This window comes from Lactuca virosa, chromosome 9, assembly GCF_052849685.1.
Source record: "Lactuca virosa cultivar CGN04683 chromosome 9, Lactuca_virosa_CGN04683_v6, whole genome shotgun sequence".
NCBI lineage: Eukaryota > Viridiplantae > Streptophyta > Magnoliopsida > Asterales > Asteraceae > Lactuca > Lactuca virosa.
This window is the reverse complement of record NC_136434.1, coordinates 57,949,121-58,021,209: the sequence shown is the minus strand read 5'-3', so window position 1 is coordinate 58,021,209 and position 72,089 is coordinate 57,949,121. Positions and strand designations below refer to the sequence as shown.

At 38.6% G+C, this 72,089-nt stretch overlaps 1 pseudogene; it reads left to right on the top strand.

The window, feature by feature from the left end:
* The first annotated feature begins 37,109 nt into the window (after positions 1–37,109).
* Positions 37,110–65,514, top strand: LOC145139262 (putative ubiquitin-conjugating enzyme E2 38; annotated as a pseudogene).
* The last annotated feature ends 6,575 nt before the right edge of the window (positions 65,515–72,089 follow it).

The window sequence follows — 72,089 nt, the reverse complement described above, 5'->3', positions numbered from 1 at the left end:
TGTTTGAGCAACAATTTTGTAAAAATTGTTAAAAATCGAAATCGTAATCTTTTGTAGTGAGACCACTTGGGTTGGAAAGCTAACTCATATCATTATAATTCAGAAATAGAATCACGATTGTTGGTTAAGAAATGAGTGAGATATGGCAGTTCAAAATCAGGTGAAGTAATCTGGCAGATTGCATGTATGATGATTGGTTAAAAAAGTGAGTTGTCATCATTACTTTGAGTAAATCCTTTGAAATATTTTAAAGATATCCTGATAAAATCATATTCTAGTCATGTTTCCATAGATCAAAAGATTAAAACTTATCAAAATGCATACATGCATTTATGAACAAAATTTTGTTTCTCAAAAACTCTTAACTTGAGTTTGATGTTTTAATCCTTAAAATCGATTTTTGCACTAAGATCATGAATATGCAACCTTGTTTATCATACATGCATGGAGCTAAAACACATTCATGATATTCTAAAAACTATTTTAACCAAAAGAAAACAAATTTGAAGAAGATGAAGAAGTAGAAGTTGGTTTTTGAAGTAATATGCACATAAAATCATAAGAAAATAGTAGAAACTTGTATGCATGATTTAGTTAGGTGTTTTTACCTTGATGAGTCCTTATGGATGATGGATATTTTTATGCAAAATGGGGGTTTTTGTTGGAAATTTTCGTGGGTGAAAGGAAGAGAAGGAATGGAGGTTTTAGAGAGAAGAAAAGAGAGAAAAGAGGGATTCTAGCTCTCTGGATAGCTCATCTCTCTCGTCATCTCTTTAGGCTTATACTCCACCAAAATCGTCTACCAAATTACTGAGATGCTTATGAACTCATGAAGAATTGACTGTGAAAATCTCTCCCACAGATTCTGTATCTAACTTCGTATTTTATAGAGAGAAGGAGGAGAGAAGTTTTCTAGAGAGAGAAAGAAGAGATGTGTGTGTGTGTGTGTTGGAGAATGAGAGTGTGAGAGGGACATGGGGAGCGAGAGATCCGAATTTTTTGAGGTATAACACCCTCTCTTAATCTTTTGTTGTTATACTATTAAGATATATTCTAAAAAATATCAAAGTTTTATAAAATATATAACTTAACCTAGCTTTTATCCATAAAACCTTGATTTTTGGCTTATAAATTAAGGGTAAATGTTAATGACTTAATTTTTATTTTCCTTGATGATATTTTCCTGAATTTAATTATTTTAAAGTGATATTATAAGGTTCATAACAAATTTTATGGAGTTTTAGATGTGAAAGTTTATAAATTTGAGTTTAGGGCTTTTAGGGTTTTTCAAAATAAATTGAATCTTTGAGACTTCAAATTAGTTTTGTGTTTCCTAACTCTTATTCAAGTTAGAAATAATGTTTGTAATTTATTTTTATCGGTTTATTGGCATTCTATGTAGTGATTCCGAGATTCAAACGAAATTGAGGAATCAAGTATACTAGTCCTAGTTTTCAACTTTGACTTAAGATACTATGAGACTCTGACCTAATTTCTACTTCTAGGTCAAGTGCATTATGTGTGTATATGAAAATGTGTTCAAGTCAAGGAATGAATCAAATTTGAATAGGTGTTACAGTTAAAGTAACTATAGAAGTCACGTATCAATGTGAAGTCTAAGTACACTATCTATCGTTTCTAATTGTTTCCAAGTTTCTAGTAGGTTATAACAAAGCTCCTAGTTACAAAGTCTAGTATGTGTTGTGCCTATATGTGCAACTAAGTTTATTCAAATCTAGAACTGTCTCAAATTTTGACGGTTGTCACAGTCTCCCCCGGTTGAACGAATTTCGTCCCGAAATTCAATTCATGACGTATTCTATTAGAAATCAGCCGAATACAATTGTATAGTTGGAGAGGTGGTTACTTGAAGTGCTCTTTGATTATTTTGGGTTAATTTCCTCAAAGGAAGAGCCCAATTCTTTAGCTATAATCAAATTAGTGTTTCCTTAATTCGAGTTCTGTCGTCTAGATTGTGGAAAATTTGGTTCATGGAATCATGATCCAACTATGGTGACCTAGACGAAAAGATTATCTAATTAGATATTATCTGAATTAAGAGAGCGCTATAAGTTTTGTTGAAGCACCAACTACATTGAGCGTTAAATCCGCATTGATCCTTAAGTCGCATTCTAAATCAGCACTAAGTGTAAATTTTCCGCCTAATAAAGAAGATATTAGGAACAATTTCTTCACTTCCGGGTTGGCTACTAAATCTGGAAAATATATATTCTGAAATAAGAAAGGGTATCACAAATGAAAGAGAAGCGATCGTGGGTAAGTTCCTAAGGACACGTACTAAAGATAGGCAACGAAGTTTTTTGTACATCTCTGTTGGAACCTGAAAGTGAACCTCTAGTAATCTAACCTTTTAGGAGTTCCAAAGTCAGTCTTAGTTCCTAAATAGAAGTTGTTGCGGAATCAGTTTTGTGTCCGGACTTACAGCATGCTCCGGATGAGAAGATCGGTTGAAGGCATTCTGGAATGAATGTTGTGTCCGGAATGTTAGCTTGTCCGAATCAGTATTTTGTCCAGTTGTATTAATTGTATTTGTCACTTAGCTTGATTTAACTTGTCATAGGATTTAGTCTCTTTTGTCAAACACGGATAATCAGAGTATCAGAAGTAACTCTATTATCCAGTCCTATGTATGTAATCAGTTAGTACGATGTATCATGTTCTCCTATATATAGGTGTTTCCAATGTTGAATCAAGTGACGGATTATTCAAGCTTAATAGTATCACTTCAGTTTTCTTCATCTTTTATTCTCTTTAAATCATTTTCACAAATATTCTATTTGTTCTTCATTTATTATCTTTACATTGACTATATTTCTCACTCTTCATTTATGTCTTGAATACTTTGTTGAATGCATTAACTCAGACTTGACCGGTCTTGCCAAACTTGATTGGAAAATTACTTAGTAAGCAAACATTGATCTTAAGCATTAATTCAAGGTTTGAGTTTTCAAACCTTGTCCCTGCACATCAGATCGTTTTTTCTCACAATTGGTATCAGAGCTTGAGTGGTTGTTCTTTGATTCCATAATATTAGAATATAGTATGTTTGAAATTACCTTGGTATTTCAACCATTTCTATGTTCAGGATAAAAGTTCTTCTATTTACCACTTTTTCTTGAAGATATCTTAACTTCAATGGCTGCTTCTAATCCTCAACAAATGTATTCAATGCAAATAGCAAATAGCGTGGGTTGCCCTACACATGCCCCGCTTCTAGTTGTTGAAGAATATGATCATTGGAAAGTTAGAATGGAAAGGTTTTTACTAGCGAAAGAGAAAGGTGAAGCTATATGGAGATCCGTCAAAGAAGGTTCTCATGTCCCTGTTAGAACAACAGTCATAGATGATGTTGCGTAGCTCATGGGTCAAGATGAAAATCGCCCAACACCTCTCTTTGCACATGATATTGAGAAATTGCATATTGATCAAGTTCCCTTTTCCGAAATGGTATTTTGTGTTCCACCATCTCTCTTTAAACACATTAAGTTGTGCAAATCTGCCAAAGAGATTTGGGATACTCTTGAAGATCTGATCGAAGGTTCGGAAAATATGAAAGATAAGCGTCTAACCTCTGTTGTCAATGAATTTGACACTTTCACAACAACTTCTGGTGAATCAGTTGCCTCAGCCTCCAACTGATACCGAATTGTAGCCAAAAACATTACTGCTCATGGGATTGTCTGAAATCCTTTAGTGTACAATCTTAAGTTTATAAATAGACTTGGTAAAGGATGGGGAAATCTGAAATCTTGTCTTCAAAGCAATGGATCTCTGAAGAAGCTGAAGCTTTACCAACTATTTGATGAACTTCAAGGTCATGAATTAAACGTGCTCAGACCTTAAGGGAACTCTTCGGAGGTCCTCTTGCTCTCGTCAGTTCCTTTGAACCTTATGTTCCCAACCCATCCATTTCGGACCCTCTTTCTACGGTTGTTCCATATATCCCTCATGTTCAACCTTCACATCCAACCATGCCTATTTCAACAACCAATCACTATCAAACCCAAAATAACCCCCGAAGCCATGGATTCAGAACTCTGCTTCCAACAAGAATTTGCTCTACTTTCCATGAAGTACAAACGTCCTTTTAATCCATCCTACAAACCATATCAGAACCATTTTCATGCTCCTCACCAAAACAATCCTCAACCATACTCTGCTCCGGAACCTCAATCCACTCTGGAAAATCCACCAGCCTACAAACCAAACATCACTATCTCGGAACCTCAACAGGCTCCGAAATCTGACAAACCAAAGATTGTGTGTCATAAGTGTGGTCATGCAAACCATTTTTCAAAAGATTGTTTGGCTGATGTTCCACAAAAACCGAAGATCAAGGATTCTGCTTACTATGCCCGAAGAGCACAAGAAATGGCTGAAAGTGAAAAGGCATTTGTTACAACCGTGTCTAGAGATGTGGAAGGATATTGGTCGTCAGGAGATGATGATGAGGTGATTACTGGAAGAAGCATGTGTCTGATGGCAAGACAAACAATTGAATGTGATGAAGGTTATTGGTCATCCAGGTCAAAAGATGAATATGATATTAGTGAACCAAACTACTGCTACATGGCCACCAACGATCCACCTGGTCGAAGCATCGTTCAACAGGTAAAATATATGATTATTAATAACAATTTTGATATGTCTCTCTGTGAATCTTATCTGAACCAGATCCAAACAGATATGAACACCATCTATAGAGCCTATGAGTCTGCCATAGAAGCCAGAGAGAAGAAGGACAATGAATTAATCGTCTTAGGTTACGTTTCGAGGATAAGAAATTAAAGATAGAGTCTTTAGAGTGAGAACTTGTAATGTCACAAGATAAATGTATCATTCTTAAAGACAAATGTGAAATCACTTATTCTTAAAGAAATGTTTTGATTTCTGATAATAAACGTCTCAATGCCAAAATTGATGCTTTGCATAATTCCATTGACTTGCTTGAGGCAAATCAAAAGATGACACAAATATTTCATCATCCTTGGTCAAAAGCTCCTGGTCTTGGAAGCGAGTTTCCGAAACCAAAAGCTAGTCCCTTGAAGGAATTACAGAACCTGACTTTTATGGGAGATGTTCCGAACCATCAACATTCGGATACTCCTCTTTCTCCCTTAATCACCCCTCCAGGAGACAACTGACAGTTTCACATCATTGATTCTGGAATTTAAATCAATTGTTGTCAAGTGTCCTGATTCCACACCGCTTCCGCCTCTGACAAACCTTGACCTAAATCAGACCACGGAATTCCACCACAGTGTTTCAAATTGCATAGATCATGTTCCGAAACACAATCCTCCTAACAACTGTGTTATTGAGGAAATCATTCTTGTGACAACTGAAAATGTTACTTCTGAGTTTGCATGGGCATCTTTGGATGATAACATTGAAACATCAAGCAATGTCTCGTCTGATTCTTGTGAATCAAATTCCTTAGTCACTTCGAAAACAACCTTAGTACCCATCAAACCCATTTTTGAAAATCCTTCAAATGGTCAATCTTCTAAGTCAACACCTGACCAAAGGAAGAAACCCTCTTTGAACATAAATGATGTCACTAGTCCGAAGAATGAGGCCAAAAATGCACATAAGAAGGAAGTTAGGTCTAGACAAAACTCTAGATTCCTTGAAAATTCCAAAAGGAATGTGTCTAAGAATCATACCAAATCTTCTTCTGAAAATCACAACACATTTGCTCCTGTCAAGATTCTCAAAAGACAACCAAATCCTCTCAACCAGTCAGAACTTAAGAAAGTTGTCAAACACACTCCTTATTTGCCTGTACCTGGAACTCATTCTGTCCGAAATGATTCTTCTCGGACCATTTCATCCGTTTTTATAGCCAAAGCTGATGGTACAATTTTCAAACCTCAATCCTTTTCAAAATCAATTGTACCATCAAACAAAGGAAATTTCTCAAAGAAATCAAATTCTCAAAAGTCTTCAAAACAAAAACTTGTTTGGAAAGTAAAAAATCCCTTGAATCTGGACTCTCCCACTGTTCGGGAGGTCACATGTCCGAAGAAAGTCATTCCGAATCACCACGTTTTTAGTATGATTATTGGATAAATGAGAAAACCATGACCTGCTGCTTATTTCCGAAAAATTCACGCAACGATTATAAGAAACACATTATTGTCCACAAGTCACAACCCAAGCCCAAAGCACCTTGTCCTGTCCCAATTCCTAACTCGGAGCCTAAAAACTCTGTCACTCACTAATTTTGCAGGCACTCTGTGCTTCAGAGCAAGATACAATATGGTATATTGATAGTGCTTGCTCCATGCACATGACGGGGCAGAAGAACTTTCTGTGAGATCTCAAACTTTCTCCAAATGTTGGTTACGTGACATATGGAAACAAATCCAACTCTCAGATTCGTGGTTATGGCATCCTCACAAATGGGGATTTCTCTATTTTGAATGTGGCTTACGTAGCTTATCTAAAGCACAACTTGATAAGTGTAGCTCAGCTCACTGACTCAAATCGTCTGGTCGAATTTTGCAAGAAACATAGCTACGTGATGACCAAAGACATAAAAGAATGTTTGATCAAGTCAAATCGCAACAAGAACATGTACCACTTAACATCAACTTGATCATTGGCAAACCTCAACTTTGTCTTCTCTCCAAAGATATTCCTGACGTCAGTTGGTTATGGCACCGAAGGCTTGCTCATCTGAACTTTCGCTACATGAATGATCTTGTGTCTAGTGAAATGGTAAGAGGACTACCGCTCCTCAAGTTCGAAAATGATCACTTGTGTGCTGCATGTGAGTGTGGAAAGCAATCGAAGAAGGGTCATCCTATCATCCTCGAAAAGTCCATCTCGGATCCATTGAAACTTCTACACATTGATCTCTGTGGACCATCCACTGTAGAGAGTCTTCATCATAAGAAATATATTCTTGTGATTGTTGATGACTTTACAAGGTTCACTTGGGTCTTCTTCCTTAGGCTAAAGTCTGATATAGCCTCTGAACTCATCAATTTCATCAAAGGAATACAAGTTAGCATCAAGCTTCCTGTAAGACGAATCAGAAGTGATAATGGCTCGGAATACACCAATGGAACCATTGAAAAATTCCTCACCGAGAAATGAATTGATCACAACTTCTCAGCTCCTTACACTCCGCAACAGAACGGTGTTGTCGAAAGACGCAACAGAACGCTTGTTGAAACTGCTTGTTCTATGCTAAACTTTTCAAATCTTCCACTCTACCTCTGGGCCGAGGCCGTATCAACTGCTTGCTTCACTCAGAACCATAGCATTATCAATCGACACCTCAAGATGACACCATATGAAGCCATGAATGGTCGAAAGCCAAGCATCTCTTTTCTTCACGTTTTTAGATGTCGTTGCTTTATCGAAAACAATCGTGATCAGCTTACAAAGTTCCAACCCAAAGCTGATGAAGCAATTTTTCTTGGTTACTCTGAAAAATCAAAGGCGTATCGAGTACTTAATCGTCGTACTCGCGTTATAGAAGAAAGCTTTGATGTTGCCTTTGATGACAATTTTGTTCGGAATTCTGGTCCAACTCATGTCACCACTCACATTATGGAGTCTGATGCTCCTCCTTCTGAATCTCCGAACATTTAAGTTATTCGTGAAGTTGACTTTGAAACTCTCTTTGGACCCTCTAAAACAGCCTTTGATTCAGAATCTCGAACAAGGCAAATCTCAACTCCTGAAGTCCCTGTTTCTCAAAATGTCTCCAGTCCTACACCCACTTTTCCTCCATTTGATTATGAACCATTTCAAGCTTCTCAGGTTGAGGGGGAGAATGGTCAACCCTCTCTAGAATCAGATGTGGATGGATTCATTGATGCAGCTGCTGAATTTGATCCTATTAACAATGATGATGACGTCAATTTCTTTGAATTTACACCTAATGATGATGTCAACCTCTCCGGTTCAGAAGTTCAGGGGGAGCATCATCCACAAGTTCAAACTATTCAGAGGGAGCAACACAACCCCATTGTCGATATAGGATCTTCTGTTGTAGAAGAGCTACCAAGACTTCATATCTGGACTCGATATCATCCTCCAAACCAAGTAATTGGTAATCCAAATGCTGGCGTTCAAACTCGTTCGGCCACAAGTGTTCAAAATGAATGTCATTTTTCGGCAATTATTTCTATGGTTGAACCCAAATCCATTAAAGAAGCATTAGAACATGCTGATTGGATCACAACCATGCAAGATAGAAACGAAGTGTGGACTCTCGTCCCTCCTCCTCCGGATCACCCAATTGTCAGTACGAGATGGGTATTCTGAAACAAGCTAGACGACGCTGGAGTTATTATTCGGAATAAGGCAATACTGGTTGCTAAAGGATTCACATAGATCAAAGGACTTGATTATGACGAGACCTTTGCTCCTGTTGCTCGTTTTGAAGCAATTAGAATCTTTCTTTCTTATGTTGCTCACAAAGGCATTAAGGTTTACCAAATGGATGCTAAGAGTGCTTTTCTTAATGGTGAACTGGATACCAAAGTATATCTTCAAAAGCCTCCTAGTTTTGTCAATCTCTCATTTCTGAACTATTGCTACAAACTCCGAAAAGCCATATACGGTCTCAAGCAAGCTCCTCGCGCCTGGTATGAAACGCTCACTGACTTTCTCAAACGCTCCGGCTTCCAAAGAGGAATTCTCGATCCAACCCTGTTTCGAAGATCAAATGGAAAACCCCTCATGCTTGTCCAAATTTATGTTGATGACATCATTTTTGGATCCATCGATTCATCAATGGTTGCTGACTTTGCTAAATTAATGGTAAGTTGATTTCAAATGAGTATGAATCGTGAATTGAGTTTCTTTCTTGGCCTCCAAGTTAAACAGACCAATCGAGGAATCTTTATTCATCAAGAGAAATACATTTCTGAACTCCTCAAAAAGTACTCAATGGACACCTATGCCTCAACAAAGGTACCTATGGGCTTCGGTCACAAAATCTTGTCAAACCCATCAGGTGTAGCAGTTGATGAAAAGAAGTAAAGAGGAATGATTGGATCCTTACTCTATCTTACAGCAAGTCGTCCGGACATCATGTTTACTACTTGTCTTTGTGCCAGATTTCAAGTCATTCCGAAAATGTCACATCTTTTGGTTGTAAAGCAAATATTCCGATATCTCAAAGGAACAAAGAGTCTCAGAATCCGGTACCCAACAAATGAGAGTTTTCTTCTTCAAGCTTACTCAGATTCAAACTATGGCGGTCTTTAATTGGATAGGAAGAGCACTTCGGGTGGCTGTCAATTTTTGGGAGGTCGATTGGTTAGTTGGTCATCCAAGAAACAGAACTATATTGCTCTATCAACAGCTGAAGGAGAATACATTGCTGCTGCTAGTTGTATTTCACAAGTTCTATGGATGAAATCTCAACTTTTGGATTATGGTTACCGCTTTCAACGTATTCCAATATATCGTGATTCTCAAAGTGCAATTGCAATTTCACACAATCCAATTCAACACTCCATGATGAAGCACATTGGTATACGGTACCAATTCATAAAAGATCATGTTTTAAATGGCAATATTGAACTCATTTTTGTTCCATCTGACAATGAAATTGTTGATTTCTTTACTAAGGCATTAGACGAAACCAAGTTCAATAGTTTTCTGAACAAAATGGGTATGATGATGCCTGATCCTCAATTCTTTCAGGAAGTATGTACTCTCTGATGGCAACATCAGAAAGTATAGTTGGTTCCGAAGCAAATTTTTTATTTCGGAACTATTACCTCTCGGAAAAATCAGGATCATATTAAGTGTCTTTTTATATAACTTTCTATCTCAGTGTAAGTTGTACCACTCCTAAGTCTTGCAGTCCAAAGACCAATATAGTCACATTGGTCACAATCTTGTCTCGGAACCCACTTCATCAAATCATCCCAGAATTCAAATCCGGAATGGTAGTAAATTCTTTCTATCCTTTGCTCCGGAACACTCTAAACGTTGCTTTAGAAATTCTTTTAAAATTTTTCATTCCGGAATGCTATCTCAAATTTGCTCCGAAATTTTAAAGATCTTACTCTGGAACGTTAACTTTTTTTTTCTTAAAGAATTTGGCTCCGGAAGAATTTCAAATCTGACTAAAATTTCAAAATGCACTCCGGACACTTTTCAAAATTTCACTCCAGATTTTTTTTATAAGATATTATGGATCTTCTTTTAAAGATCACCTTGTTCCGGAATAGACTTCATAATCATCCGGAAGTCCAAAGGTTTTTAAGGTGAAACATTTTCAAACGGTTACTTTTTCAAAGATCCTTATCTTGTCACCCTCAAAATCCGCACCATGTTTGCACGCTCATAAAAGCAAACATCCCATCGCCGTTTGACAGTTTCTATTCCTTGCTTCATTCCATAGAAATCTTTTGTCAGCATTGGTCAACTCATTCCAAAAATGGAAAAACATTAAATGCGACCCATTTCCAAATTTGGAACCTCATCATTACCCCTTCCGACCCGATTCATTTCCATCACCTATATAAACCTCTCAAAACCCTCATTTACCCTTTAGGCACTCAAACTCTCAAAAACCCCAAATTTATTATGTGTTCTTCAAGGTATCATTCTTTTGCAACAATGGCGTCTCAATCATCCTCTAAAAAAATTGCTCAAACTGCCCAAACGGCTTCTACACCCAAGAAATCTCTTGCCAAGAAGAAATTTTCTAAAGAATCATCATCCTCACACTCATCTGAACCATTCCTCAGAGACACAACTATGCTTTTCTCGATAAATCCCATGGATTTTGATGAACCCATTAGAGTGATGATCGAGTTCATTGCTCATCATTCCATCTCCATTCCACTCACTAAAATACCAGAACCTCCTCTACCACTCAATCTTCTGCACATAGCTTTTATAAGAATCAAGATTCACAATGGGATTCTCGAAATTAAAATCACAGGTGATAGAATTGTGCCTATCACAAATCCATGTTTCTCAGGGCTATCGGCATCAAAGAAAACCCCAAAGGATTTAAGCTTCAGGAACCAACCAACGAAGAATTCCAACAATTTCTGAATCACATTGGGTACAATCAAGACTACAAATCCAAGGAATTCATGAAGTCGGTGGTTTCCGGTCTTTGGACCATGCTAATGCACTTCATCATCAAAGGGTTGTCCGGAAAGCATGGTGGTACAGACACCTTCAGCAAGGATTGGCTGCACGTGGTGTACAACATCTATTCAGGACGCAACAACGTAGTCAATCTTCCGGAAGTGTTGTGGCAGGATTTCCGAAAGTTCGCCATCAAACGTAAGAGCAATGAAATTTCAAGCCCTAGGTTTTGGGCCCTGATGATTCAAGAACTCTACAAAGAGAGGTCCGAACCACTTCCAGTCTCCACAATTCTGAAAGAAGTATATATATCTCTTTCAAAACTGTAAAAATTATCGCATTCCGGACCAATCTTCTTTTGGACCCGTAAGACGCCTACCGGAACACATGTTGGCCATGTTGCCTTCCGGGTCCATTCATTTGAAACACCACCTGGAGACTTCGATTGTGTTTGACCCAACACAACCTGCCCCAGTCTCCATTGAGCCTATTCCGGAAAAGGACACTCCTACTGTATCCGGAGGAAAGGTTAAAAAAGCCTGCCAAAAGGAAGACTTCTCCTTCTAAGACAAAGCCTAAAAAGAGAACCAAAGTCAGCTCTTCCTCTCAAAAGGAAGGAGCTCATGACATTCAGGCTGACTCTGGCCACTAGATCACCCCTCCTGCCCACTCATCTGAGGCACCCCACGATGTTTCAAAATCACTCGCACACACTCACGGGGAGTCTGTTAATAAACCACTCACACCTTCCCAACAAGGCGATGTTGGTTTTGAACAAAGTTCCTTGAACCCCCCTGGAACGCACCCACGTGTCAGATTTGATCTCTCAAATTGTTTCACACAAGCACGGTCCGAAACTCATGTTCCGGGCCCCAAGCATTCTGAGGCCGGAGTAGTCCCTCTAACCTCAGATGCCAGAACTGGTCTGATACCCGGTAAGGGTACAGGACGACCAGGTGCTAACGAACCTTTATGGGAAGATAATGTTGACAGGGCTCATTCTCGCCATCCGGAGCTCACTAGATCGCAAGTGGAGTCCACCTTGATTGCAATGAAGAAGAGAGCTATTCAGAGTAATCAACCGTATATTGCTCCTACGGACGATAAAACTAATCAGGAGTTTTCTTTCGGAGAATCTCTAGCAACTCCTCACAATAATTTTATTCAGACAGATCCGGACGAAGAGCTTTCCGAGGAAGTAATGTTTAATGAAGACGGTACAACTGTTGTTGAAACTCATATTCTACCCATTGTTCGATTTCAATCCAATCCATCCTCATCAAAATCAGCTTTCGATTTCAGATCATCCTCATCTACTCCTGATGATGAATCAGACTCCACTCAAAAACTTCATGATGATGCTGCTACCAACAAGCCTGGTCCTTCAGTCAACCCGAAACCTCACAAAAACAAGCCTCAGCATTCCAACTCAGACACCAGATCTTCCGCATGAGACTACATTGATCCATTTGCTCTTCTTGACATCCAAACCAATGTATCAGATACCATGAAGAAGGTTAATACCCTTGAAGCTACCGTAGCAGGGCTTAACTCCAAGATTGATGAGAAAGTCTCCGAACTGGATTGAAAGCTAGATTCCATCCTTCAATCTCTATCTGAAGCCAACAAGTCCGGACCATCTACTGAAGTATGAAAATCTCAATTGGATCAACTCATTTCCTTATGGCTCAAACACACCATTGAGGAAGTTGAGAAAAAAATATGATGAAAGTGTTGATCACTACCTTGACACCATCACCAAGATGTTAAACTTTCATGACGACCTGGTTGCTGCTACCAATGAGCTTATCAAGCGGACTCATGTCCGTCATGAGAAACAAATTCAGAGGCTGGAGAAGGAGATCTAGAAGAAAGATGAGCTGACCTTAATCATGCAGCAAGTCCTCCTCAAGCTGCTCAGGGCATGTTGGAACATTGTTGATGTTCCGAATCACAAATTCAATGAGATGCTTTCCGTTCTTGGAGGATTATTCGATCATCTCAAATCCCAAGCTCCCACTGCTGAAGCATATGACACGATTACCCTTCAACTCAACACCGGTTTTCAAAAGGAGTTTGAGAAATTTTTTGATATGAAGGAGTCACTTTTGCTTGCACCGGTTCCGAGGGCTACCGATGCAAGAGGGGGAGAAGGCCCAAGCAGAATCTGGAAATCTGCCTTGGAGTTTACACTCCGAGATGAAAATAAAAGTTCTGATGATTTGCAGGCTCTTTCCGGTTCTTCCATGAGGAATGTTGATGATAACGATGAAGTGGAGTTTGTCACCAAGGATGTAATGGGACTTGAAGCTCCAAGGAAGCTCCTTACAAAGGTGATGACTGAAGAAGAACAGAGGATTTGGTCCACACTTTCTTGGCCATCCACACTGCCTGACGTTCTTCAAAGAAGTATTCAAATGGCCAAGGCAAAAACTAAACTGATGATTGATTCCTTCCGGGCCACTTCATCCATGTTGTCTGCGATTTCGGCCCCAAAAATTGCTTCAATCAATGAAGGCTCTCCACTCTGGAAGCCATATGACATTCCGAAAGAGCCTCTGCCTTCCTCTCCTCCCAAGTTCACAATCGATGAAAACATGCAACATATCATCTCGCAACTCAATAAAGATAAGGGTAAGAAGCCCATCACTGAAATCCATCAAGCTCACTACTCCAAACCTCCACCAAAGCAAAAATTTCGATGGTCTCAGGAGGAAATCAACAAAGCCCTAGAGGATAGCATCCGGATCCAGGTGCTTAAAGATAATCCCGATCTGATGCGCGATATCTCTCTTCTCTGCCGAGAAGGTATTCTTTATGATGTTGACATAGTACCTTTCTTGTACTATGACATTACAACAAATGATTCGGAATAGCTCGATCTTCCTCTCTCTCCATACAAAAAATTCTACATCAAGTTTGCTCCTCTCCACCCCAATGACAATCCGGAGCTGATCATCTGGATAGAGCATGAAAGATTAAAAACATTCTACTCCAAGAATGCACTGCCTCAAAAGGAAGTGTGGACAGGGAAGAGGATAACAAAGATCTCAGGGTTTCGAAGGAAGATCCTTACAAAATCTGAACTCAACTGTTTACTATTCTGGTATCACATCTTAAGAAATAAACCAACTTATCGCACCATTACTGATGCCGATTTCCCTGCAAGCAATCCGAACGATATTCTGACCATTGTTGCGCACTTTCAGAGTCTTCAAAATGATGATATCAGTATGGGTGCTTATCATGCTGCCTTAAGCTTTCTCAAGGACTACGTTGCAGAATTTTGTCGATGCGACTATGAGTTAGCACACTTTTTCGGAACCGAAAACTTCTTGCCAAAATCGAATATGTTCTACCAGAAGCTGAACTGCTAGCTGAAGGGCCTATTGATGAACCGGTTCTATGGTTTATTTACAAAACAAAGAAGACAAACAAGAAGGACTTCTTATGAGTCCTTGACAAACACCTAGTTCCTACAAGAGCCCTCAAGAAGTTCATTCGTCGTGCATCCAGGCCCGAGGCTCCTGAACATGTCAAGGCGAAGTTTGTGAGTCATTTGCAGTGGTATATCGATGTCCGGGATTGGTTGTTTAGAGCTTACACGTTCATCAAGGAAGAAGCGATCTGAGCTGATTTGATTGCTAAGTTCACTTAGGGGGAGACTGTTTGAACCTGAAAGTGAACCTCTAGCAATCTAACCTTTTTGGAGTACTGAAATCAGTCTTAGTTCCGAAATAGAAGTTGTTGCAGAATCAATTTTGTGTCCGGACTTACAGCATGCCCTGGATGAGAAGATCAATTGAAGACATTCCGGAATGAATGTTGTGTCCGGAATGTTAGCTTGTCCGACTCAGTATTTTGTCCAGTTGTATTAATTGTATTTGTCACTTAGCTTGATTTAACTTGTCATAGGACTTAGTCTCTTTTTTCAAACACGGATAATCAGAGTGTCAGAAGTAACTCTATTATCCAGTCCTATGTATGTAATCAGTTAGTACGATGTATCATGTTCTCCTATTTATAGGAGCTTTCAATGTTGAATCAAGTGACAGATTATTCAAGCTTAATAGTATTACTTCAGCTTTCTTCATCTTTTATTCTCTTTAAATCATTTTCACAAACATTCTCTTTGTTCTTCATATATTATCTTTACAATGATTATATTTCTCACTCTTCATTTATGTCTTGAATACTTTATTGAATGCATTAACTCAGACTTGACTGGTCTTGCCAGACTTGACTGGAAAATTAGTTAGTAAGCAGACATTGATCTTAAGCATTAATTCAAGGTTTGAGTTTTCAAACCTTGTCCCTGCACATCATATCGTTTGTTCTCAAAATCTCAAGTGTAAAGATTATTTAAGTGTCGTCTACAAAATAAATTACGAAATGATTGAGGATCTTCGAGGCTATAATTACTACTACGGTTCATCTTACAATAATAGAATCATAATTAAAGAATATAGTTAGAGGGTCGTTGTTTCTAATAAAGGCGGTGAAAGTTTATGATATTTTAAATAACATTGTGTAGATAGCATTTTGAGTGTTTAGATATGATTATTAATCTCACTATTATCAAAATGTGTAATAGTTTCAAGAGAACAAAGATACATGACTGACGATCAACGAAGTAGTAAAATAATATAAAAATTAATTAAGGTTAAAGGTTTAAGTCGTCGATGAGGGAATTTATATAGAAATATTCATATTACAATTTTTGAAGAATTTTCAAATTGTTTAAGTCAGGACAAATTCAAGTTTACTAGGAGTCAGAATATTTATGAAAACAAGTTTGAGAGTTTAGGAACTCACTGAAAATTGCAAAGTAGAATGATATTTTAAGAAATGTGTAAAAATATCGATCGTTGAAAATAGTGCATTCTCAATTTAGTGATTCTACAAAAACAATCATTTGAAGGATAAATAATCGTAACATTTAAAACTTTTTATGTTTTTAAAGAAAAGATGAAACATATGAAATGTATTCTTCATTGTTGAGTATTAGATGTTGCGTTATTGGGCCTTTTTGTTTAGTTTGTTTTGTATTAACGAGTTGGGCCTGTCCACTCGTATTTATTTCTAGGGTTAGAGTATTTAAGGTACATGCATGCATCATATTTTTGTTAACTCTGCTATTTGTTCTTGTAACCCTAATCACGCCTCTACAATAGCAATTCTACATCGAGTTCTTCTGAGGCATGACGTTTAATCATTCAACATCAGTTTGATTATCATTGTGTTCACATTCTACCTGTTTGAATCTAATCGATCAACAAGGATTATCATCCTAACAATTGGTATCAGAGTAGGAGACTGTGTAATCCATACGCATCCCTTCTGTTTACAGAGTTTTAGGGTTTCTGTTAATATAGGATCTAACTCAGTCGTCTTCATTGTCATATTGACGGCTCAAAGTGATGTTGATATTACCCTATAAACAATCTCAGTTTACACGTCTGATTCTTTACATGTATCAAAAAGTATTTCACTATGCAGCACGACGATTCTAGCATCAATTCCTTGAATATCTCAAGCAGTATAGGATCAACATCTAGGATCCCAATTCTCTTCCCTCATGAATATGAAGTTTGGACGCTTCATTTTGAAGATTATGTTCTCGGTTCAGAAGATATTGGTTATTTGATATGGGAAGCAATCACTCTAGGTCCATTTGTTCACACAGCGACAAAAAGAACCATCAAAACTCAGAAAGAATACAACCAACTGCTTCTTGACCTGAAGGATGTGCCTCAGGATGAGAAAGAGAAACTTATGAGCAATGTTAAAGCAATGAGGATCATCAGATTCGCTTTGCAAGCAAATACTTTTTGTCTAGTCAGTTCATGTGATATAGCGAAGGCAATATGGGATAGGATAAAGGAAATCTACTCCACAGATGCAGATCTAGAGCACTCCACTCAAACGCTTTTGCTAACAGAGTTTGGTGAATTTGTACAGAAGCCAGAAGAAAATCTCAGTTCCACTTTTAATCGTTACAATCATCTTCTGAGTAAGATGATGAAGCATGGAATAGGAAGAGAACTGATTGAAAAAAAATTCACGTTCATGAACGGACTTCGATCGGAGTGGAAAGCGGTGGTCTCCACTGTTAAAGCGCATGAGCAGTTCAAAAGCTACACTCTTACGAAACTGGTAGGTATCCTTAAGGAACATGAAAGTGAGGTGTCAAAGGAAGAAAAAGTGGTGTCTGGAATGGGATCTTTGGCTCTTGTTGCAAAGGGAAAGACAACTGTTGATGATGGGTCTGAGTCTGATCATTCTGAGTACGAGCTCACGAATGAAGAATTCGCTTTGATGGTGTCAAATCCCAAGTGGTTCGCAAAGAAAAAGTTTCCCTCTAATAAGAATAGAAACTGACAGGGAAGCTATAGCTCAGAAAAGGTGAAAAAGGAGAACAAAGGAAGTTCTTAGAAAGAAGAAGAGAAGAAGGAGAAAAAGCTGGCAGGCGACTCTGGCTATGACTGTAATTATTGTCATGGCAAAAACCATCTAGCCAAGGAATGCATGCTTAGAAGATTGAACGAGAAAAAGGAAGCAGAGGACGACAAGGCCTATTACCTGCGAAAGCTAGAGGAAATCAAGAAGAAGAAGAGTAATGATAACTCTAGGCCTGCTTTGATTGTGCAGGAAAATATGGCTGAAAGTAAATTTGGTGATGTTGAAGTCCGGTCGACGAACTCTGAGGACGAGGAGGTTCACAAGCCCACACATGGAAGGGCATTCGTTGCGAAAGAGGAAAGTTCACAGTTTTCGGGTAGATGCTTGATGGTGACTAATACCGGAGCTAAAGGGAGTTGAAGAAGAGATGATAGCTATTTCGCAGCACGACCAATACCGGAGCAGATAAATGAGTGTGAACAGCTGATTAACAAGGTAAACTCCATTCTTGAATCTCTCAATGTACCTGTGTCTAGATACGAAACTGAACTAAATGACTTAAAATTCACCTTTTCTAGCATTAGTGATAGTTTGAAACGAACCCGGTTGTCAAACTCTAACCTAACCGATCAGTTTAGCAGGGTATCGTCGAAAAGTGATGAGAGGCGCATGTGTCTAAGTCTAGGGATGAATCTATTTATTAGCAACGAGACAATCTTATGCTTTTAAAACAACGTAACATTTATTGTTTAATTGCGAAAAGGCTTTATTTTAACATTAATCAGTTGCACCTTGATTGTGAGATTGGTAAGAAAATCCACAAGATGATTTTGCCTTTTCTTGAATTAAAGGAAGATGAATTAGACGTTGATTGCTACAAATGCAAATCCATCATTTCATCTAAAGAAACCTCTGATGCTTACAAATATGAACTGGAAAGAATTGAAACATACATTAAGTCCAAGGACCATAAAAACATGTTGAAATAGATTTTAGATGAGAATGATAAAAGACGGATCAAATCTGATACTATGTAGAAATTTGACTCATTGAGTGCCAAATTAAGTTCAGAAAACAAAATAAATGTTGAAAGCACATCTGAATTCGATGAGGACAGTGATATGAGTGAAATATCTGTAGAGGATGAGGTAGATTGCTTAGAGTTTGTGAAAAATGAATCTCAGCCTGCAAAAGCTCTAAATCTGAAAATTCTGTTGAGTTTGCAAGAATTTCTCAAAACAAACCTGAACTTTTGAAAGAAAAAGCAACTGTTTTTCCTAAGGTCCAAACTGTGCCCAATCAAGTTTTTAAAACTGATGGAGTAGATGAAACTCAAACTGTCAAACTAATGTCAATCGTCGACAATGACAACAAGGATGGTTGCGATGAGTTTTTCTTGTCAGCCCCAATAGATAATGCACACGAAACCATCGGCTTATCTAAAAAGACTTCATGGAAAGTAAAGGGTGTTGGATTAATGTCTAAGTCCATAACTATAATTGGTAAGACTTGACCCGACCCGGCATGGTCCATTTGGGTTGCATGGCATCATGCATTTGGATAGACTATAATGAGAGAAATAACACTTAAGGTTGGTTAATATATTATAAGTTCAAATATATTAATAAGGTTATTTAATTAGTATTGATCAAGAATTAATTTGGAATTAATTAAGTGATCAAACGGAGACTAATTAAATATATGGGTTGATTGTGTAAATCATTCATTCTTATATATGTGGGCTTGTGATCCAAGATTCCTTATGTTGGACTAAGTCCATGGGGTGACCCATGGATACTCCATGGAGGTTAAAATCCATGGAGCATAAGGAATGGGTAAAGTTATGAGTTACATGGTGTAACCCTAATAGCCACCATATAAAAGAACCCCATGGCTCAAGAAATCGTGCACTAATGTGTGAGTGTGAGGGCTAGACGATTTCAAGGAGTGTTCAAGTTTCTCTCAAGTTATTCCAAGTGTATTTGGTGTTGTGTGAACCATTTGAGGTGTCACACTTGGGGCACTAGGCACTCAAGCTTCATGAAGACATTCTACATCAAAGAGGTATGTATTCTATCTTGTTATATTTATTATTTTGTATGCTAGATTAGGATAATACCTTGGATGTTCATAATTGTATGTATAATAGAGAAAACATAGATCCAAGGTATTTAGGGTTGCATGTACACTTAGGAGTGTTAGAATGCTCATAACCCAACAGTTGTATCAGAGCCTAGGCTTGTTTTCTTGTTATACTTGCAAAAGTAGCTGAAAAATCGAGTTGGATGCATATATTCGATTATTTTGGCTGGAATTGGACTAGGAACATTACCCTAAGATGTTTTTGGACTTATAAACTTGTTTTTGATGTGGTAATGTTCATGCTAATCCAATTTCTAAGATAATTGTCATAATTTCAAGATTTGTATTAGTTTGTATGTTCATGCTAATTTCTTGAAGATTGATGATTTGAATTATCTTGTTCTTATGAGGTTCTTAGATTAATAGAAAAGTTGTGTGAAATAGTTGTTTTCAATCCATTTTAATCTAAGAGTTGATTCCAAAGTGTGTTTTTGTAACTTGTCCTCAAGTTATATGAAAAGTCACATTTAAGAATCATAAAACTCATAAAAGTTGGCAAAGGTTACAAAATGAAGAGTCTAGTTCTAATTAAATGGTTTTATGACTCCATAACTTGTCCTCAAGTTATGGAGGTTCAAGAGTCTCTTCATTAAATTAAAAAAAAAAGTGTAACCTTAATTAGTTCCATAAGTTACAATAAAAAAAGTTATTTTTTTATTAATTAGTTTAAAGTCTTCCATAACTTGTCCTCAAGTTATGGAACTTGAAGAATTTTTTTTTTTTTTTTTTTTTTTTTTTTAATTAAAACTACTTTAAACTCATAAGTTATGGAAGTAATTAGTTTTGAATAGTTTCAAAACTTGCCCTCAAGTTCTGGAATTTGAAAAGTTTTTACTTATGAATACTTTAATTCCAAGTTAGCCCTTAGAATTTTAAAAGTTAAAATTCAACCCTTATACTTTATAATATTATAAGTTAATAATATTTATATATATGTATAAGAGTAAAGTCAGTCTTACCGTTAGTAGGCTCATTCACGAAGCCGGTCTATAAGGGGGGTATAAGGTTACTGCCTATAAAATGGCAGTTTAATGGGTGTCCACTCTCACCCACCGCTTCCTTGACTAGTGGAGGGTCGTTAGCCGAACGGGTAGGACAAGGACTATAATTCTCCTTTCATTAAAAGTATTAATGATAAATACTAAGTAACTAAACTCTTATTAATACCCAATCTTAGTTACTTAGGAAAATGTGAATTTGGTGCTAACCCATGAAATTACACTTTGCACTTTGCTTAAGTCGTTAGTGGAGCGTGTGTGGTTAACCGGCACACTAACCTAGACTTAACAAGGTAGGCAAAGGGTAACTTAATATTTATCATAGTATCGGTGGAGCGTGTGTGGTTAACCGGCACACTGATTAAGGGGTAAATATTAAGGGTACCAAGTATATTTGCATGGTTATTCACACCTTGTTTTGTGATCCTCGGCATCCCAGTCACAAAACCTGAAGGGCACACTCGAGATTGAAACATGCCTTTGAACAGTTCAATGAATCTCAAAGATCTAGGACTTTCAAATCCAATTAAAACCTAATAAATTATTTCGTTTTTCATGGTGGAAATTGGTGAATCGTCATTCACCTACCTTCAAATATTTTATAGCTTGGATTACGGCATCCCTCTTCTAAGTTATAAAATATTTTTTGGGTCCTAGCCTTAATATTTCATATTGGGTGTCATATTAAGGACTTTAAATCAACTATCTTGAATATCTCCCCAAAAGATGTCTGGTCTAGACATTTATGATCTTCCCAAATCTCTTGAAACAAGCTTTCCTAAATGAAGATGATGTCCCATGGATATCATACTTCTTTCACCTCCTTCAATTATTCTCCCTAACCCACAAGTTCCTAAAAAGTTTAAGGTCACTCAAGCCCTATTGGCAAGGCAAGGTCTAGGTGTGATCACATCTTGGAGATGTAGTCACATATTGACAAGCCGGGAGAGTTGGGTGTCAAAGTCTTGAAAAAGTTGGTGGCTCAACTACTTTCTAAGTCACATAGTGAGTTCTTTTGGGAATCCTATGAAACAGACTAAGACAAGACCCTTAAATGATCTTATCTATTCGCTAAGATCAACTTCCTAAAACGCTATGGACATTGACACTGATGACATTGGATATCCAGTAAAGCTCTCTCTTCCCAATGGAAAGGGATCGGCCATAGTCAACTCGGTTGACCCAATGGTAAAGAGAGAGGCGAAGTCTGAGATAGTCCCATTATCAAGGGTCCATAGGTAACTATTGCCAAAGGAAGGGGCATTGGTTACGAAGCTGCCAAATTTACCTAAGGATGTTAAAGTCAATAAGTTTGGCTCTACTTCAGGTAAAGTCCATTGTCTAACTCTATTAAGTATATGCTGATTCTGATCGCGAAGATGGATTTCAATCGCATGGTTCGGTGATCAGAATTTTGGGCTATTACTTAAGAGTTATGATATTTATATTGCTTAGGAATAGATAACAACAAGGTTTTCATATGGATTGTAAGGATAAGTTTTTCAGCAAAGTTTTAAAATAAAAGAAAAAGGTTTTGATTTTATTTATTTTAAGTATCCTTACAATGACATTTGTGAAAAGTTGTTGCTTATAAGATTCCATTGATAGCAATATTGGAAAAATGGATTTGATTCTTTCGGTTCTGGTAGTGTCTAATATTACCAAATAAGGAAATATTCTCATCACCCAAGGTTCAATTGGACCGAAACTTGGAATCATGCAAGTTGTATAGTATGATGAATGAGAACTTTCAGCTTGGAAAATTAAGACTAATTCCTTATGTGAATAAGGAAAGGACTAAGGGATCGAGTACACATTCTTGTGCACTGGTCAAGTCCACCACAAAAGATCAAGAAGACTATTCGTCATGATTTACTTAAGTTCAGTAAATATGGTTATACTTATAAGTTTAAGTATAAGTCTGTAGCATTGGAGAAGTTTCAATGTGAGACAGAACGAATAAGAAGAATCAAAGTATGGCAGAAAGATAAAAGTTTCTCAAATCTGAAAAGATAGGAGAGTACTTTAGTATCATGTTTATGATCATCTTAATGATTAAGATACCATATCACAATTGGTCCTCCATCTTAAAGAGGGTTTGTTAACACTAGTCAAATGTAAGAGTAAAAGGTTATCTACTCTTGTACATTTGAAATTGGTAAGTTGTGATGTTTTGGATAAAACAGAGACCAACTTAGGCCAATTGTGTAAAGTGTTAGTCTTGATAAAGAATCCGCACTATCTCTTGAATATTTGACAAGGGAGTCTTATATGTCAAGAGGACAGTAGGAGTCTTAAAGCCCTTGAAAGTTTCAAGACTTAATCAAGAATAAAACCTAAAGTCCTTCACTAGCACACGACTTGAGGTTTATAACCTATCGTGTTGAAATTTTTGTGCCTATTCAAGTTGGCTTTGCATAGGAGTTCTGAGAGTTCTCAATTGGTTGCACAACTACTTGGAAGCAATGGCAAGCACCTGAGCTGCCAAATGGCAAGAATTTAAGATTGCACAAGTTTAATCAATATGAGTTTGGATTTGTCACTAACCTTGTCTTGTGATTATGGTTTTGACAAATTCACATGGATAAGAACACATACACTATTAAATATAAGTGTCATAAGGTTTCTCTCCGATTCATGAAAATGATGGTGAGGAAACACTTTCACTAAGTAGATTTTAGCTAGATAGCAATTGTGATATTTGCATTCTCAAAGTCGTTAGTGGAGCGTGTGTGGTTTACCGGCACACTAACATGGACTTGTGAGAAGTGGAAAAGGTCTAAACAATTGAGACTATGATTACGACATCCCTTTTCATAGTTCTAAAATTGTTTAGACACACATGTGAGCTATCTAAGAGAGGTGTATGATTTTGATAAAGTTTTATCAAAACAATCTAGTATCAGAAATCTGAACTTTGGTAAGAAAGTCAGCTGATTTCTGAGTACATGTCAAAGCTAGTGGGAGCATAAGTGTTATGCTAATAATCATCATGTTAGTGGGAGCATGATAATTATGACAAAGGTTTCAAGTTAGCAATGTTAATTATAGAAAACAAAAGTTTCAATTCGTGAGGTTGCAGGGGTTGAAAAAGTTGTTTTGCTATAATTAAGGGAGAGGAAATTATACTTCATTTCAATTCTAAAAGCTTAGATTGAGATTTTAATCATATTTAATCAAGGATATATATATGAATTTCATGTTGGAATGGGTCAACATAAGGAAATTCTATATATGGGTCCATTATTTGCGTTCTAAAATTCGATTATGATTACGGCATCCCTTTTCATAATCTGAATTTTGAGAACTTGGCAAATTGAAATGGAAATATTATAGCAAAAGACTGGTTTAGTCTTTATGTGAGACATCATGAATCGTGTCCCATATGCGTCGGATATAGGATCGATTACATGTGCTATATTCATCCTTTCTAAAATTTTCCAAATGCCTGGGGCATTATGAAGGGAAAAGGTCTAGAATTGGATATGACTAAAATGATTAAGCAATTGTCGAGGATAATCTAAGGTTTACCAAAGATTGGTTGCTCAAGGACAGTTGGAAGTATAATGTTAATTCTGGAAGGACCATATTGACATAATCTGTAAGGAGGCAACTCTTGTTCAGAAGTGATAGTCAAAATGGAATATGGAAATGTTTCAAAGTTAGAAATTATTCAATCTGTGTAAGATTAGGAAACTTAATGAAAGAAGGATGTTTCCAAGGAGCTGATCTCCTTTGGAATGCTCTGTAATGATTGTTGTCAAGTCTTTCTGACTTCGTGCATAATCATTAAGAGGATCAATGCATATAAGTTTAGAATCTAACAGATTTCAGTAAATGGCATGAATTTGGAATTCTTGCATTTGCAGTAAGGATTTGGGACTGTGAAAAGAGGATCATTGGAGTGATGTTCAATTGATCTATTTTACAAAGTAAAGATCATAGACAAACATAGTATGCATACTTGGTGTATGGCATGACTAGTGTTTAGAAAACATAGTGTACATGCTTGGAGCATGGGACAACTATTGTTTTAAATTCAAGTATAAAGTTGATAAAACTGAAACAATGAATAATGAGTAATCAGTATGGTGATAAATAAAAGTGTTCATTTATATTCATAGGGTTTGATACCATATTTGATTCATTTATTCTTGTGTTTCACTTTGCATGTTTTGACTTACAGAGTAACTAAGTCGCTCTTCCTGAATGATTAAGTTATTCAAACCATCCACAGTCGGTCATATGTTGGAAGTAGATATGAATCAAGACTGTCATGGGTTGGTTTGTAGAGGTCCAAGTTGGTGGACAAAAGTGGTGCTACAACACTCATGAGTGCTCATAAGTTCTGAGTATTGGATTCAACCCGCGCTCATTTGAATCACTTCATGGATTTTATCACGAGTGATCATGAGACGATAATATCTTATATTCTTCAAACCTAGAGATATGAGTTTTTACTATGAGTTGGTTATACATTGATTGCACGAAAACGCATTGGTAACTCGATGTTATAAAACGTGCCTTTGTGTATGATTCAACAAGTAGTAGAACAAGCCATATGAGTCGAAGTTTATCCATTCCTTTTACCTTCGGGATAAAAGCGATATCTGTGGGCCCCTCGATGATTTAAAGATGATACATGTGAGTGCTTGGCCAAGCCAGGACTGATTTGATTTGTTCAATCAGTCAGTCATCATGAATCGGAAATCGGGAAACAACAAATAGACAGAGAGAATGATTGATAATCCATGTCTTAGTCCATATGATATCTAGAATGGAGGAATATATGATCCCTTATCTAATGGACAAGTCATTGACAAAGGTCAGAGTTCAACGACAAGGTCAGAGTTCGACAGAAGCTTTTGAGAGCTACGATTGATGATCGGTTCCTGAAGTCATACGCAATAATAGTTTTAGACTTATCCAAGTGGGAGACTGTTGGATTAATGTCTAAGTCCATAACTATAATTGGTAAGACTTGACCCGACCCGGCATGGTCCATTTGGGTTGCATGGCATCATGCATTTGGATAGACTATAATGAGAGAAATAACACTTAAGGTTGGTTAATATATTATAAGTTCTAATATATTAATAAGGTTATTTAATTAGTATTGATCAAGAATTAATTTGGAATTAATTAAGTGATCAAAAGGAGACTAATTAAATATATGGGTTGATTGTGTAAATCATTCATTCTTATATATGTGGGCTTGTGATCCAAGATTCCTTATGTTGGACTAAGTCCATGGGGTGACCCATGGATACTCCATGGAGGTTAAAATCCATGGAGCATAAGGAATGGGTAAAGTTATGAGTTACATGGTGTAACCCTAATAGCCACCATATAAAAGAACCCCATGGCTCAAGAAATCGTGCACTAATGTGTGAGTGTGAGGGCTAGACGATTTCAAGGAGTGTTCAAGTTTCTCTCAAGTTATTCCAAGTGTATTTGGTGTTGTGTGAACCATTTGAGGTGTCACACTTGGGGCACTAGGCACTCAAGCTTCATGAAGACATTCTACATCAAAGAGGTATGTATTCTATCTTGTTGTATTTATTATTTTGTATGCTAGATTATGATAATACCTTGGATGTTCATAATTGTATGTATAATAGTGAAAACATAGATCCAAGGTATTTAGGGTTGCATGTACACTTAGGAGTGTTAGAATGCTCATAACCCAACAAAGGGAAGATATGTGGCTGGACCCTTGAACAATCGCTCAACATTTGAGAAAGGTAGCCCAAGTGGTACCAAGGAAGTTCGAAACGATCCCAAACCAATGAAGAGCGAAACTGGGGTAAGAAAAGCGAAACCCAAGGTGAACATTCACAAGTCGTTGGAGCAACTTGCAGATCAAAAACGACAAAGAAATGTGAGATAGCAAAGAAATCTCAACGAAAGGAAGCAATTTTGGCAATCCTAAAATTCTAACTATGTTCGCAACGAAAGAAGGATCAATCAAAATACGAAAGCTCCTTCGCATGCGAATCCCAGTCAATGTTCGCACCGCCACTCACACAATCCAAAGGACTCTAAGAAAAAGGTATTTCAAAAACCTTTCTTTTCAAAGAAACCCATGGAGAGGCCAAAATCTTATCACTCTCAATCCACAAAAGCTGTTCCCAAGGATATCAAAGGAAAGGGAAAGTTGGTTTCGGATCCTGAAGTTCCAACCAAGAAAACGAATGCTAACCCAAAGAGAGTCAAAAAGGAGTTCGTTAAGAATCAAATTAAGAATAAGCAAAAATCTTCTGATTCAAAGGAAACAAACATGAAAATAACAAAATAAAAGTTTTCACCATCAAAAGAAAAGATGAAACCACACTATTTAAAAGAACATATATGGTTGATCTTGCTGTTACTTTTCCTCTTTCTGTAAAAGGCTCACAAGGACCCAAGCGACTTTGGGTTCCTAAATCTGCTTCATTTTTGCAGGTAATTCGTGACGAGTAGTTTGGCACTGAATGGTAAATCGATAGTGGCTGCTCACGTCACATGACAGGAAGGAAGGAGGAATTACGAGAGTTCAGGGCTCTTAAAGATGGTGGCAATGTGAAGTATGGGAATAACTCCTATGGAAGGATCAAAGGCTATGGAATGATAACGAATGTGGACTTCTCGATTCACAAAGTGGCATACGTTGAAGGCTTACCACACAACCTTATCAGTGTCTCGCAATTGGATGTGGGAACTGGGTTAAAGGTGTTGTTTGACGACGAAGGATCTGAAATTATTGAAAAGAAGACAAAGGCTATTCATTTGAAGTCACAACGAAAGGGTGAAATGTATCCATTGAATTTGAATCCAATACGAGGGAAGCCAGCCATTTGCCTGCTTGTGAAAGCTCATTCAGACGAAAGCTGGATATGGCATAGAAGACTTTCGCACTTAAACATCAAAGACATCAACAAGCTCGTTCTTGGTGATCATGTGCGGGGACTTCCTCTCTTGAAATTCGACAAAGAACATATGTGTGCAGCCTGTGAAATGGGGAAGCAAAGCAGAAAAAGTCATCTAATGATAGTGAACACGAAAGTCACTGAACCACTAGAGCTTGTACACATCGACCTTTGTGGACCTTCTGCAATTGAAAGTGTTGGTGGTAGTAAGTATATTCTTGTAATTGTTGATGAGTTTTATGTTTCACTTGGGTGTTCTTTCTTAGACAGAAATCTGAAGCAACGCCAAAGCTCAAAGATTTTATCAAGCAAATCGAGCTTCAACTGCGAAAGCTGGTTCGCAACGTTCGTAGTGACAATGGGCTTGAATTACAAAACCAAGCATTTGAAGAATTTCTTGCTGAAAAGGGAGTAACACACAATTTCTCTGCTCCTTATACTCCACAACAGAATGGTGTAGTTGAAAGACGAAACCGTTTTTTGTGTGAAGCTGCACGAACCATGCTGACGTTTGCATGTCTGCCACTCTACTTCTGGGCAGATACTATTGCTGCTGCTTGCTTTATCCAAAACATACCCATCTTGAATAAGCGATTTTCAATTAATCCTTATGAAATCTAAAATAATCGCAAACCTAATGTTAAGTTTTTCCACGTATTTGGTTCCAGGTGATTCATCTTCAACTCCAAGGAACAACGAACCAAGTTCGATGCGAAAGCCGACGAGGTATATTCATGGGATATCCGCTGACCTCCAAGGCATATAGGGTTCTCAACAAACGATCCAAGAAAATAGAAGAGACCTATTATGTCACGTTTGACGACAACTACTTGAAGAAGGCTCAGTCGAACGAAAGTCACACGAAGGAAATATTTCCTAAGCCTAGTCCAACCACGATTCCCATCTCAAATCTGTATGAGGAATTCATGTTGCTCTTTGATGAGCCTGAGAAAGCCATCTCATCTGAAGCAAAAGCAGCTGATAACAAAGTCGATGAATTAAAGAAGATCATCGACGACGCTGCGAAAGTCATGAACCAACAGCCATCAACTGCGAACATCCCTCAAGACACGAACACTAATTTCCCGGGGGAGAATTTTGAGTTTAATACACATTCCCAGGGGGAGGGTTTTACACCTCAAAGTTCGAATACTCCACTACAGGGGGAGGGTTTTACTTCAACTGTTTCTTCTGAGGCTCCTTTTGATGGGGATTGTTCACCTCCCACGACTCATGAACCTCCATTCGCAGGCGATGACTCTATTCCTGAAGTTAAGGAGTTCTCATCATTTGAGGGGGAGAATAAGGAAGCGAATGATTATTCGGATGCTCAATCTGTTCAATCTGAATTTGAGGAAGTGAATGCTGAACTGGATCCATCCTATGATCCTAACTATCCTCCACTGACCAAATGGACCAAAGATCACCCAAAAGCTCAAGTCACTGGTGAATCTTCTGCAGCTGTCCTTACACGATCCCAACTGAAAGCGAGGCAAACTGCATTATTCTCTAAAATAGAATTTTGTATGTTTAATTCGTTCGTATCCAAAATTGAACCCAAAACCGTCAACACAGCTCTTGATCATTCTGATTGGGTGCAAGCGATGCAAGACGAACTCAACGAGTTCGAACATAACAATGTTTGGAGATTGATTCCAACTCCACCAGACGCATCAATTGTTGGTTTGAAATGGGTGTTTCGCAACAAGATAGATAAAGAAGGGAACATTATCAGGAACAAATCGAGACTCGTGGTCAATGGATATTGCCAGGAAGAAGGGATTGACTACGGAGAGACCTTCGCACCCGTTACAAGGTTGGAATCTGTTCGCATCTTCTTGGCATATGCAGCACACAAGAACTTGGAAGTATTTCAAATGGATGTCAAGTGTGCGTTCTTAAATGGCGAACTGGAAGAAATTGCTTACGTAGAGCAAACACCTGGGTTCGTGAACGAAAAGTATCCCAATCTATGTTATATTCTAGACAAAGTAGTTGATGGTCTAAAGCAAGCTCCTAGTGCCTGGTATGAAACATTAACTCGTTTTCTTAAAATGTCCAAATTTAAACAAGGTTTGGTTGACCCAACCTTCTTTCGCAAGAAAGAGGGTGACCACTTGATGATCGTCCAATTTTATGTTGATGACATCATCTTTGGATCTACTAATCCTAGCCTAACAGCTGAATTCGGAAAGTTGATGGAAACCAAATTTGAGATGAGCTCCATGGGTCCAATTAACTTTTTCCTTGGATTGAATATAAGACATGGACAGGAGGGAATTTTCATAAATCAGGAAGCACGCACAAAGACCTTACTTGCTAAGTTTGGAATGGTGGGAGACTCAAAAGCGAAGGTTCCAATGGCATTCAAAACGAAACTGACACCATCTCTGGATAAACCAGCTGCTGATATGACCCTTTATCGTCAGATGATAGGTTCACTAATGTATCTAACAACTTGTAGACCGAACATTATGTTTTCCGTTTGTTATTGTGCTAGGTTCCAAGCCAATCCTTGCGAACCTCACATGGTGGCAGTCAAGAATATCTTCAGATACCTGAAACGAACTTCATCTCTTGGAATATGGTATCCTGCGAACTCAGGCTTTTTCGTACAAGCTTTTTCAGATGCTAACCTTGGAGGATGTAGTTTAGATAGAAAAAGCACAACTGGTTGAAAGACCCGCACTTTCATAATTGAAACATTATTACTCCAAAACATGCTACATGCATATTTATAAACAATATTTTACATTGATAGTTTGATTACAAACAACTGGATACAAACCGACTAAGTTTTGGTATATTACAAAATTTCCCAGGATATTATACTTTTATACATACATGATCCCTAAATACAAAAGTAATAGTATAAACTATTCTAAATCTTCCAACAGTATAACACTATACTAGTTACTTATCTCCTGCAATTGTTAAGCATTGAGAGGGTAAGCGGTGACGCTTAGTGAGTTCAATAATAGATACAATATAACGTTATGCCATATATATACTTTAATATGGCAGAAGCAAAGGGAACAAGGAACAACAAAGGCATAAGTGAATCATACATTGATAAAGACATACAATCTCTGAATAAATATTTTGGTAGATTTCAATAAAGCAAAGGGAACAAGGAACATCAATAAAGCTTCGGCCCAAATGGCACAGAAGACATACAATCTCTGAATAAATATTTTGGTAGATTTCAGGCTTTCAACCCTATCTAACCTTCTGCCAATGCCAAAGAATAGAAGTCATTCTCTTTCGAGACATGGTCTACACGGCCAGAAGCTACATACCAGTACCACCGTGAATCTAAGTCCTTTCACTGATCACATGGTCAAAGGTACAACTTTGCTACAATAATAGCATGGAATAACAACACGAGATAATAACACAGAAAAGCACATAGCACATATAACACATAACATACAATTGTTCCTATATATTGAACTCACCGTGAAATAACCGGGGGTTAAAGTATTAATTTGAGCAGCACTTCGACTCTAAATATGACTTTCTGTGACTAAACCAGGGATTTTAATTGAAAACCGTCCTTACACGGGCAGAGTTTCGACTTGAAAATATAACTTTCTCGGGAACTTCGGAATGTCGGGACTTGCTTCGGGTGTCAGGGATGATACCGGGACTTCAGGGGGTGTTAGGGTAAATTTAGAGAGAATATAAGGTGCGAAAGAGTGAAATTTGTAAACAAAATACGGCTACCTTCGGTTTCTATTTATAGTAGTCTGAAGCTGCTGACTACGCTGGGCGTAAGTCCTCGGTACGTTGGGCGTACTGCGAGTTGGTCCGCTACGATGAGCGTACCCCTCGTACACAGGGCGTAGAGGCTTAGTGTCTTCGGACGTGTCAAATGTACGAGATATGTGGCATCCGAGCGAAGAAGGGCGACATGGTCAATCTGACGCCCTGCAACGCGTACGCTGGGCATACGAAGCGAAGTACGCTGGGCGTAATGCTTCGGACTACCCTCGAAGTTTGTGCCATAAACTTCAAAATTTCGTATCTTTCGCATATGAACTCCGTTTTAGACGTTCTTTATATCCACGCGTAGGTGATATTATGCACTACATCTTTCCTTTGGACTCCGTCGGCAAATTTTGACTTTATTTTTATTATTATACTTTAAACAGGTCGGGAGAGGAAAAGTCCGTTAAAAATTCATAACTCCTTCATCCGACGTCCATTTTTGTCCGTCTTTTTTACCGTTGTACTACTATTAACGAGTCCTTCGATTCTCATTTAGGTTGTGTCGGCTAAAAATCACTCGATCTTTATTTCGAGTTTTTAGCTGTCTACTGATATACCGAAACTTAGAAAAATCATAACTTCCTCATACGAAGTCAGATTTGGACGTTCTTTTTATGGAAATTCTTGGTTTAACGAATACTACGACTTTCGTTTAAATCATAAGGGCTAAAAAGTAGTTTATCGAAAACTCACTTTTTACTTCATACGGCGTGCCGGTTCTGTCGCGAAACTATAAGGAGTCATAACTTCTTCGTTATAACTCGAATTTCGATGAGGTTTTCGCCTAAATGTTTCTAACGAAATTATCTACAATTTTAAATAATAAAATTTTACTTATTTCAAATTTTATATTTTTGTTAAATTTCGATATTTAACTTTTGATTGGAATCTCATAAGACTTCCAATACATTCTAAATGATTCTAAACATAGTTTTACTTCAATTCTAGTAAAAACTATCTGTTAGAACTCAATGATCAAATTCATATAATATTTCATAATATTATTTATTACAAAACATGATAACTAAACGTGTATGTTACACTGGTGGATGCCAATTTCTTGATGGCAAACTAATTAGTTGGCAATCCAAAAAGCAAACGTGTGTTTCTTTGTCAACAGCTGAGGCTGAATACATAGCTGCAGCTTCGTGCAAATCCCAGGTTACTTGGATTCAAAGCCAGCTTCGGACTATGGCTTAAGCATGAATGGAATTCTACTTTATTGTGACTCTGAAAGTGCAATTCGCATTTGTCACAACCCAGTGCAACACTCAAAGACGAAACACATAGCACTGAGGTATCACTTTATCAAGGATCATGTGGAAGATGGCAACGTTGAGATCCATTTCGTAAGAGCCGCTGATCAGTTAGCTGACATATTCACCAAGGCCCTACCTGAAACAACCTTTAATAGAATCCTTCAAGGGCTGGGAATGATGGAAGCTGAATCTGTACCAAAACCACTTTCGCATTCATAAAGTTTTCACTGCAAATTGGTGGGAACGTTCGTAGTACTTCGCGGTCAACTGTTCATTCGCAGTCTACTTTATCGATGGGAATCGGTGCGAACGTTTGTAGTAGTTCACAGTCCACTATTCATTCGTGGTTTGGTTTTTCTTATGTACTTTATGTATATTAATGCTTATCTTTGTTTTGTTCTTGTGCATTTTCTCTTTTTGTTTCTTTTTCAGAAAATCTCAAAATCCAAAAATAGTTTATTTGTTTCTGTTTTATTGCTTTTCAGAAAAACAAAATTACAAAAATATTTTAATTTGTGTTTATTTTTATTTCTTTTATTTTCACAAAATATAAAAATACCAAAAATATAAGATTCGCAAGATGATCAAGCAAGAAGATGTTCGTAACATCTCTCAGTTCGTATGATGGGGCAGGTATACATTTCTTCACCTTTGTTCTAGCTAAGTGTCCCTAGAAGCATGTTGCTACATTTTGTCCTAAGCCTCAACGACTCAATTGTGATGCCTTAATGATTTGATTCCACCAATCAATTCTTCCCAATCAGACTGCGAATTCACATTAGTCAATATCTACATTACTCTTCTCACATTAAGTTAAGAGTTATCTGCATGGTCACTTTCACATTGCAGAGGCACTTTCGCTTCTTTTCAACCATCTATACATTTCTCCATCACTTTCGCATTCATACTTGCAACCCTTGAGACTCTCAGATATTACCACTGAGGTTTATGGTTGCACAACATCTGTGTTAATGATCTTAGTTTCGTTCAACCACGAACTGAGTGAAACCTAAAATTCAACACACTTCATCAATTAACGGTGAACAATTAACGGTTCTAGATTTTCACCAAGGAATTAACGAAAGTCCACCTTTGTGGTCTGTGCCAAGAAATCTCTTTTCTTTTGTGAGATCCTAATGAAATATTCTAGTCGTAAGATATTTCTTCCCAATGGATCCAGTTTTTTTTTTGAGATTTCAATAATGATCAAAGTTACCAAAATAATTCCGAACCTACTCGTTCAAATGACTACACTGGTCACACGAGTACTTCTTCTAACTTTCGCACTTATGTCAAGTTTGTAGTTTGGTTGAAGATTGAGCCACCCATTTAGCCAAAATTAAAAGATGTCTTTCAATGTTTCTTATCAAACATTTGATCGTATTTCAACAGGAAACCACACAGACACTTCTTAGTCTCTCTTGACTATGAAGGAAGAGATCTTTGCCTGGGATCCATAGTTTTATGTCTTTATTTAGACATCACAAAATCCCACATATATGCTTAGATTGATTTCTTTGTCTTTGACACTCTTGCACGAAGATCCTTGTGATTTTCAAAAAGTCTGGTTCGTGGTTCTTGATGTTCTTTCAGATTCGCAGTTCTATCCGTGTTCGTTGAACTGAACATTCGTGGTGTATGGATCAAGATGTTACATAACTGTGAAAGGGGATAAGCTGACGCTGCAAAAGTTTAAAGATAAGAATTCAAACGAGCACGTGATTATTTAAATCGACAACTACTTTATCGTCGCGTGACGTATGGAACTGACACGTCTACAATTGTCAAGTCGTGCTTTTTCAGGCGACGTTTTAGTAACCAATGTACTCTCTCTCCAGATTTCTCTCACAAATCGAATCGTATATAAGAATTTTGGCGATTTGTCTCTCTTTACCACTTACAAAATCCTCTCAAAAGATTTCCGGTGATCAAAAGCTTTTACTATTCATTTTCTCCATCAAGCTTCAACAATAGCGACCTCATCTTCTGCTCGTGATCAAACTGCTCATTCATCTCTTCTTGCTGTCAAACAACATCAAAACCTAGTGATTGATCTCGATCCAGTCAAATACGACAGCTATATGCTACCTATGATCGAATGTCTCAAGTATTCTCCTCTCACAATCGCTCTTTCAAAGATGGAGAATGTTCCTCTCTCAATTCTATCCAAGGCTTACTCATCAGCAAACTACAGCAAGGAAGAACAAAGAATTACGTTCGAGATCAATGATCGCAAAAAAATCAACAACAAAATCTCAATTTTACTCTCTTCTTCAACTTCCTCAGTTTGATGATATGATCAACCCAGAGTCGGTGACGAGTACTACGCTTCTAGAGATGTTCTTTCAAATGGGATACAAAGAAACCCTCTTTGCCGTTTCAAAGTTCAGAAAACCTAATTTGCCTCCACAATGGAACGCTCTCTTCACCATACTGCTTAAAGGGTTTTCTGAAAGGATAACAGGATCGGACTGTGCTAGCAAGCTCTTTATGGCCATTCTCTATGGTCTCTACATAAAGAAACCCTCTTTGCCGTTTCGAAGTTCAGAAAACCTAATTTGCCTCCACAGTGGAACGCTCTCTTCACCATACTGCTTAAAGGGTTTTCTGAAAGGATAACAGGAACGGACTGTGCTAGCAAGCTCTTTATGGCCATTCTCTATGGTCTCTACATAGGTTCTAACATCGATTATGGCTCTGTTCTATGGGCTCAACTTGTTCAAAGCACTCTCTCTGTCACATGTCACAGTGAAATATCCTGTGCACGTTTTTGGACTCTCATTGTCCACCACTCTATGGTGAAATACCAGGTTCTGGTGATGGAAAATTCTTTGATGGCTTTAGTGTCTACTTTTCACACTACATGGATTATAGTTGCAGATTCTTCCAAATTTTCCTTCATTGGATCAATCCTAGCAGTCATGTTTAGAGATGTGCCTCCTTCTAGCAAGATTTTGGAAGGGTACAGGATGCTAAGTCCATCTGGTCCTCGAGAGTTAACTGAAGAAATGCAAATCATCCTTGCTAAAGCAGACAAACCCAAGAAAAGGGGCAAGGGTTCGAAGAAGGGATAAAAGAAATCTGATGATAAGGGGGGACCATCTGCAGCTGCGAAACCTCCAGCCAAAAATCGAAAGGCCCCAACAGCTTCTTCCACTGCTGCTCCAAAAAGGCGAAAGCAACCTGCTCGCAAACGCAAGTCTCCCACTCCATCTCCAACTTCAAGTAAGAGTGAAAGTTCTGAATCTGAAACTGAATCTGACGTTCGTAATGAGGAGGAAGATCAAGTTCACAACGAAGGCGAACAGGTTCGTAACGAACAACTGGTAAGCACTGATGGACCGACTACGAACACTGAGGTAACCCAACCATTCAATGATTTAGTTCCTTCTCCTCCTCCTTCACCAAAAACTACTACTACACCAATCACCATTGCACCCTGCCCTCCACCTGTCTCAACTCAACCTCAAACCACTATCCCCATTTCAATCCCACTCTTCACAGATTCAACCATCCCACCCACTACCTCAGCCGAACCTTTAAGTTTAGTCAACGTATCTGATACGGGGGCTAAAACTTCAAGCTTTTCAACCCATGTTTCACCTCCCGGCCCATCTCCCCTATTCGCACTGATGATCCAGATATGATCTTTAGGGATGATGATGACGATGACCTTGGCGGATTCACCTACAGTCCATTCCAGATAAGGACCGAAAGTGAATATGAAGCCACAGCCATGAAAGGGCAGCTTCAGTCCCTTCTTGAAAAGATTGACCAGCTGCTTCTCGCTTCCAAGGCTTCTTCTTCTGAAGCTTACTCAAAAGCGGCGGTTGAATCTTTGTTTGAGCGCATCACGAAGGAACACGCAGAAAATGCTGCGAAGATGAATAAGGCAGTGTCTGATTCTGCCGAAGTCAGCAAGACTATGACCGAAAAAGTCAATAAACTAATCTCTAAAACCGTTGAATTCATGGAAGATTGCAAGTCCACCTACAACACCAACATTGGTTCAGCGAACGCAGCTCTCCAGAACTTGGGTTCTATGTTCAAGTCAGAGAAAGCTAACTTGCTAGATCTTCGCAAGGGTCTTCAAAAGGACCATCAAGCATTTCAAACATCCATCTCTTCGCAGATTACAAAACTGAAAGATGATTTGGCGATGGAAAGCAAGATTATGGATGCTCTCGCCATCAAGACAGAAAAGGTGAAAGTGTTGGATCTCAAGCTTCAATATGCTGAGAAACAGGTCAATTATCTATTGTCTGAGAGGGCAGTGATGCGAAGCTATATTTCAGATGTTACAAGATTACTCTCAAATATCCTTGAGACGAGGGACTCCATAATTTCTATCACTGTTCGGAAGCACTTAGCTGAAAAGTTAAGTCCTGTTTTCGCAATGTTGCACCGACTGGAGGGTGTTTCGAATCAGGAGTTTGTTCCGAAACAAGGGGGAGAAGGTGGATTAGGAATCACGAAGAACGAACCTCCCAAATCCTATTGTCAAGAAAGAACCTAAGGGGAAGGAAAAAATGTTCAGTGACGACCCCATTATTGACAATGACGAAGACAAAGAGCCTGATGAAGCTGAGCTTAAAAGGTGGAAGGCTCGTGAAGTAGAATTAAACGAACATCAACGTATCGTCAAGGAGGCTGAAGAGAAAGAAAGGGCAGAAAAAGAAGCTCAGGCCACACTCAAAAGCATAATTCTTCTATTTCCAAAGTGGTCCCTGAAGCGAATCCAACATGAAGCTGTGGAGTTGTCAAGCCAGTATTGGTTGGATCCGGTTGCATCCTTTGATCTCCAAAATTCTTAGGATTCACAATTAGATCTTCCCATTACTCCTAAGGCTTGCAGGTTTCGTGCTTTCGTGAAGGTTGTGAATGCTCCTTTCATAGACAGTGGAGTTGATCGCTCGTTGTTCTCTTTCTACTTAAAGCACATGAAGCCTCAATACTAAACTTAGAGTGCGAACAAGATTGTTGCAGTGAAAGTCACTGGGCCAATCGATACTGAAAGCTTCCCCATCGCGAACTTCAAGGTAGCGAGAGGTTCTACTTGTCAAGCCTACGAATTCACTCTCGCAGACTTGCCTTGTCTGAATCCCCATGAATAGATGGTGCTATATAATATGTTGCTGAGAGAGAAAGAGAAGTACGAACCTGTTATATCCCATCTCCAACTTATGATCAAGTCATATATTCATGAGGTTGGTATGATGGATGTGGATATCGCTACAGTTCTGAGGAGGAAGCCTAATGTCGTTCTGAAGGAAGCTCCGAAAGACTACGATAAACTCAAGTCGGGCAAGATATACAAGGAAGGATGGTTCGTAGTGTACTAGTCTAGAGAACGACCTGGAGCAGACTTTCGCAAGTCTTACTTCTATCTCGAAGACAAACATCTATACACTACTTCTTGTCTGGAGTTTATTTTGGAGTCGTTTATCAAGTTCAAGGGAAACCACAAGGACGGTGTCAAATGCTTCTGAGACATGATTTTGTTGTATATCCAGGTCCGCAAGCTGTTGTTGTGCTTCATTCCCAAAATCTATGCAGTGCAGAAGCGAATCACTGGCTGATGGACTACTGCCTCAATTGACGCAAATGGGAGATTGTTGAGTATTAGATGTTGCGTCATTGGGCCTTTTTGTTTAGTCTGTTTTGTATTAACGAGTTGGGCCTGTCCACTCATATTTATTTCTAGGGTTAGAGTATTTAAGGTGCATGCATGCATCGTATTTTTGTTAACTCTGATATTCACTCTTGTAACTCTAATCACGCCTCTACAATATCAATTCTTCATCGAGTTCTTCTGAGGCGTGGCGTTTAATCATTCAGCATCAGTTTGATTATCATTGTGTTAATATTCTACCTGTTTGAATCTAATCGATCAACAAGGATTATCATCCTAACATTCACATATATTTTCTGGATTTTGTAAGATGATAAGAACAATGGTAGTCACCTTGTGTATTAATTGTAAGGGAAATACAATGAAAATTGCTCATTTAATCAAAATTTTAAATTTAGAGCAAAAGGAGCGAATGTAAATAAGGATTACTTGTTTTATAGTAGATTTCAAAATAAAAATAAGAAGTATATGATAAATGGCGTATTTGAATATATCAAAGTTGACTAAATCAAAATTATACCTCACGACTATACATGTATTAATCGCTCAAAACGAAAGGGTAGACTTCTAGTCTGTATGTGTACAAACATGATACCAAGTAAAGCAAAATAGACAGAAACAAAGTTAGACAATGTATTATGTTATTATTTTGGGTGTGTGAGATCTAAAATTAGAAGGAGAGCGAGAAATCAAGTTCGGGGGAAAGAAAAGGAAGGTAGCAGCAATGATTGCTATTGTTAAAATTTTAAGAACAATACATATAGGTAGATAAAAAAAATAGGTTGAGAAATACTTCAAACTTCAATCCGTAATGTATTTTGACGATTAGATAGAAATGTGGAAGTTTTAAAGTGTTTGCTAATAATTCATGAGTGATCAATTAAGTTAAAATCCATTTGTGAAAAAAGAAGAAACACTACCACTAGTAATTGAAAATATGACAGGTTTGATTTTTTAGACTGGAATCCAAGTATGGTTAAAACGGATACGGTAATGGCTCAACATATTCAGATGAACAATTGTGTATTGTTGAAAGTGCGTCACTGTATGATGAAACAAAGAATCGAGTATTGAATTAATCAGAGTATGAATTCAAGTAAGAATGCGAGATTTAGACACAAGATGTAAATATGATCTTGTTTCAGCTCTATTACGCTCTCAAGTTTTACAGAGTACAAATGACAATTTTGTAAAGACTCGTTTCTAAGACTCTAGTAAACACTCCTATTTATAGGAGAGGAAAGCGTACAAAATATATACTAAGGACTAAGCGTTAAGCTTCGAATATAATGCCCTAGTAAAATATATTACAAAATGTTCGAAGACACCAAAACATACTTCGACTAATTACAACATTTAGACCCTTACAATCTCCCCCTTTGTAATCACAGTCGAAGTCTTCAGTTTGTAAGAAGTGTGATGGAGTACAGCAACACCCTTCGAACCTCTGTATACCATGAGATAATTTTCTTCAACTCTTTCTTGTCCCCTTCATTGTTTTTCTTGCAGTGATTCATACGAACAACTAACTTCGTATATTGAGACGTTGAATACCTTTCCACTTCACTTGCCTGGAATAAAAACCTTTTCGCTTTTCCAGCTTTGTCTTTTCCTGCGAAGACTAATCCAAAAGGTTTTAGGCAAATTTCACCATCAGCATATTTCTTTAATTCTGCCTGAGTCTTCGAAGGAGCCATTGGGGCTTTTATTTCCATTCCCTTGGCAGTAGCCAACTCCATATCAGTAAGTGTCAAGCACTCATAGTAGTTTTCAATAAAAATCTTGATGTGAGCAACTCCAAGCTTGAATTCATTCGGTTCTGTGTTTTGAAGATCACATCCTTTTTCATGCTGATCACTTTCTTTATTTTGACCAGTGACCATACTTCCTCAGGGGCTTTTCCAAGTACAGCATGAAAACGAATTTTCATGTGTGTGCCTTCATCTTTTTCTTTGAAATTCCCTTCAGCTTTGAACTGTGGCATGATAAACATCATTTCGTTTATCGGGAAATCCTGCAGGCTTGCGTCAGTATTCGTGACCAAATAGCTCTGCTTTGGTTTCTTTTCGAAAGTATACATGTGATTGAAAGCAACCTTGGCCTCGATTGTCTCGTAATTATAATGTTTAGCTGGATCACCTTTATCCATCCCCTTCGGATCACTTACACGCTGAGTCATAATGCTTTGGATGATCCTCAGTTTTTCCAGTTCAGCCTCTGCTTCAGCCTTCTTTTCATCTTTTGATTTTTCAACAAAAATCGATTTCCCTTTATCTTTTGAAGCAGGATTTTCAATTGCCTCTTTTGGCTTCGAACCACTCCCACCAGTTTCTAAAGGTTTACCAATTACAATTCCTTTCGAAATTGGTCTTGCAGTTGGCATTGTTGTTACGACAGTTGAAGTTACTTGTTCAGCAGAAGCAATCACCGGTTTTGTTGTAGGGATTTTCGAAGAAAATACCGTTCCCACCACTTTCGTATCTTCTTCACTTGACTTCCTTTCTCCCCCTTGCACCCCTGTGAAAACAGGAGGGGCAGTTGTTGTGGGAAGAAGACTTGATATGCGAAAGAGCGGTGCAAATTGCTTGTTAAGAATGGCTTCGAATTGTATACACTTCTGTGATAGAAATTCAGGAGTAATTAATGAAGAAGAAACCAGCCGAACAGAAATCTCTTTCAACTCCTTGAGCATCTTAATCACCTCCTCAAAGCCTGCACTTTCGGATGTTGAAAATTGAGTTATTTGAGGACTCAAACCTTCATACAACTTAACAAAGCGAGTGACTGCATCACAAATGATATCAACTTTCTTATGTAAAGAGGCATAATCTTTTTGAAAATTGCCAATTTCTTTCTGCATGTCTTCGCGGAGTTCACGAATTTGCATGTTGACATCTTCGCGTACCTTCTTAACTTCTTGAACAAAAAGAACATGTCGTTCTTTTGTTATGCTTTTTAGATTCTTGACCTCACCCATAAAATCAGATCGTTGAGATTTAACACGAAGTTCGTTATTCTGATCAGTGTAGTCAACCTTCTCCAAAATTCGAGATTCTGAATCATTAATCATTCCAGAGAATTTGCTAATAACTCTGGCTTCAAGCATTTTCAACAACGAATCAACCTCCAAACTCGAAACTGATGAACCACCCCCTATATCCGCTTGAGATTGAATTATTGAATTCAATTTCTGATTCAGAATTTTGAACTGCTTCATGGTCATTAGCATATGATCAGGAAACTCCTCTTCCTCTTCATGAAATTCTAAGTCTTCAAACGTTCCACCAAATCCCTCATTATCTGTCTCTGTCTCCATTTCAATGGTTTCTTGAATAGGTGAAGTTGTTTTGGGTGGATCAGTAGATTGAGAAGAGAAAATTGAAGTGAATGGTTGATTGATAATATGTTCGAAGGTAGGTGAGTCTGTGGATGATGTAATGGGAATAGCAGATGGTGAGACAGAAACAATAGTTTCGAAAGCAGTAGAAATAATAGGACCTTGATCTCCATGATTCGAACCTCCTTCACCCATATCGACATTTGCATTCGTATCAGATACGTGTGCAGCGATGCCTGAAGTTCGAACCTCCTCAGAAACTGATTTGGCAATCGAAACTTCGGGTGGTATGGCAACTGTCTTCTCAGGAGTTGAACCTTCTGTGAGATGAGTAAACTCTGGAGTCTCTGGAATTCGTTCATCTTCTTCTGTAGACTCAGTAGAAAGAACAAGTTTTCGAGTCTTCTTCTTCTTCTTTTGTGACAAGTGTTTTGCCATATCCCCAGCCCTTCGTTTCTTTGACACCGGAGAAACAGGTGCTGGTACTTCGCGAATTAACACTCCTTGATGAGTGATTTGAGGTTTTCGAACCATTTTCTGTGAAGGAGACTTGCTTTTGTGAGTGGACTTCATTTTAATTCTTCGAAACATTCCTGTTTTCGAAGGAATGATGACATTCTCTTGTGTTTTTTCAACAATGGGCTCAATCACTTGGGTCTCAGCAACAGATACTCCAATAGTTTCAGGCTTTTTCTTTGGAGACTTCGAGGATTTCGAATCCTTGGTTTTCTTTTCTGATGAAGCAGGAGCAACCTTCTTTGACTTTTTGGACTTCTTTTCTTCCCTTGGAAATAGAATCCCAGTCTGAACAGAATAATCGATTGTTTGCAAATAGGCCACCAAAACGGAATTCGTAGGATCAACCCGTTTGAGCATCGCATCTGGAATTCGAGCCACAGTTGGGAAATCATCAGCATTATCTACAACTTCCTTCGGATAATGGTATGATTGAAAAGTAACTCTTTCTTCGTCATTTGGTACCAAAATCCCTTCCTTATTGTAAAAATATTGCAAAATAAGACTCCAGTATCGTGCACACGAAATGTCATGAACAGCATTCGTATGTTCTACACCCTTTTGGAATTCCTTCCATAATTGTGTCGAATAATCCGCGTGAAGATCATAGTATATGCCGGCAACCATTGCATACACCTCCATCCTTCCTTTGTCTAACCCAACTGTTCTTCTGGTTAAACAGCGTAGAAAAATTCCAAACAAGAAATTCCATAGTCTAGGAAGACCAGATTTCTTAAAGTCACTAATCTTTGACAATGGGGGCTGATATCGCATCTCATTAAACATGTGGACTATTTGAGGGAATGTGAAATCAACATAAGGAGGCGAATTCGGAATAGCAAGAATCTGGCAGAAGAGTTTCTTGGATAGCCTAACCTTTTTGTCGTTCACAAGATGGAAAGTGATCTTATCAGATGCTTTGTTCTATGTTGCAGTGGATCCTGCTTGAGAAAGCCAGGATAATGGAACAGAAAAGGAATTGAACATCGTCATGGATAAAACAGAGTGCTTCAAAGCCACGATGAGCATCTTTAATTCCTCTGGGTATTGAGAAACTTCACCATCCACATAGTAGTTTGTGGATTGAATCTTCATTACTGGTGCAGACGAAATATCTTCAGTGGAAGGATCGACATGAGCAGAAGTCGCCATTGTTAGGGTTTGAAGATGATGATGAACAGAGAATTTGGGAATTTTTCGTTTTGATCGCGTAAACGACTAATGAACTCTTGAACCCCCTTTTTATATGTAACGCTGAATTTTGAATTTGAAGCGGGATGTATAATTAATGACATCCGACTTGGCACCTTGAAAATCGGACCATTACTGCGGAAAGGTAGCCATGCGTCAAAAAGTAGCTGTCACATCACCTTGAAAACCGGACAGAATACCATACGTCATTTATACATAGCCTGTCATTATCTCCCCAAGAGAATTGTAACCGTCAGAACCCTTCGAATGGAAGCAAGGCTCTTTCACTTTTAGGATAAAAAGCGAAGTCATATGCCAGATGTTCGAAATCATCAGCCTGAGTTGGTATTACTCAGAACCTCAAGGATTTCGTGTGTGCAGTGTTCCAAAGAAAGTTAGACAAGAAACAATGAAATAAAAAATTTTGGGATTTTGTGATGTCAAAAAAAAATTTAATTTGACACGAAGGCAGTTAAACCCCGGGCAAAGGTTGCTTCGTTAATCATCAAGAGAGATGATCAACAGCTTGTGTATGTTCCCGTGAATTACAATCGAATACTTTTTGAAAAGTATCAAAAGGCTTCTTTTGAGAATGCTTCGTGGGTAGGTTCAAAATTTCGTTACATGTCATCCTAAACATAAGGTGATAAATTGTAACAGAAATTACTTGTTTGACCAGTGTAGTCAGTGACAAGTTGGCTTTGATAAATTTTAACATGACAAGGACATTCGAATGAAACTCACACGGAAATCATATTCAAGAAAAAATTTTGTGTTCTGGATCTTGTTGGGTAACAAACATCTTGGGTTTCGAATGTTTGATCAAGACCACTCAATCGAAATGAATATGATTTGGAGTTTCGAATTTTGGTACAGAAACAAAAAATTACGTGAAAATCTGGAACAATGTTCCCCGTCAATTCCTTAAAAGTGTAGTGTATATTGGGTTTCACTTTCATCACGGTCTCATGATGTCAGATCATAAACACAGAGTTTTGATATGTCTAAGTCTCGATGGGTTTGATCAGAGACCTCTCGGACATATGTCTTCGTGTGTGATCGTGTAAGAACGTTATGGATGAAAAAGATTGGTATAAGACACGAAAAGTACCTCTGTTATGTTTTTGGACCAAACAGGAAACTCTTAACTCATTTTGAGAAGAGTCAGGTAGCTCAGAGACTAATGTGAATATAAGCCTGATTGGGAAGAAATTTTCGTATGAAAAATTTCATTAAGGCTTTCGTACACATACATTGAGTCATGGAGGCTTTGGTCAACATGCAGCAACATGCTTCTAGGGACAACCTAACTAGTTCAAATGATGAAAAATTTATCGATTCATACGAAAAAAATGTACCTGACCCTAATACTGCTTGCATAGTCCCCTCTGAATCGTCATGATAATCTGCAACAAAACACTAAAAAGAAGTAAGAATCAAAATATTTTTGTTGTTTTGAATTTTTCGAAAATAAAGACAGATCAAACGAAAATCTTTTTGAATTTTAAAATTTTCGAAAATTAAATGACAAAAGAAAAACAAATCTTTTTGGATTTTTGATTTTTTGAAAATTAAATGATAAAACAAAAGAAAATGTTTTTGGATTTTTGATTTTTTTCGAAAATTTAAGTACAAAACAAAAGAAAATCTTTTTGGATTTTTGATTTTTCTAAAATTTAAGGACAAAACAAAAGAAAATCTTTTTGGATTTTTGAATTTTTCAAAATTTGAAAAAGATACTGTACTTGTTGCAAACAGACGAAATTTTATCATTCCTTTATGAGTGACAAATGTACGAATTCGAAGGGTTCGAAGCGTTGACTATGGACAATAACCACTAACTCAACCCTTAAAACAATTGACAAATGTGCGAATTCGAAGGGGTCGAAGCGTTGACCATGAACAGTAACCACTAACTCAACACTTAAAATAAGTGACAAATGTGCGAATTCGAAGCGGTCGAAGCGTTGACCATGAACAGTAACCGCTGAATGCTAAATGACTTTGCTTTATCTTTTATTCAGCGCCTCTGATTCATTCTTTGTCACCTGTAACATCCGGATTCCCAGGTATATTATATTATTCATTTATTTTGAGTTTGGGGAGGAACTCGGCGAGTTGGTGCTTAGACTCGCCGAGTAGGATCGCGAGTTCTTCTCCGGATTAGTGACCGGACTCGACGAGTCGACTCGTGGACTCGGCGAGTCCACGCTGTCAAGTGAAACCCTAATTTCTCGGGTTTGGGACCTATTTAAAGGCTCTTATAGCCTTCAGTTGCGGCTACCAGACCCTAGAGAGAAACCCTAAGAGAGCTAGAGCGTTTGTGAGGAAGGAGAGGCCATTTTTTATCCTTGTGTGGTATTCTTGCAAGAAGAAGGTGACCAAGGCAAGAGGGGGCTGAAGAGGGTGCCATCCTGTAGATTTCGGAGCCCAGGGACTTCATATTTGAGGTATAGATTCGATCCTTCTTCAGTTTTGGTGTTAACCTTTGGAGTTAGGGTTTTCTAGACCCTTTAGAGGCTTGATTAATGAGCATTTGGTCCCTTCTCGTGTTAAGGCTTTGGATCTGGATCCAAAGAGGTCCAGAGACCTTAACCCTTTGATCTTTATGATTGATATTGGGAGACATGAGCTTAGGATGTCATATTTGAGGTTATTTCTTCAAATAGAGTCTTTGGGCCTTTGCATGAGCACCAAGTTCTGAACTTTACGTGATTATCGTGCTTGGGAAGGTCAGATCTATGGATTATAGGAACAGATCTGACCTCAGGAGGTCATTTGAGTTTGAGCATGGCATGAACTCGCCGAGTCCGAGAACAGACTCGGCGAGTAGGATTAGGTTTCCCCGTGGATCACACAGTTGGTGACTCACTGAGTTGGGGAAATGACTCGGTGAGTCAGAAGGGATTTAAAGGACCCGAGTTTACGACTGAACTCGCCGAGTCACATTTGTGCACTCGGCGAGTCTGGTCAAGGTTTGACCGTTGACTTTTGTTGACTTTTAGGGTTTGGTCAACAATTGGACTTGTGGACTGTTTGAAGGGTAAAATGGTCTTTTAGCCTTCTTAGAGGACATGTGAGAATCTAGTCTAGTCTGTAGAGCCGTTATTGATTGAGATGATTGTTTATGTGTTTAGGCAGAGGCTAGATCAGTGTATACGCGAGCGAGATATTACCCGAGACATCCGAGGTGAGTCTTCTCACTATACTTTACCATGAGTGGAATTTAGAGATATATGACAGAGTTGTTATGTGCTATTTATGTTATGTGTTGCACTGCATTATTTCTATGTGATTTATGTTGTGTGTATATCAGAGTTAAAACCGGAAGGTTCACAGAGTTAGGACCAGAGGGTCCACAGTGTTATGTGTGGTATTTTGGGGAACTCTCTAAGCTTTGTGCTTACAGTGTTTTGTGTTATGTGTTTCAGGTACTAGTGAAGATCGTGGGAAGGTGCCGCCATGATCAGTACACACACACGCGGAGTTTTATACATGTTATGATCTTGGGATTTTGACTTATGTTTGGATATATGAAACAATGAGTTTTATAATATTATGAAATAAAGTGTTTTTAAAATGTGAAAATTTGTTTGAAATTTACGGTGTTACAAGTTGGTATCAGAGCCTTGGTTTGAGGGATTCGGGTACACATTCGGGCGTATCTGGACTCAAACTGAGGATTTGAGAGATATTTTTCAAAAAGTGAAACAAAGTTTTCTAAAAGAGTAAAAGATTTTGAAAAGAGCAGAACGGAGCCGTGTGTACGATCAGCCAGCGCCCGAACGGTGATTTCCCAAAATACCCTTACGTTATATGTTTATGAGATGATATGATATGTTTTGCATGCTAGAGCAGGCTAGGTATTCCTATTAGGACTAGAGTGGCCTGATTTGTGATGCCTTAGCCTAGGGGTTGCTGCTAGGAGATGCTTGAGAGTGAGTAGATAGTAGTGAGGGGTTTATGAGAGATCTGCTGGAGAGTAGACTATGCATAGTGAGGGTAGAGTACTTGGAATTTGGGATCCTAGGAGAAGGACTTGGGGTGTATACTGATGCGGTGTGGACAGTGGTATTGGGCCCGTACTACTGACGATACCAGAGCGGTGCACAGTTCAAGTAAGAATCCTTGGGGCACCAGAGATCGAGTAGGGTAGAGTTATCGAGTGCGAGTATACTCGAGCGAGTCCCTGATATTTCTTATGTTGTATTTCAGAGACATCATGGTTGGGACGCGCCTTACACCAGAGAGCAGCAGTGCTAGCGATGAGGAGATCCGTAGGATGATCCATGAGGAGGTGGCTGCTGCCATCAGAGCAGAGATACCAGAGATATTTGGATCTATCAAGACCACTCTGATTGAGACTTTTGACGAGCGATACGCTGCTCTTACTGATGCTGCTGTTGTTGCTGCCACCGCAGCCGTCACTGCTGCCAGGCCGCAGGGGGTGACTCGTTGCTGTACCGGGAGTTCAGCAACACGAAGCCACCAGAGTTCGATGGGACGCAGGATCCTATTGCAGCGATGAGGTGGATTTCGGATATCGAGGGGTGTTTCTACACATGTTCGTATCCAGAGCATTTGAGGGTCAGGTTCGCGCTGAACCAGCTTCGCTTGGGAGCGAAGGACTGGTGGAAGTTCGTGACAGCGCACTTTTCGTCTGCTGAGCTTGCTGCGGTGACCTGGGAGAGGTTCACCGCTATGTTCCGTGATGAGTACGTTCCCCCGGTGGAGAGGGAGCATTTGGCACATGAGTTTCTGACCCTCAAGCAGGGTACCGAGTCTGTTACAGTGATCACCAGGATGTTCCACGAGAGGGCGATGTTCTGCCCGGAGCACGTGTCTTCCGAGCAGGCACGTATGAGTCGATATCTGAGTATTTTGAGGAGGGATATACGGGAGTTCGTGGCAAACTCCTCGTACCGGAAATTTGCCGAGCTTCAGGCAAATGCTCGGAAGAGGGAGATAGAGCTGGAGACTCAGGCCAGGGAGGAGGCGGAGTCTCAAGGGAGGGATCGGCGACCGGCACAGTCCCAGCCGGCAGCGAACCGGTCCAAGCCCGCCGATTCCAGATCAGGGAGCCAGAAGGGCCGCACTTGTGGCAAGTGAGGCAAGGGTCACGATGGGGTTTGCAGAGCAGGGACTTGCTACAAGTGTGGCAAGGAGGGGCATATGGCCAAGGATTGCCCCAAGGGGTTCGCAGTCTGTTTCCACTGCAACCAGACCGGAGACCGGAAGGCAGAGTGTCCGCAGCTGCGGGGGTCAGCGTAGGGAGCATCTCAGGGATCTACCCTTGCTACTGTCAGAGCTACAGAGAGCCGGCCAGTGAAGACCGAGGCACCGAAGGCACGAGGGAGAGCCTTCCAGTTGACCACGGAGGAGGTCCGCGCAGCACCCGACGTTGTGGCTGGTATGTATTCTTTCATGTATTTATTTTAATGTTTGAGATATTGTGCTTATATTATGATATGCGTAGGTACTTTTCTTGTGAGTTTTGTACCTGCCTTGGTGTTATTTGACTCGGGTGCGAGTCGGTCTTTCGTATCTTCAGCTTTTAGTCAGCACATCAGTATTAGTAGAGAGGCGTTGAGTCGACCTCTGAGAGTTTCCATAGCTCACGAGAGAGCAGTGTATGCCACCGAGGTGATTCGAGGATGTGTACTCGAGATCTTCGGTGTAGCGTTTCCTATTGATTTGGTCCCGATTGCGATGGGGGACGTCTGTGTTATCGTGGGCATGGACTGGTTGAGCAGATTTGGAGCAGTTATCGACTGCGAGCGACAATTGGTGACCATACGAGACCCTAGTGGGGGAGTTCTTACGGTGTATGGCGAGGGTACCCGTTCTGGTTCAGCGTTTTGTTCGGCTGCTAGAGCGAGGCAGAGTCTACAGCAGGGCTGTAGTGGGTTTGTGACTTACATGATGGATACCAGAGTTGATTCAGAGAGACCGAGATCAGTCGATGAGGTACCGATAGTGCGAGAGTTCCCGGATGTTTTCCCCGAGGAGTTACCGGGTGTGCCTCCCGAGAGGCAAGTATAGTTCCGCATTGATTTGATTCTGGGGGCAGCACCTATAGCCAAGGCGCCCTATCACCTTGCGCCTCCAAAGATGCAGGAGTTATCCTCGCAGCTTCAGGAGCTGCTGGGGAAAGGGTTTATTCAGCCGAGCAGCTCGCCGTGGGGAGCTCCGATCCTTTTTGTCAAGAAAAAGGATGGTTCACACCGGATGTGCATTGACTACCGGGAGTTGAACAAGTTGACGGTCAAGAACCGTTACCCCTTACCAAGGATCGACGATTTGTTTGATCAGTTACAGGGAGCGTCTTGGTTCTCCAAGATCGATATGAGGTCTGGATATCATCAGATGAGAGTGCGCGATGATGATATTCAGAAGACAGCATTCACGACTCGTTATGGGCATTACGAGTTCGTGGTGATGCCTTTCGGGCTCACCAATGCACCAGAAGCGTTCATGGACCTCATGAACAGAGTGTGCAGGCCGATGTTGGATCGTTCGGTGATCGTGTTCAGACATATTGGTGTACTCGAGATCCAGAGAGCAACATAAGGAGCATTTGAGAGAGATCCTCGGAGTTCTGAGATCGGAGAGGCTTTATGCCAAATTCTCCAAGTGTGATTTCTGGTTACGAGAGGTTCAGTTCCTAGGGCACCTCGTTAACCAGAATGGGATATTGGTCGACCCGGCCAAGATTGAGGCAGTGATGAGTTGGGAGGTGCCGAGATCCCCCACCGAGATCAGGAGTTTCCTAGGATTGGCCGGCTACTATAGGAGATTAATCAGGGATTTCTCCAAGATTGTCGTGCCTCTCACCAGGTTGACCCGGAAGGGTGTTGCTTTTACGTGGGGTCCGGAGCAGCAGATCTCGTTTGAGACGCTTCACCAGAGATTATGTGAAGCCCCGGTGTTAGCCCTTCCGGAGGGGATGGAGGATTTTGTGGTGTATTGTGACGCGTCGATATCAGGATTGGGTGCGGTGCTGATGCAGAGAGGGCATGTGATCGCATACGCATCGAGGCAGCTGAAGCCTCATGAGACGAGGTACCCCACCCATGATCTAGAGTTGGGGGCTGTGGTGTTCGCCCTCAAGATCTGGCGTCACTATTTTTATGGGGTCCGGTGTACTATATACACGGACCACAAGAGTTTGAAGTACTTGATGGATCAGCCCAACCTGAATATGTGCCAGAGAAGATGGTTGGATGTGGTAAAGGATTACGACTGCGAGATCCTGTACCACCCGGGCAAGGCTAATGTTGTAGCCGATGCCCTGAGTCGTAGGGCGGGGAGTTCCCCGATACGAGACATTTGCATGAGATTGACAGTGATGACTCTAGTGTTGGACACCATTCAAGAGGCCCAGGTTGAGGCCTTGAGACCAGAGAACCGCAAGAGAGAGCGGGTAGTCGGGCAGGTGACCGAGTTTGTTGCCGACAGCCGAGCGCTTTTGACCTTTCAAGGTCGGATTTGGGTGCCATTTGAGGGTGGGGCACGCACCATTCTGATGGAGGAGGCGCATAGGTCGCGGTTCTCGATCCATCCCGGGGCCACTAAGATGTACTTGGACCTGAAGAGAGAATATTGGTGGCCCTGTATGAAGAGGGATGTCGCATGGGTCGTAGAGAGGTGCTTAACCTGTCGCAGAGTCAAGGCTGAGCATCAGCGTCCGCATGGCAAGTTGCAGCCATTAGAGGTTCCCGAGTGGAAGTGGGAGCAGATTTGCATGGACTTTATCACCAAATTGCCGAGGACTGCGAGATGCGTCGATGCAATTTGGGTGATCGTCGATCGGTTGACAAAGAGCGCTCATTTCCTTGCTATCAGTGAGAGCTCTTCTGCTGAGAGGCTGGCGGAGTTGTACGTAAGGGAGGTGGTATCGCGGCATGGAGTTCCGGTCTCGATTGTTTTAGATCGAGATGTGCGTTTCACTTCCAGACTCTGGAAGAAATTCCATGAGGAGTTGGGTACGAGGCTACATTTTAGTACCGCATACCACCCACATACGGACGGACAGAGTGAGCGGACGATTCAGACGCTCGAGGATATGCTTCGGGCATGTGTGTTGGACTTCGGGGGAAGTTGGGACACGTATCTACCATTGGCTGAGTTTTCTTATAACAACAGCCATCATTCGAGCATTGGTATGCCTCCCTTCGAGTTATTGTATGGGAGGAAGTGTCGGACCCCTATTTGTTGAGGAGAGGTCGGGCAGCGTGTGATGGGCAGCACAGAGATAGTGCTTCAGACGACTGAGCAGATTCAGCAGGTCAGGCAGAGATTGCTGACAGCTCAGAGTCGTCAGAAGAGCTACGCGGATAGGCGTCGCTCGGAGCTCGAGTTTCAAGTTGGTGACTTCGTACTCCTGAAAGTATCTCCTTGGAAAGGAATGATCCGATTCAGGAAGAGGGGCAAGCTGGGGCCCCGATATATTGGTCCATTCAGGGTGATCGCAAGAGTAGGCAGGGTAGCATACCGGTTGGAGCTACCTGCGGAGTTAGGTCAGATTCATGACACCTTCCACGTATCGCAGTTGAGGAAGTGTGTGGCCGATGAGTCGGCGTTGGTACCCTTAGAGGATATTCAGGTGGATGTGAGCCTGAACTATGTTGAGAGGCCGGTTGCGATTATGGATCGAAAGATCAAGGTTCTGAGGAACAAGGAAGTGCCCCTGGTGCAGGTCCAGTGGCAACATCGGAGAGGGTCCGAGCTGACTTGGGAGCTGGAGCGAGAGATGCGTGAGCAGCATCCAGAGTTGTTTGCGGAGTGAGACTTCGAGGGCGAAGTCTGATTCTAGTGGGGGAGAATTGTAACATCCGGATTCCCAGGTATATTATATTATTCATTTATTTTGAGTTTGGGGAGGAACTCGGCGAGTTGGTGCTTAGACTCGCCGAGTAGGATCGCGAGTTCTTATCCGGATTAGTGACCGGACTCGACTAGTCGACTCGTGGACTCGGCGAGTCCACGCTGTCAAGTGAAACCCTAATTTCTCGGGTTTGGGACCTATTTAAAGGCTCTTATAGCCTTCAGTTGCGGCTACCAGACCCAAGAGAGAAACCCTAAGAGAGCTAGAGCGTTTGTGAAGAAGGAGAGGCTATTTTTTATCCTTGTGTGGTATTCTTGCAAGAAGAAGGTGACCAAGGCAAGAGGGAGCTGAAGAGGGTGCCATCCTATAGATTTCGGAGCCCAGGGACTTCATATTTGAGGTATAGATTCGATCCTTCTTCAGTTTTGGTGTTAATCTTTGGAGTTAGGGTTTTCTAGACCCTTTAGAGGCTTGATTAATGAGCATTTGGTCCCTTCTCGTATTAAGGCTTTAGATCTGGATCCAAAGAGGTCCAGAGACCTTAACCCTTTGATCTTTATGATTGATATTGGGAGACAAGAGCTTAGGATGTCATATTTGAGGTTATTTCTTCAAATAGAGTCTTTGGGCCTTTGCATGAGCACCAAGTTCTGAACTTTACGTGATTATCGTGCTTGGGAAGGTCAGATCTATGGATTAGAGGAACAGATCTGACCTCAGGAGGTCATTTGAGTTTGAGCATGGCATGAACTCGCCGAGTCCGAGAACAGACTCGACGAGTAGGATTAGGTTTCCCCGTGGATCACACAGTTGGTGACTCACTGAGTTGGGGAAATGACTCGGTGAGTCAGAAGGGATTTAGAGGACCCGAGTTTACGACTGAACTCGCCGAGTCACATTTGTGCACTCGGCGAGTCTGGTCAAGGTTTGACCGTTGACTTTTGTTGACTTTTAGGGTTTGGTCAACAATTGGACTTGTGGACTGTTTGAAGGGTAAAATGGTCTTTTAGCCTTCTTAGAGGACATGTGAGAATCTAGTCTAGTCTGTAGAGCCGTTATTGATTGAGATGATTGTTTATGTGTTTAGGCAGAGGCTAGATCAGTGTATACGCGAGCGAGATATTACCCGAGACATCCGAGGTGAGTCTTCTCACTATACTTTACCATGAGTGGAATTTAGAGATATATGACAGAGTTGTTATGTGCTATTTATGTTATGTGTTGCACTGCATTATTTCTATGTGATTTATGTTGTGTGTATATCAGAGTTAGAACCGAAAGGTTCACAGAGTTAGGACCAGAGGGTCCACAGAGTTAGGGTCCAAAGGCCCACAGAGTTTTGTGTTATCTGTTTCAGGTACTAATGAGGATCGCGGGAAGGCGCCGGCATGATCAGTACACACACACGCGGAGTTTTATACATGTTATGATCTTGGGATTTTGACTTATGTTTGGATATATGAAACAATAAGTTTTATAATATTATGAAATAAAGTGTTTTTAAAATGTGAAAATTTGTTTGAAATTTAAGAATGCACACTTCACATCCATTTGATAAACATCAAAGTCCTTATGAGCTGCATAAGCCAGAAAAATACGAACCGCCTCGAGTCTTGCGACAGGGGCAAAAGTTTCTTCATAGTCGATTCCTTCTTCTTATGAATATCCTTTAACAACAAGTCTGGCTTTGTTTCGAACAATATTCCCATCATTGTCGGTTTTATTTTTGAAAATCCATTTTAACCCGACAATCGAAACATTTTCAAGTTTAGGAATTAATCTCCAAACCTTGTTTCGTTCGAATTCTGACAATTCAGATTGCATTGCAACAACCCATTCTGAGTGTTCCATTGCAATCTTAACTGTTTTTGGTTCAATTTTAGAGATGAAAACATTGAACATGCAAAATTCTTGATGAGTATTCAGTACCTCATTCTTTGCACGAATTTGAGCTCTTGTTAAAACTCCCTCTTGTGGATTCCCAATTACTTGATCCTTCGGATGATCTCTTTTCCATTTTTCTATTGGTGGATATGCTGGATCAAATTCCAAAGGTGCGTCTTCGTACATTTCATCGTTTTCCGAACCTACAATCGAACAAACATCATCAATATCGTTAGTATTTCCAATGTTCTCTAAATGCTCCCCCTCAACATTATGCTCCCCCTCAACATCATCATTCAATCTTTCTTTCTTCCCCTCGAAAGAATGCTCTTCATCATTAAAAGTATTCGAATCCAAGTGCTCCCCCTCCACTGGATGATTTTGCAAACTTTCGCCTTCTTGAGGAGTTGATATTGAATCATCAGTAAGCTTCGTAAATTCTGGTATGTGATTATCAGGAGCATGAATTTCAGCATCGACTGCATGATCTAAAATTCCAAAAATCAAATCATAATCAATATCATCCATTTGTAAAGATTCAGTTTCAACTTGTGTTTCTTGTAAAATTGGATGAATTGCAAATTTATGCTCAATTTGTTTAACATAGTAATCATCGAATGTGAGATTGAAAGTTTCTTCCACTTTTCGTGTTCGCTTATTTAACACACGATATGCGACAGAATTGTGCGAATATCCAAGAAAAATCCCTTCATCAGCTTTTGCTTGAAATTTCGAAAGATGATCCTTGAGATTCATAATAAAGCACCTACATCCGAAAACATGAAAGAATTTCACATTAGGTTTACAATTATTCAGAATTTCGTATGGTGTAATATTAAAACGCCTGTGTATGAAATATCTGTTCTGAGTAAAACATGCAGTGGATATTGCCTCAGCCCAAAGATATTGAGGTAAATTCGCATATGCCAACATGGTTCTTGCTGCTTCGCACAGTGAGCGATTCCTTCGTTCTACAACACCATTTTGTTGTGGTGTGTATGGAGATGAAAAATTATGTGAAATCCCTTTGTCCACCAAAAATGAATCAAGAACATTGTTCTTAAATTCAGTTCCATGATCACTCTTGATTTTTCGAACAGTCTTCTTCAACGTGGTTTCTATCTTTTTGATAAAGTCAATCATGATTTGTGCAACTTTGGATTTAAACCTGAGAAAATAAACCCATGTAAATCTGGAAAAATCACCAACAATAACTAAAATGTACCGTTTCTTGTTGAGAGTGGAAACAGTCGAAGGACCACACAAATCAATATGTAAAAGCTCCAGAGGTGCGACAGTTTTCGAATCAATTGTAATTGGATGACCTTGTTTATGTTGCTTGCCAACTTCACAAGCTGCACATAAAGAATCATTGTCAAATTTAAGTACAGGTAAACCTCTTACCAGATCTTGTACCACAAGTTTATTGATGTTTCGAAAGTTGAGATGTGAAAGTTTTCGATGCCATAGCCAGCTTAGATCAGATGTGGCTTTCGAAAGAAGGCATACAGCAGGTTTGCCTACAATTGGATTGATGTCCAGAGTGAACATGTCACCTTTCCTTTTGGATTTCAGTAATATTTCTTTTGTGTTAACATTCGAAATAACACTTCCTTCTTCGTTAAAGAAAACTTGACTGCCAGTGCCCACAACAAGTTGAGAAACACTAATCAAGTTATGTTGAAGACCTTCAACATATGCAACACGATTCACTGTGAATTGTCCATTCGTGATCTTCCCATATCCTTTGACTTGACACTTTTGATTGTTCCCAAATTTAAATACTCCAGCATTTTTGAGACTTCGAAAATCTCATAAATTCCCCTTCTTCCCAACGAGAGCAACCACTATCAATGTACCACTTGTTATCATATTGCTCGTCACACAGTACCTGCAATCAGTGGAAAAATTTAGGTACCCAAGGCTTTTTGGGTCCTTGGAAATTAGATTTCAATTTGGAATGTAATGAAGAACTTTTAACCCAATAACAAACTTTGGTTTTGAGACTATCAATTAAGTTCACTTCATCATCTAAAGGAACCGAAACATAAGTGTTTGATGGTTTCGAATGTTCACTGACACTACCCTTCGAATTCTGAGTTTGAGAATGAACATTCTTTGCCTTTGAAACTGATTTCCAAACTTTGACCGAGATGTTCGAATCCTTAGAAGATGAACTTCCGTTCGAAGAAGTATTAACATATTTTTCATATGCTTCATGAATTTGCTCCTTTGAATATGCATTCGACTGATACATCTTTCCTTTGCCTTCAAGCCAATGATCAATGTTCTTTCTTGAAGTCATTCCTTTTTCACGTGACGTTTTCATAGTTTCTTTCTTCGTGTGATTAGGAAATTTTGGCTTTTGAGGAACAAAATCAACTTTGGGATTTGTTAGAAAAGAGTAAGCATAGGATGAATCAACTGTTGATTTAAAATGTTGTCGTTGAAAGACTTGTTGATTTGAATTAGATTTATTTGAAAAAGTTCTTGATTTATTTGTTTCAGAAACTTTCGAAAACTTTGTTTGCTTATTCACTTCAGACCTTGTATTATTTGATTGAGATGAATGTTCGGTTTTTGTTGAAAAAGAGGAATTTTAAGCTTTGAAAACATTTTTGGTTGATTGTAATTCAGACATCTTTTGAGACTCAACATTTTGCCAAAATATTTTCTTTCTTGCTTGTCTTTTCGAAATGTTGTTTTCCTTCGAAAATTTGTCAATTTGATCTTTAAATTCCTTAGAGTTTAGTTTGACAACTTTTTCATTTTCCTTTTCAACATGTTTTGTATTCTCTTTTTCAATTTTTGATTTTTCAACCCATTGGCTTTGTGGTTTTTGTCGTTGAAACACATACGGATTCTTTGTTAAGTTGTTTTCAACTGTGTTTTGATTTGCGAAAAAACCTTCTTCAGTTGTTTTTGAATTATCCTCCTCAACCAACTTCTTTAATTCTGGTTTGATATTCTCAACATTTCCAGTAGTTACGAAAACTTGATTTGGAAAAATGACATCATTTGTGCATTTGAAATTTGGATAAACCACTGTGTTCGTTTCAAGATAATGTTCACCTTTTTCATTCATTACTTTTTCGAACTTTTGAGTATCACCGTACACTTGGCAACAACTATACGAGGAATTTCTTTTTCCTTTGTAACTTCCTTTTTCTTCGTTTGTTTCTCTTCTTTCTCATCATCACTATCATCAGTTTGGCTGTCTTTGAGATCCACGAAGTTCATATCACAAACTTTCGAAGTTGAGGGTATATCAGTTTCATTTTCAACCATCAAATCCTTAACTTTTTCTTTCCCTTTAGATGTTGAAGCAACATTAACAACAGACAACTGAGAACAATCAACATCTTCAAGCTCACTAATTTCACTAATATTATCAAAATTATCTTCAATATCAGCAAAATTAGATTGAGAATCAGACGTTGAATTCTCAGTCTTTTTCAAAATATGAATTTGTTCAGATTTAGTCAAAGTATCATTCACAATGTTAACTAATTCATTCGCATCAAGACATTCATCAACTTTGACTATTCCATATCTATACTTATCATTCGGAACTTTGTTAAAATCAGCTATTTCCTTTTCACAGTCATACGAAATGTTATCTACCGTAACACTTTCATAAGCTAAAAATAGCAGCAATTTTCTATGTTGTTCTTTATTGATTTCGCACGAATGATGTAGTTCAGTTAATTTCCCATAAAATCTTTTAGCCGAATTACAGTAAATGTTCCTCTGGGCTAACAACAGTTTAGTTTCACTAGACAAATTATCCCTATCAACAATGATATTAGTTATTTGAAGTTCTAAACAATCTATCTTAGTGATTTTCGAATCTAGTTTCTTCTGTGTCTCTAGCAACTGCATAGACAGCTTCTTAGCCTCATTGCTAGCAGATACCACAATTGAATCAAAATAAGTAACAGTTTCATCGAAAGATACTAATTCAGAATTATAAGCATGTACTGGAATATTGAAAGATTCAAGAATATTACGTACCTTTGTGGTCATCGGAGATTTGTCAGTGGCTTTTGATACGAAGCATCTCCCATGAACTTCGTATGCCTCCTCATCTGATTCTTCCTCCATCTTTGCATACATTGCTCCGTGAGTTGGATTTCGCATTTCCTCATCGTCTGATCCAGATGACCAGATTTGATAAGTTCCTTCTTCATCCTCATTCTCACCCTTTGCAACCAATGACAAATTCTTGGCTTTAGCACGAACCACCTCCAGCTTCTCTGCATAGTACGCCTCATCCTTGACCTTATTCTTCCTTTCATCCTTCTTTCGAAGCATACAGTCATTTGCAAGGTGATTAGCACCGTTGCAATAATGACAATCTATCCCAGCATCTCCTTTTAATTTCTTCTCTGTTTTTCCCTCAACAAGCTTCATATCTTTCTTCTCTTCCTTTTTCTTCTCATCCCCAACACTTTTACCCATAAAATTCCCTTTTGTCTCAGATGACTTTGCCTTCGGATTGAAAGGCTTTTTGAAGAACTTTTTCACACGATTGTTTGAATAGAAAGGAATTGCCTCATCATCTGAGTTCATGATGAACCCTTCGTCTTCGTCCGAAACATCTTTCTCAGCTTCCCTTTCAGTGATCTTCGAAACCAAAGCTAGTGGACCTCCCAAACTTGCCTTCGATTCTTCAGCAATTTCATTCACTTCGCTTTCATGAGACTTCAGTTGATTGTACAAGTCATTCAAAGTTGACGTATCAAAGCTCTGTTAATTCTTAACCATCATGCTCACACTACGCCACTCCTTACGAAGACCCATAACAAAAATTAAATTGAACTCCATGGCTGATCTGGTGATTCCATATCGATTGCATCGATAGATTAATTCATTAAGACGATCGTAGTAAACTTCAATCGTTTCACCATCTTTCTGTCTGAAGTCCTTCAGTTCCACTAAGCATTGCTTCACAGAGTTAACTTTTGTCTTCTCACTCCCCTGAAATTTCTCCTTGAGATTATTCCAGATTTCCTTTGCAGTTGTACAACTCCTCACATAGTTGTAAACAACTGGAGGCAAAGCTCCTGTTAGCTCTCTTATGCACCTCTTTTCTAGCTTTTTCAGACGATCAGTCTGATTCTCAACTTCAGAATTTCCAGAAGATGATCCAATTGGTTGAACATTCGTTGGTGGATTGAGATTGCCAGAAATGCAATTCCACAGTTCTTCATCCAATCCGTTGAGATAATCCTGCATACGATCAGCCCATTGATCGTAATACTCAGGGATTAGCATAGGAATTTTGGTGGATGATCCTAGAAGATGAGAAAATGAAGTCATGGAATTAAGATTGAAAGACGTCATTGATGTACGGAATAAATCCTTGAGAATTTTTGAAGAAACTTTGAGAATTTGACAACAAACTATATAATTCAAATCAGAATCACTAGTAGAATACTCGATTCAATGAATTAAGTGGAGAATCGAATCACAGACTAAGATCTAGACAATTTTTCACTTTCAAAAAGTGCGGAAACTTTTGAATCAAAAAGTTGATTCAAAAACCTTTTGAACAATGTGAAAATCAGATCAGAGATATGATTCCTGCTCTGATACCAATTGATGAAACAAATAATCGAGTATTGAATTAATCAGAGTATGAATTCAAGTAAGAATGCGAGATTTAGACACAGGATGTAAATATGATCTTGTTTCAGCTCTATTACGCTCTCAAGTTTTACAGAGTAGAAATGACAATTCTGTAAAGACTCGTTTCTAAGACTCTAGTAAACACTCCTATTTATAGGAGAGGAAAGCGTACACAAAATATACTAAGGACTAAGCGTTAAGCTTCGAATATAATTCCCTAGTAAAATAGATTACAAAATGTTCGAAGACACCAAAACATACTTCGACTAATTACAACATTTAGACCCTTACACTGTAATTTTAAAAGTGAACACTATGTTTCGCAATGTTGTAAGTTTTAGAAACACAGATTATAAAACTAATTTGAAATAAAATAAACAAACGAGGTGTGTTGGAAATTTAGGAATTAGAGATATCTTAGAAACATGTGTGAATTAGAAAGTTGCAGAAATATCATATTGGATTTCAAGAAGACACATCTAAGTAAAGTACAGTGCCTAGATGAGAAAGTGGTCAAAAGAGCCAAAACAAAAGTGGTTTGAAAGATCCGGTGAAGCTTTTACACATAATATGAACTTCAATGTCAAATGTTAAAGTTTTATATCATAGAGTTTAAACACTTTTATAAAAGAAAATGTTTCTAAGTTTTTCGAAAACATGCCAAAATGGTAAGCAAGGTTTAAAATGGTTTATATGCGCTTAAAAGCACATTCATCCATTGAAATGGATTTGAAATGAAATTGAAATAGCAAGGTGAAAACCAATATTGGTTAAATTGAGTTTTGAAGGAAAGTAATAAGTAGTTTTCTTCTATCTTATTTAAATGTACTTAGTATATATGGAAACCATATCCAAACACTTTTTCCTAAAATTCGTTTTGATACCGCATAAGCTAATAAGTAATTTTACAAAAAAGTATAAGTTTTTAAATAACATCCCCTAAGCCGTTCTTTCAAGATTAGCTCAAAGAAGAAACAACGATATATAGATGTCCAGATTAATTGCTTAGTCTATTAATTAAGTAAAAAAGAAACAGCCCCTTTATTGGATTTAATATACTTAATATGCCGTTTGTTTTATTTTCACACGCATATATGTGATATGTGTTTCAGCCATCGAAAAATTGGGCTAAAAAGATACAGGATGAGTGGAGGATTCTTGAGAAAGACTTGCCTAGTATGTTTCTATATATGTATGTCTCACAAATTGAAATTGATTAATTTATTACAAGTAGAAATGAATAGAAGAGATGCTTTGTTTTATACAGACAAAATATTTGTTAGGGCATATGAATCAAGGATGGATCTTTTAAGAGCTGTAATTATTGGAGCATAGGGTACCCCATATCATGATGGCCTCTTCTTCTTCGATGTCTGTTTTCCAAGAAGCTATCCTAACACCCCACATGTATGTCTTGTCTTGTCTTGTCTTGTCTTATCTTGTCTTCCTTCTTCTTCAATTCTTAATGCCATATATATTATATATGTTATGTGATTGATGTTGATAGATTTGAATGATTATTTATTTCAGCTTGTGCATTATCACTCTGGTGGCCTTCATATCAATCTGAATCTCTACGATTGTGGTTACGTCTGCTTAAGCCTTTAGAACACATTGGATGGTGGCAAAAAGGAGATGTGGATCCCTGGGACCTCAACCATGCTCCAAGTCCTGGTGTCTATACAAGGTCTCATCCTCAACGCAAAGTCTTACTTCAATGAACCTGGATATGCAAAAACAAGTGGGTCCGTGAATGGGGAAAAAAGTTCCATACAATACAATGAATCCACTCTCATCTTATCACTCAAAACCATGGTGTATACCATGAAAAAACCACCCAAGATAATGTAAAAAAAATACATTTTCACATTTTTTTTCTTTTAAGAGTACGTTGCATGTTGGTTAATATTTGGTTTGTTGGATGGTGTAGAACTTTGAGGATTTGGTGAGTGGGCATTTTGGAAAGCGTGTGTGTGATATTTTGATGGCGTGTAAGGCGTATACAGAAGGTGTGCAAGTTGGGTGTCTTGTGAGAGGAGGTGTACAGGATGTGGATGAGGGTAATAATGGCATCAGTTGTTCGGATAAATTTAAAGGTGAAGTGGTTGCATATGTTAAGACGCTTGTGGCTACTTTTAAAAGCATTGGAGCTAAAGAAGAGGAGTTTATTTGGTTAAGTGAAAAGGAAATCCTTCCATCCCATGCACCTGCACCTTTTACTAGTTCCCGAATTTTCACAAAGAAAAAAAAAGTAAGGAGAGAAAAGAAGAGAAAGGAAAGGAAAAAAAAATTGTGTTTAAAAAGGAAAATTAAGCATTTTGCTCATTTCTCTTCAAATCCTTTAAAATTGGAAGGAAATTTAGGAGGGAAAGTGATCATTTCACTTCCTTCCACTTTCATCCTTTAATGAAACTCAGGAACACAAAAATCTTTTACTTTTTTCTCATTTCCATCTATTTCCCTTATTTTATCTTGTTAAGTTGAACTCAGAATCATTATTGGTGAAAGAAAAGATATGGGATTTTGATAGGACTAAGATATTATTTTTTTATTTTGGATTTTGGATTTGGATGTTTTATGTTTTCAGATTTTATTCCTTTACCCCATTAGTTAGTATAATGCTCTATGTATATAGCGTGTGTGGATTCTTTCACCAACTTTTTCTAATGTTAATGATTTAAGTACCATGTTCTTGTGATTCGTGAAGACTTGTTGAAATATCTATGTATCTTTTTAAAGAATCCTATTTAGGCCATATGACAATTTTTCTATACCACAGTTTAAGTACCATGTTCATTTGTCATTCTTATATGCATCTGTTATCCTGCTCACTCCAAAAACCTTTTCCAATCCTGATTTTATCCTCCTTTACAAAACTAGGTCTTAAAACCGGTGTAAAACTCGTGTACTACACGGGTTGATTAAAAAAAATATTAAATAGCAAACTCTAAATAATAAGTATTTTTTAAAATAAATTTTCAAAAAATCTACTATAATAAATGAAGATTGACATGTGACGAAATTGATTTTCATTTATTATATTTATTATAGTAGATTGCATAGAAATTGTATTAGATAAAGACTTTCCATGCTCAACCCTAAAAATCAGCCACTTAATTAGTGATATGAGAGAATTTGCAATTTGAATTATGCCTTTCTTATTTGATTACCCAAGAAACCAGGAACCGATTCAGCATTTTTTTTTAATAATTTGAAAGCTACGCTGCTGGGAATATTAGGAGGAACAAACTATGTTGTAGACTTTGTTTAATGTATTGGATTTAATCCTAATTCTCCCTGGAAACATGTGGTTTGATTTTATGCTCACTCATGGCTGATTTGGTTATCTTCTGTCAATGCCAACTCTATCTACAGCCACCACTATTCAACTTGTTCTCTATCTTTTGCTGATCGGTAAGACTTTCTCAGTTTGTACTTATCTTTTTTAAGGCTTCAATTTTAACCAAAAAATGTGTTCATGGAATTGATTACGTGGTTCAATAGATTTGAATGTGCACAACAACCATTTGATAAAATGTCCACATGAATTTTGAGTGTAGTTTTACTTTGAGTTTGCTCCACATTGTTTCTACAAGTTTCCTTGAGATAATCATATTTTTTTTTCCGGAGGTACACACTTAAAATATTTAATTAGATTAAATTCAGAACAAGGTTTTGAAAACCGGACCGGAGACCGAACCGGCCGTCTTACTGGTTCGATAGTTCAAGTGGTCCAACCGGTCAGACCGGTCTCAAAAACCGGAAAAACCGGATGATGTCATAATTATATTTAATTATATAAAAATACAAAAAATGAAAAAAATAAATATTTTTTAAAATTTTCGGTTTTTACCGGTTTTCACCGGTTCACATGAATACCGGTTTTTTGTCCTTTAAGAACCGGTTCCAGTTGAACCGGTCGAACCAGCCGCTCCGGTCCGGTTTTCAAAACAAGGATTCTGAATTTGTCTTGGATAAACATAGTTGTGCGTGAATTATTTAATGTATTTTTGACCAGGAGGATGAAAGGTGGATTAATTTGACATGGTTCTGATGGAAGTCCTCATCATATCGGTAAGTTCTTTTTTGTTTCAAATTTATGCACATTTTGGTTATGGTAATATTTTTTATGGAGTTAAACATGTTTCCTTTATCCTTAGTATCGATGAATTATGGCTTCATTTTTAGTGGTTATGAAAAGTAGAACTAAATGCAACTTTAGTCGAAGGGAAACAGCTGTGCCAACAATTCTTAGATAGAGTCTTGATATTTTTTTCATGATTTATAAGAGGCTTGGAGTTTCTGCTCATGTTGTTTATGCAGTAGACCCTGTATCACACACACAACTTTTGAGTTTGTTGAAGGTCCAACCACCAAAGATATATTCCTTGAATTTTGATTAAAAGGAGTCGTTGAAGATGTAATTCTTATAACACCATATACATTTTATAGTTATGCACCATGTAACTCAACTTACAAAATATTACACGTGCTTTATTAGTTTTATGCTGAAGACGGTGAGCCAAGAACAAAAGTTAGACTAGTGACAGATTACTGATAGAATCGGTGACAATTTTTGTTTGATTGACTTTATAACAAATATCAACTTATCTATATAAATAATTATATTTAGGGCCCATTTTTACTTTTCGCCTAAGGCTTTCAAAATCAATAGACCGGCGACTGTGATATTGAATATAACTAACAACAATATCCAAAGTGTTTTTGGGCAAATGTGTTTTTTGACTTATGGTGGTGACAAGATGAGTTTCAAAAAAAAAAGTTTGGAACAACTTTTGTGATGGCAAACAACTTTATAATTATAAAATGACTAAAAATGATATGGAAAGAAATGAGATAAATAAAAAAAAAAGCAAGAGAGTTCATGAAGGGTGCTTTTGTCATTTTTAGTTTTAAAGGTCATAAGCACTTCAAAAAATCAGGATCCCTAACTTTTGGAAACGCCATTTAAAGACATGTCAAAATGTCACTTTTAAAATCACTTAGGCAATAGCAAACATTTTTTTAGATTTATTGACTTTTTGAAAAACTAATAAGTCAATAAGTTATTTTAAAAATCAACCCCAAACATCCTTAACAATGATTGATGAGAATTGGGGTTGAAGATCTTAAATTGGATTTTTCGAATGCAAGGACAAGAGTGATGAAGTAGCTGTGAAGTAAATGGATAAAGAAAATAAGCATGAATATTTTTGGTTTTTTTGTCATTAAGGGAGCTATTGTCCTTTTTAGTTTAAAAGGCCATAAATACTTCAAAAAATCGGGACCCCTAACTTTTGGAAACTCCATTTAAAAGCATGTCAAAAAGTCATTTTCAAAATTAGCCGATAAGTTATTTTGAAAATCAATCCCAAACATCCTTAGCAATGATTGATGGAAATTGGGGTTGGAGATCTTAAATTGAATTGTTAGAATGCAAGGACAAGTGTGTGATGAAGTAGACGTGAAGTAAATGGATAGAGAAAATAAACATGAATATTTCTGGATTTTTGTCATTTAAATCTATACATGAACGATTATCGCCAACTTATAATATTTTTTTGAGCAATCAGGCAAAATTACATAAATGGTCTTTGTGCTTTAAAAAAACCATTATATATATATATATATATATATATATATATATATATATATATATATATATATATATTGACGAGAATGATTTTTATGGTTTCAAAATCATGCATGGCTGGTTCCCGACCGACATAAAATGATGTTTTCGTCATTTCTAATATTTTTTATCTTTTTCTTTTACCTATTCCTAATATTTAAATATTATTTATTTATTTTATCATTTCCACCAAATTTAAACAATTTGTAATTGATAAATTACATTTATATTTATATAATATGTAGATCGATAAAATTTTGGGGTGGAAATTGGGTCAGGTTTAGGTTTGGGTTTGCATGTAACATGCCAATTTTCAAGACCAAAAATTTCATTTTTGATTTTATAAAACGCAACTTGATTATCAAAACTGAAACTGTAAGCACAAACCTTAGTGGCCCACAGAGGTGTGGGTCCTTGAAATGTTGGACGCGGGTTTGGGTTATGAACTGATGGGGGTTGGTTGTTGACTTCTGGCTCCGAGTCAGAACCATCAGAAAAACCTTCAGCTTCATGATCATCCAAAGGAATTGGGTGATCATCTTCTGGTTCCTCTCCTAGTCATCCTGCATTGTCGTGGTTGGGGAAGTACGGGTCTCCGGGAAGGTGGAAACCAGCCATAAATCTACGCGAGAAAAGGGATAAGGAAATAATTAATAGACGAGTTAACTAGATAATTATAATATGATATTTATCAGTTACTCCAATACTTGTTTAGTGCATACTAGTTATATGTAATCCAAAACATGATAGCCCTTCAAATAAGTGAGTCCTAACTTTAAGCCCACAACCAAACAAGGACAGGAAGTAAAGCAAAGATTACAGATTCTGAGGCTATGACATCCTAGGCACATATAACCGTAATGTATCCACTCAACAACTATTGACATACTAATAAAGACCTTTAATTCTCAGATAAGTAATTAATAGTAACACAAAATACTCCTATAGTATTTTAAGTTTAATGTTCTGTTCTACTGTTCTCATTGTAGTAGTGTTGGTAAGTTTTTAGACTTGCTGCAACCTCACAACCATACTTAGGCACATGCTAATCACTCCTCGGATAATGTAGTTGATCAGGCTACACCTTCCCAGGGTTGACCATATGTCTCTAAGTCTACTTGTGCTGCCCAACAATCGTAATACTTTTGTTCTGTCCTAGTGACACTGATTTTAGTATGAATGCAGGTATGTATACTTAGTTAAATATTTTATTATTTAAAAGTATAAACTCTTTATCAGAGTATTTTAATCTCGCTTGTGTTTATAGTTCGTATATCTTTTATGGGTTGATACACTCGATTCACTATAAACAGTGCTCTGATACCAATGTGTCACACCCCCAAAACCTATGAACGGCGGAAACGTTCTGGGGTGGAGGACGTCATGTACAGTATCACAACAATGCAAAGTAGTAAACAAGCAACAACATCATCCATTGCATTAATAATATAATTTCATACAAGTGTGTTCTGTCAAGTTATATAGACACCAAAAATATACAACAAAATAAAAGAGGAGTCTTGAACGAGCTCCATCTTCTCAAAACCTGGCACCTGTACCTGTCTACTGGTGACCTGAGAATACAAGTTATTTTGAAAGAGTTTATCAGGTTTAAAGCTGGTGAGTTCATAAGTATATTTGTGTCTGTGTTTGTATGAAAGCATTTGTAAGTTGTTTGAAAGATGTAATGTATAAGTTTTGTATTTGTTTGAACACTCCTAGAAAACCCTATGTTTCCTACTAATTGTAGCCTTCTACCAAGGCATCTAGTATCTGTGTGTTTGTCTCTTGTAAGAGTGTGTAATTTTCCCAAATCCGACTATCATTAACCAAAAATATAGTTTTTACATTACCGTGCATCGTGTGAACGTTCACGAAGTGAATGTAATGGAAAAATAATTATAGTACTGTAGTGTAGTATTAAGTAACTACTGCTGTACTAACTACCTTAAGCCAATTGTTATTTAAGGTACCATGTGATCGGCCTGTATCTTGCTACCGACTCAATAGTAAAACGACGATGTAAGACGCAGTAAGAAATGACGTTTGGCACCCGTAGACTTGCAAGTCCCACTGTAGCGAGCAGCAAGGTGTAGGATAGTCAATCCAGTATAGATCTATACACAAACTCATACGCTCCCCAATTAAGGAGATTCTGATACAAAAACAGTCATGGCAGGTTGTGCCATGCCCCGTTTAATGGCTCACATAAATGTAATAATGTATATGTAATGAATGTGCTAGCTGTATTGTATGTTCTCCTTCTATCTAGCCTGTATGTTCTCTCTGTATGGTATTGTTTGTTATCTCGTTCTCTGTATGGTATTGTTTATTATCTCGTGCTTTGTATGGTATTGTATGTTCTCTACTCTGTATGGTATTGTATGTTCTCTACTCTGTATGGTATTGACTCATGTATGAACTGACTCTTTGTATGTTTCATTGTTCTAGTAATAGTTTTATTATCTTCCTAAACTACCCCTATGGTAGCTTACTAGAATGTATGAACATGTTTGTATACCCTTGCTACCCAAAGGTATGGATCTGAAGGAAAGAACTTTTATGACTATGTATGTATACATGATATATAACTAATATTTAAACGACCTTCGGACGGATAGCCGATGCCCTAAAGTCACATCCAAACAAGGAAAAGGAATTAAAGCGAGCTAGCCTTCCTAAGTCTCTTAAACATTACTTATATAACTATACATATATAGGCATGCATTTGACAATATATAAGTATAAAAGAGTTTTAGTAAAAGTATTTGACAAGTAAAAGAGTTTGTAAAACAATTTGAAGTAAAACAGTTTGGTAATACAGTTTGAAAAGTAAGAATCCACTAGTTTGGTAGTTATTAATCATATGTGATTGATATAATAACTATAATAGTTCAACTTGTATCCCCCCCCCATAAAAGCATTTAAAAACATTTAAAACATTGATTAAGGGGTATGAACTCACTTGTAGTGAGTGGTTTGGATGAACTGAAGAGATAGGATTGCTAGGTGTCAAGTGAAGACTTGTACACACACAATGATCCTAGTTAACATATAATCACACATATATGTATCCTATTAGTCTTTAAACAACTAATTAACAAAGTTAAGACATCCTAAGACAAGTTAAACACCTTATATAAGTGTTATTAGTCCCTAGGATTGCATCTAAGTGTTGTAGGACAAAGCTATTGGGTTTAGGGTTCAAAAGAACCCTTTTTATGAGTTTATGCTTTCTTGACCATAACTCATTGAGTTTACGGTCGTAAACCCATGAGTTTACGGCCGTAAACTCATACTTCCTTGACCATTTGTTGATTTGAAGGTTTCTAAGTCCTTAGAAGTGTTTCCACTTGAAGTATAAGTCTATAGAAGAAGTTAGGGCACCATTTCACTCCTAAATGGAATTTACGGCCCTAATACCATATCCTTTTGGATTTACGGCCGTAAAGCCTTATGGATTGTGGTATTTTGATGTTTTCAAGTCCTAAACATATCAAGGTAAGGATCCAAGATAGTTACCAAGGCATAGGAAGGGACTAGGGTCACTTTGGCCCCTAAATTAGGGTTTACGGTCCAAGGTGTTCTTGGACCGTAAACACCTTTGATCTTGGTGTTTCTTTGTGTTTTCTTGATGTAAAGAAGTATAACAAGCTCTATGTTACTCTAGGATAGAAGTACTTACAATATAGAAGCTTGAAATGAGCTAAAAGTCCAAGAACACTAGTGTGTGTTCTTGGTGTTCTTGGTGAAACTTGAAGATTCACCCTTTTGGAAAGATCTAACGGATAGAAGTGTGTTAAATCACTAGATTAAGTGATATACTAACTTGAAAGGGTTAGAAACACTTACTAGATGGAGATTTGGAAGAAATCTTTGGATGATACTTGAGAGAGTTTGAGATTTGATCTTGAAAAGGTGGAAAAATGCTAAAAATGGCTAAGTGCCACTTTTATACCCCTCCCCTTTAGGGTTTACGGCCGTAAACACCAAGTTAGGGCCGTAAACTCTAAACTTTTGATGTGTCGGGACTTTATTGTTGCACAATAAACCCTAGGGCATCCTCTCTCCTGATATCTCCTAATGTGTTAATCCTAAAATACTCAAACTTATTCCAAAAAGTCTGAAAATTAACAGTAACTGTTTTGACTTCTATTGACTTGAAATGTTGTACATAATAGAAATTTCGGGTTGTCACACTTCAAAGTGGATAAAAGACCATTTTACCCCTCCATGGTCTCTATTACTCATGTTGACCCACACCCCAAAGTCAACAGAAGTCAAACTCGAGTCAACAGTCCATGTTTGACCCGACTCGTCGAGTGCACTCTTGCGAATCGTCGAGTCCCCTCGAATCCTCAGAAGTCTCAAAAAGTCCAGCTCAACTCGTCGAGTTGACCCCCAACTCGTCGAGTTATCACACAATCAACCCATCGGGACAAACCCTCACCGACTCGTCGAGTCAGGCCATGGACTCGGCGAGTCCCTTCCATCAGATTCCTCATTCAGACGATTTAAGGCAGATTCATCACCCCAAACACTAGATCTACCTTCCTAAGGGTCGATTGTCACGTAAAGCTGCAAGCTTTACGTTTAAACATGGAATATAAGGCTCATAATGCCAATATAACTCTAACAAGGTTGATTAACCACAATAACTCTTATATGGCTAAATAAAGCTATAATCTTTGGACTCCCTGGACCTCACAAAGTCCGGATATGAAGTCTAAGCCATCTAATAGACTTCATACACTAATTTTCTCCACAAAAAGGTAGCCCTAACTTCCAAAATCATGAGATCAAACTAATAAGATGAGAAAGGTGTAGGCTTTATACTTTCTACAGAAGCTCCAAATGAAGAAATGCTAGATCCGACAGCCTCTTCTCGTTCCTTGCTTGTTGCTCACTCCTTTCCTTCCAAAGATTCACCAAAAACACTTGATATTAGCTCAAGATCTCTCTCTTATCTTCAGTGGCTGCTAAGGGTTTCACACATGAAAGGTGAGCAGCTGATGAGCCGCATTTGAGATTATTAGTCCCCTTAAATAGGTCCCCACCCGGGGATTTAGGGTTTCACTACACAACACCTAGTCGGCGAGTCGGCACACTGACTCGTCTAGTTTGTTCATTAAACCCATGCGGATAACACGACCCTACTCGACGAGTTGGACTCACAACTCGTCGAGTCGCTCCACAAATCTCATAATTTACTCTTACAATTATATACTTGAAAATCCGGATGTTACAATTCTCCCCCACTTGAATTAGATTTTGCCCTCGAAATCGCTTCTCAACAACACGTAGATTGAGCCCAATGACCCTAGAAGCACCACCGAAGGAATCTCATATCATACGACAATTTTCTCCCAAGACACTTGAACCCAATCAGGAAACTCCCAAGCCCGGATTAAGACGGGCCTTTCTGCTGCTACGACACCCCTTTCTGGCTCTCCAGACTCTAGAAACTCTGGTGGCCTGTCTCACTGCCAGACCGTCCTCTCAAGATATCACCATGATAATTGCTCCTGGAATAACAGACCCCGATAACTCACTGCCCCTCCGATTCTGTCATTGTGACAGATAACCCAAGACTATGCCCAAAAATCGGCTGCCGATCACTTAAACCCGATATATTAAACAATCCAAATCATACTCGAAGAAATGAACAGACCACATCACACCAGGGACCCATCCATTGAACTGAAAACAAAACCCATCTGAACGATGGACTCTCAACACCCTGCCCTCAGACACAAGAAAAGATCATGCTTGCTCGGCAGTATCCTCCGACATCTAACAAGCATAAACGCCAGCTTCCTCCTCAGATATCTCCTTTCAACACTGAGCACCAGGTCATCTCCCGACCCAGCAATTGAACCTCCCAAAGGTTACCCAGTATGTTCCAAAATGTCTCACTGACTTCCCTCTCATAATAATTATCTCAGCCCACCGTGACACACAAGTCACGAAGCTCACTTTACCCCAAGCGATTATTATAATCTCAACTGAAATCGTCTCACCCTCGACCTCTGTCGTCAACTACCCATTAGTCCCATGCGTCTCGCGGTTTTCCCATATCAGCGAACTGACCCACTCAGGTCTAAGACACCAGATGAAAAACAATACTCCCTCCAAAGAGAATCCATCTCTGAATTCGGAATCTCATTCCGCCTACTCAATACACCACTAGACTCAAACTCAACTCGAGAGTCTGGTCCGGCACAGAATTGGAACCACTCGTCCCAATGAAGCACACAACTCATGAGCCATGACCCGCAAACTTCACGTACACCGCTTCTCCAGTTCCCTTCGATTGCGATAACCCCAACTCGACTCAGAATATAATGATTCCCGACAAATATGAAGACCACAGTCTCGCCCCTGATCCGACCACCAGGTTCCTGAAAATGCAATTAATAAGGCTACCCAACCCTAAGAACTCTTCTGTGTCATGCTCTGAATAGCGAATAAGATGGCTCCCCGCAGGCCTTAGTCACCCCCTCACTGACTCATGAATACTACTTCTCCCCGCAACATCACAACATTCTCTCGCTGACCGGTGAATACTACGACTCCCCGCAATATCACAACACTCTCTCACTAACCTGTGAATACTACGGCTCCCCGCAGCATCACAACACTCTCTTGCTGACCGGTGAATACTACGGCTCCCCGCAGTATCACAACACTCTCTCACTGACCTGTGAATACTACGGCTCCCCGCAGCATCACAACACTCTCTCGCTGACTGGTGAATACTACGGCTCCCCGCAACATCACAGCACCCTCTCGCTGGCTCACCATGGGCTCACTCCATGGTTTCCCTGATAATCCAAAGTGATTACTCCCACTCGGATCC